The 72,089-nt window shown below is 38.7% G+C and overlaps 1 protein-coding gene across 2 annotated transcripts; it reads right to left on the bottom strand.

The window, feature by feature from the left end:
- Positions 1-21,757: 21,757 nt before the first annotated feature.
- Positions 21,758-50,620, bottom strand: LOC117409565 (mast/stem cell growth factor receptor kita-like). Of its 2 annotated transcripts, XM_034015809.3 has the most exons (21): positions 50,458-50,620; positions 45,212-45,475; positions 44,615-44,902; positions 43,235-43,371; positions 38,076-38,238; positions 37,542-37,719; positions 36,975-37,090; positions 36,714-36,828; positions 35,640-35,827; positions 33,198-33,304; positions 32,635-32,761; positions 32,391-32,495; positions 32,189-32,299; positions 31,086-31,218; positions 28,756-28,853; positions 27,351-27,472; positions 26,967-27,089; positions 26,234-26,345; positions 26,037-26,136; positions 24,791-24,896; positions 21,758-24,644 (listed from the first exon to the last, which is right to left on the bottom strand). In XM_034015809.3, the coding sequence occupies exons 1-21, from the start codon at positions 50,510-50,512 to the stop codon at positions 24,486-24,488; spliced, it is 2,907 nt and encodes a 968-aa protein (XP_033871700.1). In that variant the 5' UTR covers positions 50,513-50,620; the 3' UTR covers positions 21,758-24,485. The 2 variants fall into 2 exon arrangements, with proteins under 2 accessions (XP_033871700.1, XP_058853637.1); XM_058997654.1 differs by lacking the exon at positions 45,212-45,475.
- Positions 50,621-72,089: the final 21,469 nt, after the last annotated feature.

Below are 72,089 nucleotides of genomic sequence, written 5' to 3'. Positions count from 1 at the left end.
AAGTCAATTTTGATCTAAAGAAAATGAATTGTTACAGTTGTATTTGTATTGTTGTGGTTGTATTTTTTAATTTATACAAATAAAATAAGGCATATGTTGACCCAGCTGTGCAGAAAGACCAGTTTGGGCCTCTCTTGGCAATGCTGGAGCAGCCTGCAAGCTTATGCAGAAGTAAACGAACACAAACGTTTTCAAAACTACAGACTGAAGGATTATCAACTGAACAAAACAGTCTTTAGGCATGTATTTAAACACTTTCAAATTGGGCATTTATGCTGAAATGCATGGATCATGAATGTCTATTTAAGTTTATTTAGTTAAAGCTTAAAAACTTTACAAAATGCTACAAACACTGACTATCAGTGTCGTATTTTACTTTGTTACAACGTATTAAAACAAAAAACAGTTTTAAAATAAAATGCGACAAACTTAGGCTGGGTCTATTCTTTGTTATAGCATGTCAAACTAAGAGACATTTGTACAAGTACAGGTCCCCCTCATGGGCGATGGGCAGGAGATTACACTGGCCTGTGGAGATAGGCTATAGGCGGTAAGTGCCTGTTTGTGCTTTATTTTAAGATGCTGTACAAGAGTTTGCTGTAATTCCTTTAGGTAGAATGAGCACAGTTTCAAAGAGGAGAATGGTAAACAGTTTATAAACTAATTAAAACAAGAATTTGCTGTGTTGCTGTTTGTGTAAAATAAATTTAAAAAAAAGTAATTTATCATATAGATAGGCCCTCTCAATAATGATATAGAACATTTCTCGTTACACAGTATATCACTCCCGTTTTAAAGTTTTTCATACATAGGACTGTTATGTATTTACAGAAAACTGCACAGAAAAACTATTCTGGATAGCCTGCTAAGTGCTCAGAATAGCGGGATGTCTGTATAAAGGAAATAAGTGTCAAATTGGTTAACAGAATTGGTTAACAGACCATAACGCTTACACAATGCATAAACCAAATAAGGGGAGCATTTTTTAAGAGAAACAGAACGGTGGTTGCTGACTGAGTCGCAATGGCAAAATGAACCAGAGATGTGCTGGTTTACAAACTTCAACAATGGTTTTAGGTTACATTATAGCGTGTATAAGCTGCGTTGTCTAAGGATGCAGGGGCTGGCCCTTTTACAAGCAAGACAGCTAAAGAAGTGAGCATTTCAAAGCCTCCAACCACTGAATCCAGTGCTGATATCTCGGGGTTGTCCAGCCAGTTTCACAAGAGAATCGCCAATGGAATTGCGATAAACAATTGTTGGTGAGTTCTTAGCACAAGGTACGTAGAATGTCATTTATCTGTCACACAGAGCTGCTGGCTAAGACAGACTATGTTTAGTCCTGACGATTGTTTGTAATATGGATAGTGGTGCACACAGGCATTTAGTAGTACTGAAAAGCACTGAAAAGAGCTGTGTTGATCGACTTAAACAACTAGGCTAACAATCTTTGTTTTGCAGGCAGTGTTTTCGGGTTGTACAAGACTGTGGATATCGTGACTGGGAATTGTTAGAGGGGACTAAGAAACTACATAGAGATCAAGGCTTTTCTGAACTGAAGAAGATTATGATGACAAAGCAGTTGAAAACCATTTGAGTTTTACCATTAAAATGCTTTATAGTGTGGGAATTTTGCGGCAAAATCTGTCTACAGGATTTTTTTGGAGTACATTCACATGACTGTCCTTTCAGAAACACTATTGTGTCAATGTTCTGCAATGAACTACTGGGCAGTACTGAAAAATGTGGCTCTAGTAATCCAGTTATACTAACTGAAATTTAAAACACAATAAACACATTTTATTCATCAGAAAACATTGTTTACAAAACATGTTCAAAATATTGACAACGGGTAGGCCTACTTGGGGCACACACTGTAAAACTATTATCTTTTGTTTCCCTTACACTTCATAGTTTTGTTCCTGGAAATGAAAGCCAAAGTCTGAAAGCCCTCAAATTAAGAACAAAAGTTTGCTCTGTGTGTCTGTGTGTGTGTGTTATATTCTTTAATTTTACAATTATTTTAGTCAAGATGAAAACATTTACAAAGCACTGAAATGAAGAAAAAAATAAATACATGTTTGTTGTTCATGTTATAGTATTTTAGTTAAGATGCTAGTGGCGACAAAATTTTGAAATGAAAAAAAGGGGGTTGTGTGTGTTAGTTATATTCTTCCAAGCTACGGTGTTCAAAAGTTTGTTACAATTATTTAGCCAAGATGAAAATAGCTAAACTTTAGAGATGCTAGTTGGGCCCCTCATTAGATGGGGTGGGTGTTCTTGAGAATGCCCAGTTTGTGACGGTCAGCTCAGAAAATATGGTGTTTTAAGATGCCAAGTGGCCAACCAACCTCGTGGTGTTCACATTATTGTCCTTTTAGAAACGCTTTTGTGTCAATGTTCTGCAACCAACTACTGTGTCGTATTGAAAAATGTGGTGCTAGTAATTCAGTTATGCTAACAGAAATCTTTAAAAATAAACAATAAACATGTTAATTTTTAAAAAATAATCCAATTTATTCATCAGAAAACATTGCTTACAAAACATTTAAAAACAGGTACTTAGCCACATACTGTAAAACTGTTCACTTGTATTGCGCTTACACGTTACAGGATGGATCCACTGCTTTTTGTTATTTATATGCAACACAAACATAGTTCGGGGTGTGTGAGCACATATTTTGTATGCATACATTTTGTCTACAAACACTCATGTATCCAAAATAAATGTTTATATATATACAAACTGGAGTGTATTATAACCCAATTTAAAGTACAATATCTACCAATACTGCTCAAATTATAAATAACTGTTGAGTAAATGATAACGTGTTAAACATTTACATTGCAGACTATTTTGAATTATTTCAAATAACCTTGTTAAATAGAAACGAAATACGTGTGTTTCTGAAGTTTTTTTTTTTTTTTAAATACTATATTTTCATTCTGCGTATATAAAGACTTGTTAGTGCAAGTTTAAAGAACTACTCTTCAGCATTCTACACCAAATCAACAGTTTTAAATGCAAAGTCTCTAGATTTTTTTTTAAACAAACCCTCATTGACAATTTTCCAAATCTTTAAAGAGTTAAAAGTGTTAACATCAGCAGGTCTCGACTTAATTCGGAGGTAGCTGTGGTTATGTGGGATTGAGTCAGAAGTTAAGGTACATTTCATGGTTATAAAATGACATTTCCCACAATTCTTTTCAACGTCCCGTCCCTGCCTATTGGCTGAGCGCCGCAGAGCAAGCAGCTGGTGGCACATTCAAATTTCAAACTACGCAGAAACATGGAGCACTTAGCTACTGACTGTCTCTGTTGAACCGAATACTGTTTTGTTGTTACCCGTATTTTTACTTTCATCGGCAGACGCTCTCTTGATGCAAGTACAGTGCTGACACTCCTACAATTATATTAAGCAAGGTTTCGTGTAAATGTATAAAGAAAAAAGGCAGTGTATATTTTAGCACTAGTACAACAAGCCCATGTACGGAATTAAAATGAAAGTACATAGAATAGTCATTTTTTTTGTAACAATTTAATTGGTTTAAAAGCAAAAAAATTGGTTATTCTAAATCAAAGAAATAACCGGTATAAATGCAACAAGTGGAATATACGTTTTGAAAACATTCGGCGGGGAAAATGGCTGATTTTTGTTTCATTTCGCAGTACATCGGAAGATTCCATGGTAAAAGCAGCCGCGATGCATTGTTGGTAGCAGCAAAAATGCGTGCTCACAGGAACGTAAATTGGAAGACAAATTGCGCTACTGAGTCGACGCTTTTCTAGTAAGACCAGGTTGCTTTGGAACACGGCCCTGGCTAAATATGTTTTGGAAGGTTGCCCTTTCACTCTTCAAAGGGATGGCCTATGTATACTTAGACAGTACATCTATACAATCAGAATAGTATGCCTTTTATTGCAACTATGGCACCATACATTAGAGCAAAATAGGTCAGCTGGGCGTTTCTAGCGGGGAATGGTTACAGTTTGTCGTGTCTAGGAGTTTCCCTAGCTCTAAACAATATCCTGCGTTTGTCGAGATATCAGAGTTTGTTCACTTCATCCGCTATGCCTACACAAACTGGTTAGCTGTCAAACACTGTAGCGTACATGTGTTAACATGTCTGTCTATGGCTCTGCCCCATACATCACACACTTTAGATTATTAACTCAAATATCCTGTGCAACATGAAGAGAAGTTCATTCTTTACAATAAATGTAGGGATTTGTTAAATATCTGTCAATCTGTCAAAGATAAACTTGCTTACATTTTTGACGAAAGAAATACTAACCGGCGGTCACACTTCTTCCAGGTTTTGCTGCGGTAAGTTGCTGTAACACTTGATCCAGTGAAACAAAGCAGTTTCCATGAAAGGCATTTAAAAAAAAAAAAAAAAAAGAATGTCAGTCCATTTGGAACAAGAAAATAACTCTACATTTGGAAGGTGTGTTTGTGAATTCTTTACTTATAAGTAAACTTGATGAATATTAACCACATCATTTAAAAATGTTAACCCGAGTGCTGCATCCAGTAAAGGCACTCCACATGGAGTGCAGGATGCGCTCTATAGTCTGGACGTCGCGAGTTCGAGTCCAGGCTATTCCACAGCCGACCGTGGACCGGGCGCACAATTGGCCGAGCATCGTCCGGGGGAGGGAGGGTTAGGTTGGCCAGGGTGTCCTCAGCTCACCACGCGCCAGCGACCCCTGTAGTCTGGCCGGGCGCCTGCGGGCTAGCCTGTAAGCTGCCTGGGAGCTGCGTTGTCCTCTGAATCTGTAGCTCTTGGGGGGGCTGCACAGTGAGTCCACAGTGTGAAAAAAAGCGGTTGGCTGACGGCACACGCTTCGGAGGACAGTGTGTGTTCGTCTTCGCCCTCCCGAGTCAGCGCAGGGGTGGGAGCGGTGAGCTGAGCTTAAAAAATTTTTTAAAAAATTGGCCATTCTAAATTGGGAGAAAATAATAAAAATGATTGGCAACGACTAAATTGATTTATTTATTTTTTTTAAAAAGTGTTAACCTTGTGTATTTAAACCAATGCATTTGACCTAGTGCTTGCCTATCGTTAAGTGGCATTCAAAATAACTATGCATTAAGTTATAAAGTGGTTCATTTATCCCTGGTTGTTGGTGTCTCTGCATATCAATAGAGTTGTCAGTTATCTTAATTGCTCAGGTTGTGACAAGCTTCAGGACACACCCAACACTTAAATAAACATATGGGGGCGAGTGAATGTTTGGTCACAGTGAGGCTTGTCTCTTGTCTTTTTCAAAAAATTATTCCAAGATGTGTCTTAGAAACTCTGAAACAAATTGTCCATCAGTTGAATTGACCATGCCACAAACAAACCAGGGATCTTCATTCAAAAACTTAAGCCCCTAGAACCACCCCAAGCTTGTATGTATTATTATTATTATTTTTATTATTATTATTTATTTCTTAGCAGACACCCTTATCCAGGGCGACTTACTATCGTAAGCAAATACATTTCAAGTGTTACAATACAAGTAATACAATAAGAGCAAGAAATACAATAACTTTTGTTCAAGCAAAGTACAAGTGTGACAAACCACAATTCAATAATACAGCAGATAATAGTGATAGTGACATCAGGATATGATTAAATAGTGATAGTTACATCAGGATATGATTAAATACAAAGTACTACAGGTTAAACACTTGCCAGATTACAGTATTCTGAAGTACAGGATTAAATGCAGTAAAATAGGGGGCAGATAAGAGCAAAATAAAGCACATTTACATGAAGGGTGATAGTGTCCCAGGACACAAACAGAGGAGTTCTACAGGTCCCGTTTGAAGAGGTGAGTCTTAAGGAGGCGCCGGAATGTGGTCAGGGACTGGGCAGTCCTGACATCTGTAGGAAGGTCATTCCACCACTGCGGAGCAAGGGTGAAGAAGGAGCGGGCTCTGGAGGCAGGGGAGCGTAGCGGAGGTAGCTAGTCTTCTAGTGCAGGCGGAGCGGAGAGGTCGAGTGGGGGTGTAGGGAGAGATGAGGGTCTGGAGGTAGCTGGGTGCAGTCTGGTCAAGGCATCTGTAGGCTAGTACAAGAGTCTTGAACTGGATGCGAGCGGTGATCGGGAGCCAGTGGAGCGAGCAGAGTAGTGGAGTAGCGTGGGCGAAGCGAGGCAGAGAGAGCACCAGGCGGGCAGCAGAGTTCTGGATGAGCTGGAGCGGACGGGTGGCGGACGCAGGGAGGCCAGCCAGGAGGGAGTTGCAGTAGTCTAGGCGGGAGAGTACCAGGGCCTGGACCAGGAGCTGGGTAGCATAGTTGGTGAGGAAGGGTCAGATTCTTCGGATGTTGCTCAGGAAGAATCGGCAAGTGCGTGCCAGAGTGGAGATGTGCTGGGAATAAGAGAGGCAGGGGTCCAGGGTGACTCCAAGGTTCTTAGCTGAGGAAGAGGGAGAGAGTGTGGTAGATTCCAGAGGAACAGAGATAGAGAGATCAGAGGAGGGGGAGGAGGAGGGAAAGAAAAGGAGGTCAGATTTAGAGAGGTTGAGTTTGAAGTGATGCGAGTGCATCCAGGAGGAAATAGCAGACAGACAGGTAGAGATACGGGAGGAGATGGTGGAGTCAGAGGTGGGGAAGGAGAGGAAAATCTGAGCATCATCAGCATAGAAATGGTATGAGAAACCATAGGATGCGATGAGGGGGCCCAGGGAGCGGGTGTAGAGAGAGAACAGGAGAGGACCCAAGACTGACCCTTGGGGACTCCAGTTAAGAGAGGGTGAGGTGTGGAGGTTCCTCCACGCCAGGTTACCTGGTAAGTGCGGTTGGAGAGGTAGGAGGAGAACCAGGCCAGAGCAGTGCCAGAGATCCCCAGGTCAGCAAGAGATGATAGTAGAATAGAGTGATCAACAGTGTCAAAGGCAGCAGAGAGGTCGAGGAGAATTAGGACAGAGGAGAGAGAGGCAGCTCGGGCACACTTAAGTGAGTTGGTGACAGACAGGAGGGCGGTTTCAGTGGAGTGGGCAGAGCGGAAGCCAGATTGGAGAGGGTCAAGCAGAGAGTGGTTGAACAGGAAAGCAGAGGGTTTTGGAGAGGAAGGGTAGGAGGGAGACAGGACGGTAGCTCTGGAGGGAGGTGGGGTCGAGGGTATGTTTTTTGAGGAGAGGAGTGATAGAGGCTTTTTTGAAGGCAGAGGGAAAGATACCAGAAAGTAGAGAGGTGTTGAGGAGGGAGGAGATGAAGGGGAGTAGAGCAGGAGCAGCAGCTTGAAAGAGGTGAGTGGGGAGGGGGTCCAAGGCACACGTGGTGGGTTTGTGACCCTGGAGCAGGGAGGAGAGGTCAGAGTCTGAGAGGGGCAAGAAGGTGGAGAAGGAGGGCGAGTTAATAGAGGATGTAGTGGGTGTAGGGGTTTGAGCAGGAGGGGGTGCGGGGGAGAGAGAGGTGTTAAAGAGTTTGCAGATATCTGAGATTTTAGAAGAGAAGAAGGAGGCATGTGTTTTCTACTTAAATATAATGAGCATTAGATACAATTTGATCATGCAAATTAAGCACATTATACTATGTAGGTGACAATTGGTACCTAGTTTCTCTATTTTACATCAGTCGTGTTATAATTCCCCTGGTAAAAAATGAAATGGTGGTACTACCGCCCAGCTGAGGGAGATATTTATTTTCTTTCATTTCAGTGCGTTCAAACTTTAGCTTTTAATTTTCAGGAACTTTGAGGAGGAGCCCCTCTGTCAAAGAGGCTCTATACTGTATTTTGAAGAATGTGGTTAACAAGTGACTGCATTGTGCCTCAGATAGGTCGGGTGTAAGTTAGAGATGACAAGTTAAAGAAGAACCCCTCACCCCCTTGTTTTTACACACTCTGTTTTAACAAGTCAATTTGTAAACCAAGAAAAAATCCTTAAAGTGAATTTAGGATACCTTCACAAATTATTCTTTGCAAAGAAAATGCTTAACATCTGCATAAAGTATTTGTTTTATATATATATAATTTATTTTGGATACATAAAATATGTGCTCACACACCCTGAACTATATTTGTGTTGCATATAAATAACAAAAAGCAGTGGATCCATTCTGTAACGTGTCAAATACAATACAATACAAGCGAACAGTTTTACAGTATGTGGCTAAGTACCTGTTTGTAAATATTTTAAATGTTTTGTAAGCAATGTTTTCTGATTGAATAAATTGGATTATTTTTAAAATTAACATGTTTATTGTTTATTTTTAAAGATTTCTGTTAGCATAACTGAATTGCTAACACCACATTTTTCAGTACAACACAGTAGTTGGTTGCAGAACATTGACACAAAAGCGTTTCTAAAAGGACAATAATGTGAACACCACGAGGTTGGTTGGCCACTTGGCATCTTAAAACACCATATTTTCTTAGCTGACCGTCACAAACTGGGCATTCTCAAGAACACCCACCACATCTAATGAGGGGCCCAACTAGCATCTCTAAAGTTTAGCTATTTTCATCTTGGCTAAATAATTGTAACAAACTCTTGAACATAAGAATATATGGAAGAATATAACTAAAACACACACACACACACACACACACACACACACACACACACACACACACACACACACACACACACACACACACACACACTTGTTTATAGTGTTTATGAGGACTTTGCATTGACTCTCACTATATATTTATTTACTATTCCTAATTCCAGTCAAACAAAACTCCACACAGGGTGAAAGTGTTTGGGTACTTTTAGTCTGTTTTAAAAACGATAACAACTGTTTAATATCTGTTTAAACATTACAAGGACTTGGCCTGTGTCCTCATAAGGTAGGTTTTGTCAAACTTTCCTTCCTTGTGGAGACTTTTTTGACCCAGCAAGCACTATATATATAAAATTATATACTATAACATGAACAGCAAACATGTATTTATTTTTTTTCTTCATTTCAGTGCTTTGTAAATGTTTTCATCTTGACTAAAATAATTGTAAAATTAAAGAATATAACACACACACACACACACACACACACACACACAGAGCAAACTTTTGTTCTTAATTTGAGGACTTTCAAACTTTGGCTTTCATTTCCAAGAACAAAACTGTGAAGTGTAAAGGAAACAAAAGTGAATAGTTTTACAGTGTGTGCCCCAAGTAGGCCTACCCATTGTCAATATTTTGAACATGTTTTGTAAACAATGTTTTCTGATGAATAAAATGTGTTTATTGTTTTTTTTTTAATTTCAGTTAGCATAACTGGATTACTAGAGCCACATTTTTCAGTACTTCCCAGTAGTTCATTGCAGAACATTGACACAATAGTGTTTCTGAAAGGACAGTCATGTGAATGTACTCAAAAAAATCCTGTAGACAGATTTTGCCGCAAAATTCCCACACTATAAAGCACTTTAATAGTAACACTGAAATGGTTTTCAACTGCTTTGTCATCGGAATCTTTCTCAGTTCAGAAAAGCCTTGATCTCTATGTATTTTCTTAGTCCCCTCTAACAATTTATTTATACAGACACCACGCTATTCTGAGCACTTAACAGTCTATCCAGAATAGTTTTTCGTGCAGTTTTCTGTAATAACACTCCTATGTATGAAAAACCTTAAAACAGAAGTGACATACTGTGTAACAAGAAGTGTTCTATATCATTATTGAGAGGGGCTATCTATATGATAAATGACTTTTTTAAAAAATGTATTTAACACAAACACCAACACAGCCAATTCTTGTTTTAATTAATTTATAAATTGTTTACCATTCTCCTCTTTGAAACTGTACTCATTCTACCTAAAGGAATTACAGCAAACTCTTGTACAGCATCTTAAAATAAAACACAAACAGACACTTAACCCCTATAGCGTATCTCCACAGGCCAGTGTAATATCCTGCCCATCGCCCATGAGGGGGGTCTGTCACTTGTACAAATGTCTCTTAGTTTGACGTGCTATAACAAAGAATAGACCCAGCCTAAGTTTGTCGCATTTTATTTTTAAAACTGTTTTTTGTTTTAAGTAAATACGTTGTAACAAAGTTGGAAATTGTCTAAAATACGACCGCTGATAGTCAGTGTTTGTAGCATATATATTTTTAAAGTTTTTAAGCTTTAACTAAACATGTTTTTTCTTTAAGCAAATACATTGTAACAAGTCTAGCATAATGACAGCCGATAGTCAAGGTTTGTATTATTTTTTTTAATGGACTTTTTAATGTTTTAAACTCAAGACACTTTGTAGGGACATTTCAGAAGCGCTGTGTGTTGCCTTTACACGTGCTTGGGTCTCAAGAGGTGTAAAATAAATAATACAATAAGTTTTTTTAAAATGTTAACTTAACAATGTATATAGGGTCTCGCATTTTATTTTTTTATTTATTTATGTGTTGGTTAAGAAGTGTTTTAAAGTGTTTTTTAAAAAAAATAAATTTAGTAGTTGCCAATTAGATTTTATGTTTTTTATGCCCCAATTTAAAAGTGTCCAATTATTTCTGTTTAGCTCAGCTCACTGCTGCAACCCCCGCGCTGACTCAGGAATGGCATAGACGAGCACACGCTGCTCACTGCTGCAACCCCTGCGCTGATGCAGGAATGGCATAGACGAGCACACGCTGTCCTCCGAAGCCTATGGCTTTTTTACACACTGCAGACTCACCAAAGCAGCTCTGGGCAGTTTACAGAAAAGCCCGCAGGTGCCCGGGCCAGACTACAGGGGTCGTTGGTGCGTGGTGAGCCGAGAACACCGTGGCCGACCTAAACCTGGGAGCTCCCGTCCTCGGTCGGCGAAGGAATAGCCTGGACTTGAACCGACGACGTCCAGACTGTAGGGCACATTCTATACTCTATGCGAGTGCTTTTACTGGATGCGCCACTCGGGAGCCCTAAATGTTTTAAAGTGTTTAACACGTTTTTAGTTGTTTTTCAACAAACACGTTTCTTTGTTCTCTGCACATTTTACAATTCACATTTCACCGCTTTTAAACTGTTTTTCATTTTTAAGTACATTCCTTGGAACCTTGTTTTTAACATTTTACTGCTCATTTTATTTTCAAAACTTATTTTATTTTTCAACTCTATACATTTTAACAAACTATTTTTAACATTTCCAAGCCTATTTTATTTTTTAACAGTATCTATTTGTATCAATAAAAGCTGCATCTACCACATGGACATACGTCCATTGGATCTTAAGTCTTTTCTTAAAGTCATTTTTTAAATATCCTTGTTTTAACATGTTAATGCTTTAACACTTTATTTAGCAGACGCCTTTATCCAAGGCCACTTACAGAGACTAGGGTGTGTGAACTATGCATCAGCTGCAGAGTCACTTACAACAACGTCTCACCCGAAAGACGGAGCACAAGGAGGTTAAGTGACTTGCTCAGGGTCACACAATGAGTCAGTGGCTGAGGTGGGCTTTGAACCGGGGACCTCCTAATTAAAAGCCCTTTACTTTAACCACTGGACCACACAGCCTCTGGACCACACAGCCTCCTACTTTCAAGCTTATTTTATTTATTTATTTTTTTCAACGCTTTGTACCATTTTGTTTTTCCCCATTTTACTGCTCATTTCTGAAATAAAGAATATAGTAAACTGTATACCCTGTTTTCAAACTTATTTTATTTTTCTAAAAAGCTTATTATTGAGGTTCCCATTACATTATTGTTTCTTACAAACAATACCAAAACTAACAACCAGTGACAACAAATAAATGCTACCAAGAGAAACGCATATACGCAGGGACTGAGCTAAATGCTCACCAACTCAGATGCCCAGTATTCACAGCCACAAAACTACACCAAAAAAATAAATAAATAAACATTACCTACTTAAACTTATACAGACAATGAAAATCCATAACATTGAATACTGCAATGCAAACTTTGTTTAGTACCTACATAAACACGTAAAAAAATAATAAAGTAGCTCTCATCCTAGCTGTGTCCTCTTTAGTGGCTTCCTTGGCCCTGTTTCTGACTGCTAAGGTTGGATATGTCAGGCTGGTAGTTTGTTGTCATCAGATGTAAACACGCATCAGAATGGTCCATGGTTGGACGGCTTCTAACTGGACTTAGTATAGTTTTCAATTGTGAATACACCTGTTCACAGCGAGAAGTTGAACCAAAGGCCATCAGCAAGGCAAAAGCTACTTTTTTCATGCAGGAGTACTTCGAAAGAAGGGACGACCAACATTCTGTGATCTTGAGTTGCCAGCTGCTTTCCTTTTCAAGCTCACCTTGCAGTGATTTGAACTTTGATACCCAGATGCCTGAGCTCTGGATGTCAATCAGTTCCAGTTCAAATCCGTCAATGTTCATCAACTGAAAATACAGAAGTTGTAATTCGCTTTCCTTTGTATTGTCAGGGTTCACTAGAAATTAAAACCTTTGTCTCGAAAGCCTTGGAATCATCTTGTGAACTCATTTTCAAGCTGTCCCATATAGTTGCATATATCCCCAGTGATCACTTGACGCTCCTCTGAATGGGTTTTCACCTGTGTGTCAAAAAAGAGCGGGCAATCAAAAAGTTGACAATTTTCACAACTGTTGTCATTACTTTGTTTAAATCAGAAGACGAGATCTTAGCTCACAGGCTCTCCTGATGAATGATGCAATGGAAACTCATAAGAGAACATCCGATCTCAGTTTCCATAAGTTTTATAAATCCAGCTGTTTTACCCACCATAGCAGGTGCGCTATCAGTGGTAACAGAAAACACTTTATGCAGGTCGATTTGTTATTGTGTGATAAAGTCTTTGAAGTATGTCTGTAGCCTTCGTTGAATCATGCATAGCGCTCAAAGAAAACAGTTCTTCCTTAACTTTCCCATTGATACAGTAGCGAACAATTATAGCCAGACAGGGGGAATCATTTATGTCTGTGCTTTCGTCCGGTGCAAGGCTCATCATATCACATGTTTGTAGGTCTTTCATCATTTGTTTCCTAATATCAGTTGACATTTCATCTATTTGCCTTTGAACAGTCCTGGCTGACAATGGCATTTCTTCAATATGAGCAATGATGTCTTTCTTGTTCTCAAAGTCGTGAAATAATAGTTCCTCAGCACAGTTTACAAAGGCTTTCTTTATGTAGTCTCCATCTGTGAAACACTTGCCTTTCCGAGCTACAGCTATAGCTGCAACGTAACTTGCCCGTGTAGGAAGAGCTTTTTTAGTTACAAACTTAGAAAAGCTGTTTTTCAAAAGAATCAGCAGCTTTTCTAATGCACTCATGTTTGTCGCTTCATCGACTCCAGAAAATTTGGCTTCATGCTTGGATGTGAAATCGCGCTGGACGCCGGAAGTACGCGATATCACACTTTCACTACACAGGCTACAAACAACAGGATCCCCTTTCTGCACAAATCCAAATACTTCTCACGACACTGGCTGAAACTTTAAAATATCAAATTTTTATTATTTTACTTTCCATAATTAAGAATAGCTAGGCCTACTAACAACGTGCTTTACCGTTTGTGTATGACTGATGACATTCCATATCATATCTGTTCTGTTCAATCAGTAATTCCCCCCCCCCCACGGGGCACGTCTCCACATAATAGGTTGGGTGGGTGGGACATATTTTTTTTTAATAAGATGCGTCAGAGTTGTTTTTGGAGATTATTATTTTTTAATAATACAGTACATGTACTCACAAGTTTGAATTACTGAACATATTGTGTTATAACCATTTATCATTACACATTTTTTAAAACATTTCCTGAAGTTCATGTTTAAATACCGCAAGATGATTCTGTCAACGTTTCTGAAAAGGGCTGGTGTGCCAAGCAAAATGTCTTGGCGTGCCACACTCTGGCACGCGTGCCAGGGGTTGCCGACCCCTGCCATAGCATAACAAAAGATATTGGCCAATCATCTGAAACCCTCCTCTACAAAACTTGGTTTAAAGTGCAACTGGACATTCCAACACAAAAACAATCCAAAGCACACATCAAAATCTACTTCAAAATGGTTAAAGAAGAATAAAATCAAGGTTCTGGAATGGCCTAGTCAAAGTCCTGATCTAAATCCGATTGATAATCTTTGGTAAGAGTTGAAGAAGGCTGTGCACAAGAGAAGTCCTCAGAATTTGAATGAACTGGAACAATTTTGCGTTGAAGAATGATCAAAAAATCACTAAAGAATCATGCCAAAAGCTTATTGACAAATATCCTAATCGTTTAAAAGAGGTTATTATTGCTAAAGGTGCCTCAACTAGCTATTCATTTCATTTTCCTCGTCAGAGCATGAATACTTTTGAATTAGCATTTTTGGAGTTTTGCAAAAAAATTGCTTAAATAAATAATTGTAGGCATCTATTTCATCTATTATATATATATATAAAATTAGACTGCGATAGTAAAAGGTTGTTTGGAGGTCAGTGAGGTACCCTTGATTCCACAAACATTAACCACAATAACATGCCTCTCTATATTTCCACCTTAGCACAAAGAATGAACGGTCACAGTGCCGCAAAAACCACAGGAAACCATGACATGCTCATATAATCTAACAGAAATGTTCAGAATGTTGTGCAAGACCACGGAAAACAGGCTGCTGCAAAAAGATTTTCTCTAAAATCACAAACATTAGCACATCACAAGAGGTTTGAAACAACATGGTGCTTCGGCCCTTTGCAGGTCCAGGTCTGAACCCAAGCTAAGGCTGCATGTCTTTTGAATAAACACACATATGCTCTGGGGGACTTAAAATGACTTGAGCTGCCTCTCTTGGTGGAAATGCTACGAAAAATATGCAAATCTAAGTACTAGGTGCTTTCTGCGCATGGACAGTGATCAATTTAGGAACAAACTGTTTTGTTTTTTATTTTTATTTTATTAAAAAAAAAGTAAGACGCACAGAAAAAAAAATAGTTTTCACTGCTTTGGAAATCCGTGAGCCAATCAAGGTTTAGATTATGATCCTCTTGCAAGCCATAGCGAGACAAAGATTACTATCAAATTTTGAACTGGTGCTCAAATTCTGCAATTCTCACATGTTTGTGCACAATATAGGATACTCAAAAGTGCCTATTTTACATTTTCACTATGGTGAGTAATTACAAAACATAGGGCCTGCTTCTAGTCAGCATAAGCTATATATATGTGTGAAGATATTGTGGACAATGCATGGCCGTAATTAGCTATGATGACACCGAGGCTGTGTCCTCTGTTGTTTTTCTGCATCATTAGTAAAGTACAAAAGACTCCTTAATTTTCTCTGTTTGCCGTGTAACATAGATTTGGAGGTTGAATAGTAAATACTAAGCAGTCATATAAATAGTGTAAGTTTGACCTCAGTAGAATGCCAGCTCTGGTTATGACGCTGGTCAAGTGTCTGACACAGGAAGTGGTCAGGAGACACGAGTAAAGTGCAATGAGAGATTTTTATTGAGGCTGTTGGTGCAATTAAAAAATGGTCAGATCATTTGGCACAAATCTTGTCAAAACAAAAAAATAAATAAACCAAAAAAACAAGGCTGCAGGCAAACCATGGGGTCCCTGGGGTAGGGCACTTCGGCATCACAAAGATGCTGGCGATGCCAGCGAGACGTCGAGACCTTCTGTCACCGCTGTGATGACAGGTGAGCTCTCCCAGGCCCCCCTCCAGAAGTACCAGCACCAATGGAGTGCATCGAGGTGGATGTCTTGGGGCCCTTCCCGGCCACTGATCGGGGTAATCGTATGGTGCTGGTCGCTGCCAGACCAGGAGGCTTCGACAGTAACAGGTGCATTGGGGGACAGTTTCTTATTCCGGTTCAGGATTCCCCAGGAGCTGCACTCCGACCAAGGGCGCAATTTAGAGCCCCGGGTGTTCGCAGGAGTGTGCCAGCATTTGGGGATCCGCAAGACCAGGACCACCCCGCTGCACCCCCAGAGTGATGGTCTGGTCGAGCGTTTTAACTGGCCACAGAGCATGCAGCTGACCATCGTCACCAGCGAGCACCAACGCGACTGGGAACTGCACCTGCCACTGATCTGGCTTGCCTGCCGCACCACTCCGCAGGAATCCACCCATTGCACCCCTGCGCTGCCACTATGATTTAAAGCAGGAGGTCCCAGGTTCGCATCCTACCTCCACCTGTGAGAAGCCCAAAATAGTGTTAAGTGTACCAAGAGGTAGCCATCTTAGAAATTAAATGTGTATTTTTGGTTTACAGAAGTTATTAACAATGTCAAAAGCAACAAAGAGGAAAAAATTGGCATAAGGCATTTTTCCAAGCAAAGCAGTGCAGTGTAAGTGTTGATTGAATTGTTTTTGATAAGATAATCACAGCCATAAATATCAGATAATTACCATCCCTTTTAAAAGTATTAAGCATACTAGATAATTGTGGTTAGGACATAATAAAACTTTCTTTCTATACCAGTTCTTATTTTACAATGTGTCCACATCTTTCATGATAAAACATTCTTTAACCTAGATAGCAATATCTTAATTTCAAACAGAGTCTATAAAACTATTTTAAAGAAGTGTCTTGCTATAATTGTATTCTTCTTCTTCATTATATTATTAGTACTACTATTATTTCATTCAATTTTACACGCCTATCTGTAAAGTAAGAATCCCTATTTCTAAGGTGATTTAGAAAGAGGTGTTAAGGGGTTTTCTGTGGTACCTGAGTTTGGTATTTTTGCTGTCATGTTTACTGTAGGAGGAGGTGCAGCAGCAAGCAGGTGTGAGCAGCAATGCCACAGAGAGAGAGAGAGAGAGAGAGAGAGAGAGAGAGAGAGAGAGAGAGAGAGAGAGAGAGAGAGAGAGAGAGAGAGAGAGAGAGAGAGAGAGAGAGAGAGAGAGAGAGAGAGAGAGAGAGAGAGAGAGGCAGGCAGGAAGGCTAGTGATGAGGAGAGAGAATTATCAGCTGAACATCAACATCTGCCCAGCACAGGCATTTGAGGAAGAAGCCACAGAGTTAGGAGGGTCAGAAAGAGATGACCTTGGAAATACCCCACATCAGCCAAACCCAAGGTTCATTATAGACCAAATCCTGACAAATAGGACTCTCCATTTTCAGGAGAAATGGTTCAAAGATTATTCCTGGCTCTACTTCAGCCCTTGTTTGACATTGCACAAAAGCTTTCATTGGCAACAAGTCACCACTCACCAAAAATGCAGACCCTGCGTTTGTATCCTCAGGATTTAGAAATTGGAAAAAAGCCCTAGAGAGGTTTGCAAAGCATGCTGATTGTCAATCGCATAAGGTAGCAGTGACAACTCATGCTCAGGAGGCTAGACCAGTAGACACCCAGCTCTCTGGTGCTTTGGCATTACAGTAACAGGAGGCAAGATCTTGCCTGTTGAAGATTGTAAGCACAGTGCATTTTTTGGCATGGCAAGGATTGGCTTTTAGCAGTCGTGAGGAAAAGGAGGGGACTCTAAGCCAGCTGCTGAAGTTGAGGTCGGAGGATGATCCCAAACTCTGTATTTAGTTGACACGTAATCAGGATTATACCAGCCCTAAAATTCAAAATGAGATCCTGAGTTTAATAGGCAACTCCATTGTGAGAGATATTGCGAAGCAAATCAGTTCTCTGCCACTAATCACTGCAATATTCAGTGATTATTGATGGAACACAAGATATATCTGGCACTGAACAAGAGTCAATCTGCCTCCCCTATGTGGATCAGGATCTGATGCCACATGAAGAATTGGTAGGGCTCTATGAAATGTCTTCAACAACAGCAGAAAGAATATCCAAGGATGCCACTGATGTCTTACTGCACCTCAATCTACCCCTTTCTGGTCTTCGTGGACAAACATATGTCGGGCCAATATTCTGGTGCACAGGCTTTTCTTAGAAAAGAACAGCCACTAGCTTTTTTATGTCCATTGTGGTCCTCATTGTATAAATCTCATTACTCAGGCAGCTTGTACAGTTGGGACGCTTGTTTGGACAATCGGGGAAATTGAAGGTAATGTTTGGGGCAATAGCAAAGTCTGAGAGTGGATCCTACACTACTTTGAAACCGCTGTGCCCCACAAGGTGGACTGTTCGTACCCCAGCCATTCGGTCAGTGCTTAACCAGTGTTGCCAGTGTTGCTTAGTTTGAAAGAGATGGCTTCATCTAGTGCATCAGATTCAGCAACTAAAGCAAATGGACATCTGGAAAGATTTCAGAAGGGGAAAACAGTCCTAGGACTAATCCTAGCCACTGTAGTGATGGAGGAATTGGAGTGCCTGAACATCTCTTTGCAAAAGAGAACACAAACCATTGCTGGAATGCTTGCTGCAGTGGAATGTGTCAAAACCTCTTCAAGAAAAAAGAACAGAGCAAAGCATACAATAAATCAACAGGATGAATCAACTCCTTGAATATCCAGCCAATTCAAATGCCACACATGAGAAAACCACCCAAGTGCTTTACTGGTGAGACTGTTGCACATGCACCAACATCTTCTTTGGAGTACTACAGAGCTGCATACTACAAGCTGCTAGACACTGTAGATGTGCAGTTCAGAGAGTGTTTTGACCAGAGAGGCCTGCAGACTCTTGAAAAATTAGGGGAAGGTTCTCCTCACTGGAAAGACTGACAATGTTGTGGACCAATACCCCGAGCTGACCAGGAAGTCATTACATGTGCAGTTAGCCATGTTCATCTCAAAATACACCTACAATACCAGCACCGAAGCTGCAAAAATATTGAGGGACATGCTGCCTGAGGTCTGTGGCCTTTTTGATCAGGTTGAGGCCCTTGTGAGGTTACTGTTAGTTGTCCCTGCCTCCTCTGCTGAAGCTGAGAGGAGCTTCAGTGCTCTTAGAAGGCTGAAGAACTGGTTTCGTAATTCTGTGAAACAAAGTAATCTGAACAATGTAGCCGTTTGCCACATTCATCAAGAACAACTTGATCACTTGGAAAGGAAAACTCTGCCAGCAATTTATTGCTGCAAATGACTGGCGGCGCAGGAATATTTTTGGATTTTTTCTTTAGAAAAACAAGGGAGTTCTTGTTATCTACTGGTTGACAAGGACAATTTGAAAGTTAACTATACAGTAAGTTAAGCTACAGCAAAAGAAAAAGAGCGGCCTTGTCAGAATTGCATTGTAATGTGTTTTCTTCTAAATGCAAGTACAGTTATGCTTCTAAATGTTTTTTTTTTTTTTTTTACTATGATGGTTATGGTTATTGTATTTGTATACCAAAACAGGAATTTTCATTACAAGAAGACCATTCTTGATATTGCCATACTGTGCAAATCCAGGTCACAAAATTAATATTTGTTTAAGTTGTAGGAAATAAGGAATTAATACATAGAAATTTGACCTGCTGCAACAGCCAAGATATATACAGTAACAGAGAGGTACAGATAATATATTAAACTTATTTTACACAATACTTATTTTTATTCAAAGACTAACAGTAACACAGTTTCGTTCCTGTTTTTTTTTTTCAAAGGCATTTTAACTGGGTAACATTTTCAACTAAAGTTTATACTGTATCAGTCACTAAATCAGCAATTTAATTTATTTGGTTTTCCTCAAATTACCCTAAAGTATTACTGATGTAAGTGTTATTACTATTTCATAAGTTGTATTGATACCTAAATATTGTGCAAAGTGTAATATGGCAAACTGGTTCTGTTGAAATTAATAGGCAGGATGCATATATTTTATATGAAGAAAATCTGGGACCAAGACTGTCTGTCGAATTAAACATTAGACTGTACTACGGTTTTCGAAAGGAGCCATTTTTTATTGCGGTATTTGAGGTAGGCGTATACTGAAGTTTATTTCTGCGGATACAACTTGATCAGGATGGCGAAGAAGTCCTACAACTTAAAACTGAAAGATGTTGAGATCGCAGATCAGATTAGTGTTTGACTAGGTGAGGTCACACACCAGTGTAGCGTGGAGAGGGAAATAATAACAAGAGAGAAATGTCAATTCAACACCGAGGTGGTAGGTTTATTTTCCATGTCTTTTTTTTATAGCAGTTTCTAAGAGTCACAGGGCTGAACTCTTTAATATACAGTGTGTTTCTTTCTCTTGTTTATTCGAGGGCGGTGTGTATTACAAATTTGATATCTGAGTGTGACGCTTATTCAAGGGCGGCGCTAATTCAAAGTAATAAGGTGTATATACAGACGTGCTCAAATTTGTTGGTACCCTTACAACTCATTGAAATAATGCTTCATTCCTCCTGAAAAGTGATGAAATTAAAAACTATTTTATCATGTATACTTACATGTCTTTGGTATGTCATAGAATAAAGCAAAGAAGCTGTGAAAAGAGATGAATTATTGCTTATTCTACAAAGATATTCTAAATTGGCCTGGACACATTTGTTGGTACCCCTTAGAAAAGATAATAAATAATTGGATTATAGTGATATTTCAAACTAATCAGTTTCTTTAATTAGTATCACACATGTCTCCAATCTTGTAATCAGTCATTCAGCCTATTTAAATGGAGAAAAGTAGTCACTGTGCTGTTTGGTATCATTGTGTGCACCACACTGAACATGGACCAGAGAAAGCAAAGGAGAGAGTTGTCTGAGGAGATCAGAAAGAAAATAATAGACAAGCATGGTAAAGGTAAAGGCTACAAGACCATCTCCAAGCAGCTTGATGTTTGTGACAACAGTTGCAAATATTATTAAGAAGTTTAAGTTCCATGGAACTGTAGCCAACCTCCCTGGGCGCGGCCGCAAGAGGAAAATTGACCCCAGAGTGAACAGAAGGATAGTGTGAATGGTAGAAAAAGAACCAAGGATAACTGCCAAAGAGATACAAGCTGAACTCCAAGGTGAAGGTACGTCAGTTTCTGATCGCACCATCCGTCGCTTTTTGAGCGAAAGTGGGCTCCATGGAAGAAGACCAAGGAGGACTCCACTTCTGAAAGAAAAACATAAAAAAGCCAGACTGGAATTTGCTAAAATGCATATTGACAAGCCACAATCCTTCTAGGAGAAATGTCCTTTGGACAGATGAGTCAAAACTGGAGCTTTTTGGCAAGTCACATCAGCTCTATGTTCACAGACGAAAAAATGAAGCTTTCAAAGAAAAGAACACCATACCTACAGTGAAACATGGAGGAGGCTCGGTTATGTTTAGGGGCTGCTTTGCTGCGCCTGGCACAGGGTGCCTTGAATCTGTGCAGGGCACAATGAAATCTCAAGACTATCAAAGCATTCTGGAGCGAAACGTACTGCCCAGTGTCAGAAAGCTCTGTCTCAGTCGCAGGTCATGGGTCCTCCAACAGGATAATGACCCATAACACACAGCTAAAAGCACCCAAGAATGGATAATAACAAAACATTGGACTATTCTGAAGTGGCCTTCTATGAGTCCTGATCTGAATCCTATCGAACATCCATGGAAAGAGCTGAAACTTGCAGTCTGGAGAAGGCACCCATCAAACCTGAGACAGCTGGAGCAGTTTGCTCAGGAAGAGTGGGCCAAACTACCTGTTAACAGGTGCAGAAGTCTCATTGAGAGCTACAGAAAACGTTTGATTGCAGTGATTGCCTCTAAAGGTTGTGCAACAAAATATTAGGTTAGCGGTCCCATCATTTTTGTCCATGCCATTTTCATTTGTTTTATTATTTACAATATTATGTTGAATAAAAAAATCAAAAGCAAAGTCAGATTTCTATTAAATATGGAATAAACAATGGTGGATGCCAATTACTTTTGTCAGTTTCAAGTTATTTCAGAGAAAATTGTGCATTCTTCGTTTTTTGTGGAGGGGTACCAACAAATTTGAGCACGTCTGTATAAGAGTCCAGAGCCCTAACCACTACTCCACACTGCTGCCCGAATATATATAATAAACAATAAAAGCAGGACACTGTTAACTTTAACAGTTTATTTAAATCCTTAAACCAAAGCCAGTACATTGAAACAAATGAAAACTGTCAACATGCATCACTGTATGAAAATGACATCTAACATCTTGAAAAGCCAGCCCAGCAAATAGTCACAAAAGGACAATTTAACGCGTCATTATTTTAAATAATGCAATGTACAAACATTGATGGCAGAATATAATGCTAATAGCTACAAAAAAACAATCTTCGAAGCTGAAAGAGCCAAATGTAACATTACTCCAATATGCAGAACATAATTATAATTATGTTAAATAAATGGGTCATTGTGAAATAGTAAGGTATATTTACCCAAATATACAGGAATGACAATTGAATAACATTTTGAATATTTACAGTGTCAAAAGCATTAATGCCAGAAGCTTAAAACATTTATTTACATAAAAAAAAAAAGTATAGTGTGTGCGCACAGTGAATTCATGTTACCATACCTCCAGTGTAATGAAATACTGGAGACAAAACTAAACTACATTTTCTCAGGTACACACTACATATATATCTAATTTGTAAATTATATTCTCGGTGGGGGAAGACTAAATAAATGTCACGACTGGTGGCTTTTTTTTCCCATGACATACCAACTTTCTTGGGTGATTCTGATAAACTTTCACGTGGTGTTTTTTTGTCTCATACCAATAACATTTTAGATGGTAGATTTCAGTTTTTTGCTTCAAGATTTTCCTTGTTTAACCTATACTTGATTAAAGGTCCCTGAGGTTACGCACAGGGTCCACAGAACATTCTGGAAACTTTCCATTTTTAAAACAGCACAAACATTGAATGTATAAAAACTTGACCTTTGCTGTTGTGGTGAGATACACATACAATATTTACCTTCAATTTTCTGACATGCTATACATCTTTAAAAAAAAAACAACAAAAAAACAACAACATTGAGAATCTCTAATGTGAGGGAGTGTAGTTTTTTAGTAAGGAGCGGAATTAGCTTTCTTTGTAAGTCACTTCTTGTAGGCTCTTCTTGTAAGTCATTAATGTAGACTCGGTGTGAAGGTACACTTCAATTGCAATAAAGTGAAGCTTTCAATATTTTGTTGGTATAGGTTTTTTTTTTAGTTTTTTGATTTATGATTCTAAAATCTGCTGTACCAGTCTACTTAATGATTTTGTGAAATTCTTCTAGACAATGCCTTATTTACTCAGATAAGGGAAGCGTACACAAATGTTCCTTTGTTTGTGCAGTGATGAATCACGTATTGAAAACGTACCTTCCTCAATCCAAGTGAAACCTTGTGAGGAAATAGTTGGAAAAAAGTATAGACGATGTACTGTTTTTCTAATCAACCAATGTACATTTTCAAGTTTGCAAAAGTTTAAATGGCAGCAAAAGATTGCACACATTTGGCCTTGTTACAACAAACCAACATTCATGTCAAGCTTGGCCAGGCCACAGTACATCTATTGATGACATCACAATCACTATCAACGATGCTCAAAGACAATCTGTAGTATGACTGGACCTTTGAAATGTAATGCAAATCCAGTTTTGCACCATATTATGATCCTTATTTACTGCTACTGTGTGCACATAATCTTACAGTTGACGTTTAATTTAATGATATTGATGTCTCCAAGACAAAATATACCATATGAATCATTAAATACTATTTACTGCACATCCATAAAAAAATATTAAAAAATCACAACATAAAAAAATACATCTTTGAGTGCAATCAAGCTTAATATTAAAAAGAATAAATATACAATGCAAAACATAATGCCCTTCCATCCCCCCCCCCCCCCTTACCATGCCAATGCCACCAAACAATAAAAAGTCTGCATTTTCCAACCCCAGATACAGAATACCAAACAGTAAAAAAAAAAAAAAAAAGATTCCCAACATGTTTCTTTTTACATGGACATCTTACATTTTTTGAGAATTAAAATATGTTATCTTTCTCTTGTCACACTGCTGACATAAGCAAGTCTGCTACATACAGTACTGTACCAAGTAAACCGTGATTTTAGGCTTAAGAAATAGAATAATTTGGCTAAAATGGTTTATCAGTCTTTCAACTTGCAAACATCAAAATATCTCCAAAATTAAGAACATATTGAAATGTATACACCATAATACAGTTTGCATTAACATGATACATTACACAGCGTATAACTTAAGCATTTGTTTCTCTTGTTTTTTTTGTTTTTTTTTACCTCTAACCCACAGTAATGGGTCTGGACTGCCTGCTTCCAGCACTTACATAATGTACCAAAATAATAAAATAATATATAATAAAATACAACTAACAAACATTTCATATTTGCATTTTAAATTGAAATGTATAAAAACAGAATATCTATTTTGTGGTATTTATCCCAATAACATTTCATTTTATTTTAATTTAACTTTAATAACAATATAACTTCCACTTGAAACTGAATTAATTTGCAGACCATTGTCAACAATGCTTTATATACAGTAAGTAGTTTGTAATTTGTTACCAGTTATGCACATTTGCCAAGTTTTTGTTTGCAGAACTGAAAAAGCACAATTGTTTTGTTAATAAATGTTTCCTCATAATTGTGACTTTCTGTCTATATTGTCACTAGTTCACAAGGCCTTTTGGTCTGCAATGTTTTTGGGGAGGCGGAAAACTCTAATGCCCATTAGAGTTTTCTTAGGCACTCGTTTCTCTGTGCAGGTTTACTATGCACTGACCAAAAGGCTTTGTAAGATCAAACACTCTCGTGTCTCTGTTCTTCGTCAAAAAATACATCATCACCCAGGATAAGTGGCTGCGTGGATGCAGTGCTGCTGCCAACAGAACTGAGTCGCAAGGAGTGGGCAGCCAGTTCCTCTCTGTTGGAAAACTTGTTCGAAAAGTTTAAATAGATCTGAAAAAAAAAAATACATTGCATAAAAACTGTGTCAGTAATAAATCAGACAATGTTTGTGTTTTATCACTGCCTCCCTCTTTCCTTCATACACAGAGAAAGACACTCAATAGGATCTCAAACAGAATGCTTATCTGTTGACTTACATGCTTCGTGCTGTCTGATAGCTGCCATTCAACCTTCTCTACGATTTGTCCGAATGAGGGTCTTTCCAATGGATCAGCATCCCAGCACGCCTTCATTATATCACACCTGCAAAAGGCGTTTGATTAGGCCTGGTCTCCAGAGGAAATGCATGACAAGCTATTTTTTGATGAGCATAGCAATTATAAAATCAGCTTAAGTGCTCCAAAGTATTCAGGGGAGAAATGTCAGCAACTTCTCAAGGACTACTTTAATTAAGAGTTGCTACTCATGTCTCTACTAATATTACCATCTGCAATCAATACCTACAATTTGTAATTTGGAGCTGTACACTCACAACAGTCACTACAGTGGGCATTATATCCAGCATCAATATCTTTTAATAAAGTGGAACTACTGAAGGGGAACCAAATGTCCAGTTTTGTATGAAAAATGTAGGTAGTCCTGGATAGAAAGGGTTATATTCTTCTCACTTCTCATCTTGCTAAATTGCACAACCAAACAGCTGTCAATGCCATTATATATTTCTTAGGAAACAGTAGCAAGTAGCCCAAAATAGACCTAACAATACATTGGACCGAATTTGAAATGCATGTTTGAAATGCAATTAAAAAGAGGTAAAATCCAAAGAGGATAGCTGTTGCTTGTGATCTTAATCTCCAAGTGACAGACTTACTCCACAGTGTCAGTGATCCATGACAAATGAGCACAAAGAGGGAAAGCACCTCACAGGAATAAAACACTGTTAACCACTTCTCATCATTCCACCAATCTTTTGACTGTGCCAATCTTTCACTGCAAAGATGTGTTTCTAGGATACCAAACCTGGAATGTTTGATAGACTCAACACCTTAGTACAAACACAAATAAAGGTAGTGGCTGAGGGCTTAAAACAAGGATTACAAACTTAGATATCAATATGCAGACTAGCCTTTCACTCACTATATAGTAAGGTTTTCTTTTTTCCATTTGTTTGAGTAGGCAATTGTAAACACCCAGCCAGTATCATATTTAAACAACACTCAACTGTTAAAAAAAACATCAAAAAAAAATTGAATGGAGTTAGTTTGCATTTCCAGAATGGTTGGATCTACTGGTTCCTAAGCTTCAAATACATTTAAATACAATTGTGTTTTTAAAAAAGTTAAACAAAAAAAATACTTCTTTAAACCCTGTGCTGTATTGTAAACATTGTTTTATATAAACCATTACTTAATTCGCCTACAATAAACCTTGTGTTAGTCTTACATTTCATCGGGTGCAAATTCAGGTCCAACCATCCTGTAGCCTTCCTTGATCATCTTGTAGAACTTGGAGTCTACTGGTATTCCAGGGTAAGGGCTGCTGCCTATGAAAACCAAAAGATTTCACTTAGCTGCAGAAACCTTCAAACAAAACCAATACTTATATCATCAGTAGAAATGTGAAGATAAAAAGCAACAAACCTAAAGAGAATAATTCCCACAGTAGTATGCCATAAGACCAGACATCGCTTTCAAATGTGTACACACACTCAAAAATGCTTTCTGGAGCCATCCACTTTACAGGAAGCCGTGCCTGAAACAAATAAAAAAAAAAAAAACATCTATGATTTATAAAGTGACTCTGGAACGCATATACCAGTACTTTGTACTGTATTATTTGGGATTCCCCACATACAACATCTGTTAAATGCAAAAATTCTTGGAAGGATGATGCAAGATATTGCCCCTTGGGCATAAACTAATATCCCTTATACAAATTTACCACTGTAAATTTGCATAGTAATTGATTTTTGTAATGGATATTTTTATATGTTTTACTAGGACTCTCTGGGCTTTTAAATACTTACCTATGCTTTATTACACTATGAGAAACTTTTATAAGAGTTCCAGTATTAAATAAACTTGTTTTCATGTTTGTATCCTTATTTTCAAGAGCTCCACACCCAAAACTGAAAAAGGTACAACAGCTGTACCTCCTATTGCAATTTACCCCTTACATTTTGAAAGGAGAAAAATACATGCTAAGATTAGTTTTATCAAACTAACATATGTTTTTCTTCTTTTGCAAATGTCGGAAGTAGTAAATTACAAACTGTATAAATAGCTTTGAGAATGGGCCCCATCTAACCCTTAGAAATGCATCTGGTTCATTTTACAATGTCAACACTGTTACGTGATGGTATTTTACACTTACATTGCCTTTGACAACGTAGTTGGAATCATTTTTAATGTCTCTAGCCAGACCAAAGTCACAAATTTTAGCCACTCGTCCTGGTGTAATAAGAATGTTTCTTGCGGCCAGGTCCCTGTGAATGCACTAAAAAAAAAAATACATTTAAAAAAATCGGAACATTGTAGGCACCTTAAGAATAATAATAATATACATTCTGCAGAAATCTAAATTGTATCCATCAGTATCATGAAAACAAAAGCACAGATTAAAGTTTTGTCGTTCAATTTTGACACAGCTATTATATGTCTCATAAAGAATGGAACATTAATGATCTTAAAGCTGTACACACCTTTTATTGTTTTAAAAAGTGATATGTTGATTAATAATATTATGATACACTCTTACATTTTTGGAAGCAAGGAAGCTCATCCCTTTAGCAACTTGATAAGAAAAACTCAAAAGAACTTCTGTGTCCAGGGCCATTGTATCATCTTGTAACATTTCATTGTCTTTATCACTGTATGATCCTAATCAAGATTTAAAAAAAAAACATTATAATCTCTGAAACATGTACACAGCAACATTTCAACATTCAACTCTGTGCATTTTTTATCTTTTTGGTGTGTGCTGTACAGCAAAAGGAACATAGTATACTACATTATAAAACATTTTTGTATGTTATCACTTATTAATCAAAATTCCAGACTCGTGTTATTATAATTAGTTTGCTACTAGAAAGCCCTAAAGGAGGGGTTCCCAAACTTTTTTTTTGCTACGCCCCCCCTTTAGAGATTTTTTTTTTTTTGTTGCCCCCCCCCCCCCCCCTTCTAGTAAACAGTACAATATTTAGAAAAAATGTGATTTTCCTAAAATAACATATTGTAACGTTGCGTGTAAAATGAAAGCAGGATACACAGGCAACTTTGTGCTCAAATTCAGCAGTTTATTAGCACAGGTCAAATAATCAATTAAGGACCATGCCAAAGCAAAACTAAATAATAGAAAATCTCTCTGTGCTAAATTCCAGTCTGCCTCTCACTCTCACTGAAACAGACTCTGTTTCAGTGAGAGTGACTATGTATTGGTGTTAATACAATCCATTTAAAATATATATATAGATATATATATATATATATATATATATATATATATATATATATATATATATATATTAAGATGAATTGTATTAACACCAATACATAGTCACTTATTCTCGTTCTTCATTCCATATTTAAATGAGAAAGTAAGCTCATGGAGAATTTAAAAGCCCATTTATTTGTTTCATAGCCAAACCATGTAAATTAAACTGATTTTACAGTATTGTTATTGCAGTATACCTTTTTGTTTATATCATGGTCTGGTTTTACTAGTAGTAACACCCTTAGTGCTTTTAATTTATGATCACTGAAATTTCAATTTGTTTGTGAAATAAACTGTATACTGTATTAACAATACTACAATAATAACAGTAATAAAATCAGTTTAATTTAGTGTTTTGCTGTGAAACAACTAAATGAGCTTTTAAATCACCCAAGTCCTTACTTTCACATTTAAAAGTGGAATAAAGAATGAGAAAACAAGGGTGCAACATTTTAATAAGTGACTAGTCTTTATTAATGCTACTACAATAATGAATAGTAATTGTAATGTTTGTCCAGCTTAAATTTGTTATTATAACTTTATAAAAGATGTATTTAATAAAATGTTGCACCCTCATTTGTCCGTTCTCTAAATTCTGCACACAGCAAAACCCGTAAATTATGAAATGTGGTAACAGTGTAAATGGATGTTTATTCCGTCACATCCTCACCTTTCCTTAATGATCTCCTATTCTCTAATGTGGACTTCAATGGGCTGACACCTGGTATGAAAGGTCTCATTGTCATGTAGCCACTTTTACTGTCATCACTGTATTCATGCATGGAAAAACAACCACCCAAAGTATTAGACATCTGTATTGTTAAACATACACAGTTTAATATTATAGACTGTCATGACAAGTCAAGAATGAAGATAAAAGTAAAACGGACAGTACTATTTCCATCAGACATATGGCAAATGATTGCCTAGAGCTCAGTTATGTTCAGTAAAAACTAATTTTAAAACACATCTAGGCTTCCAAATTGCACCTTATGGTTTCCAGGACGCGACAACTACATAATGGGACAGCACTGTATTACAATTACTCAAACATGAAAAAGAAACAGACACTTTTTATCGAATAGATTCAAAAAAATTATTTCTAATTCTGAAATAATCAGAATAAAATACCACTTACTGAACGCATGTCACAGTAGAAGTTAATCATGTAATTTCCTCTTAACAATATGACCTGAAACAATATCTCTTTCTAAATAAAATAGGTGTGTATTGTACTGGAAATAAGTCTGCTCTACTCCAAATAAATCACTGAGCTATTCATTTTAGATATGGGGATGCATCGTCCCTTCATTACGGTCAGGAAATCAGCACTGTGCTTCACTCCTCCCCTGTTTTTTTATTATCGGATTCACATCAGCAGGAAGCCCAGCACAGGATCTGAAGTGTTTTCCTTTTCCTCCATGACAAATGTATTCATTCAGTCATAAATCGCTATGAATGTGTATATTCTTAAGGTTGGTATGAATGTATTTAAAATGAGCAATGTTGCCCTCGGAGTAAAATTCATATACGCAAAAAAAAAAAAAAAAAAAAAAAAAGTGTTTTCACTAGCTGTATTACCTTTGAACACTGTAAACATTATATTTAAATTTGCAATCCTTATTTTACATTTTTTAACACTAGAAGCCTTGCGACAGTCATTTTGGCGGTCTTTGGTTTTAAAATGTGATTTTCTCCAGTCGTGTAACACATATGGGGCTGTGCGTTCGTGTACCTTTCTGTCCGTATGCATTAAATATTCTCACAAAGCATGAAACGCAGGAGTGCAGAAATAAAGGAGATATATTACATTATACCTAAAAGCCCCGGGAGCAGTCACATTGACAGCCACACAGAAAACAATTGTATTGTGATTATACAGAACGGTATTCTACTTTATTATTTTTATTTAGCAGTCCGCAATGTGTTTAGCTGTAATCAGATTAGTCTCTACTCTCTGCCTGACTGAATGACTGACAGTCTATTGTTTTCAATCAGCCTTTTGAAGGCTGGCGCCTGCTTGCCAGCTGCGCTGCTTTGGTCAGTCAATTAGCATCGGGACTAGTGAAAATAAATACCAGAGACTGTGGAGTTTTACAACGCAACAAAATATGGAGTTGATGTTTTGGATCAGATGGCACGGAAGTATTCCGTGAAAGCTGGCTCTCGACGGTGGTCTGTTCAGGTGTTTTACAATGTGTTGGACCTAGCAGCCATCAACTCCTGGGTACTTTACAAAGAATGCACGGTGAAGAATTTACCAAGGAGAGAATATATTTCTCAGTTAGCACAGGAACTTCGCAAGAAGCATTTGGAACAGAGGGAGACTGCCAAGCGTGTACCCACAGCTGAAGATGGCAACCCTGCTGAGAGCCGCAAGAGACGCCAATGCCAGGTTGGCAAGTGCAATAAAAATAAAACTTCGGGCAGCTGTGCCCTGTGCAGAAAGGCGGTGTGGAGAAGCGCATTATCTGTGTTGATTGTTAAAAGACTTAGACTCAAGATAAAAAAATAAACTTAGACTTTTTTTATAACTTCTTGTACTGTGCGCTTCTGTAAAAAAAAATTTCTAAGTTTATTTATCTACGTTGTTCAGTTGCTTTTGCTCATCTGATAATAAACCGATTGCTGTTGAAAAGTAAAAAATGTATTACTATCGATGTTGTAAACCGATGTCTGTTCAGATGTTTTTACATTTTCTTCTAAAATAAATTATATATATATATGTGCTTCAGTTGTTCAGATGTTTGTGATGTACTCAATAAAAAAAAAAAACGATTTACATCCGACTGTTTCTCCTTTCGTTATAATATTTACAGTGTTTTGAATACAGCCGTCAGAAAGACGGCTACGGGGCGTATAGGTATGAGTATATCTCCGGTCCTTCTGGTGTTAAATTGATCCTTTGTATTTAAAGCATGGGTTTTTAGCTATGGTTATTTACATTTTTGGCAAGGTTAACGTTCTCATTTAGTCTCAACTTCCAATATTAGCTCTCACCTTTTTGCTTCAGATAAAATATTCTTGTAATGTGATTCTACAAAACTGGAGCAAATGAACAAGTCTCTCTTCTTCCTCAGAAAGTTCAGAAGGTCCCCGAAACAGCAGTACTCAGTGATTACCAGTGTTGGGCCTGAAAGAAAGAATTTGCATACTGTTAGTGACCCTGCAGTGATCCCTGGATATACACACAATCTACACAAAGGCATAATTCAGTCCAGTTACAGCCTACTAAACTACATGCCCACTTAACTGCCACACACACCTCAAAAAAAAAAAAAAAACACACACACACCACAATGAAATTGCCTGTTTTCATTAGAATTCGTTCCCATGAAAAAAAACAACTTCTGTAAAACAGTTCCTTATAAAACAGCAGGCATTTCACTGCCTTCTGGGCAATGAAAAGCGGTTGACAAAGGAGGCCGTTCACCTGATGGAGAGCCCTAGCGCTCTACTTATGGCACTTAAGAAACCAGGGAACGAGGCACCAAAAAACTGGAATCTGAAGCTGAACAGAAGGTGATACAGAAAAGTAGGGTAAATGGCAGAAAACAAGTATGGTCCACTACATGAAATGAACCTGTCTGTGTGAGTTTTATTCACCATCACCCTGTTCCCGTTACATTATGTAGTAATTATCAGTTGTTTAAAGTTGAAAAGAATTTGACATGTGCTGTTGTCTAGTTACCAAACTTCATGGAATAGTGGAGATTCACAAAGCAGGCTCTACCGTAACCTCAGGCAATTCAAAACCAATAATTGTACAAAAGCCACTTTGTCAGTGCTTAATGGTAGCCGACTTTAAAATTAATGATTATGTATGATCTTTTGTTGTTTGTTTTGTTGAGTGTTTCCAGTAACACAGGAAAGTAGACCACCATTTTATAGTACTTCAAAATCGAATTTCAAAATACTTATTAAAAAAACAAACAAAACAAATGAACACACACACACAAATTTGTTCAGACACCTCCACTATATATCCTTATCAGTCACTAAAGATTTGCATCATTGCAGGGCCTAACAAATTTAGTAATTCTGGGAGGTAATCAATCATTCTGCACAATCTCATCCCAGAAAGAATCTAAATGTGTAATTACCTCCCACAGTGCAGGCTCCTAGTAGGTTGACAATGTTCATGTGATGTCCAAGGTAGCTCAAGACCTTGAGTTCTGACATCAGAGCCTCCTTCTCAGTGGAATGGGCACTTGCTGCAAAACAGAGACACACATTCATTCATTAACACACCAGGAAAACCGAAATGAGCAAAGAACTAAATTACACACAGCACCGCTTACTTACGTTTCAGCATTTTGACAGCAACGGTCATCACACTGTCAGCTTTTGACATCCCATAAGCAGTTGCCTCCACAACCTTTCCAAAAGCACCAGAACCAAGCGTTTTACCTTGAAAAGACATATGACACTATGAAATGTCCGCATTTTAACTATGAACTATTAGAATTAGATCAGGTGGGGACTCATATGATTGTGTGTCTCCATATTTTCTGGTGCATTTGAAAAATAATATAGAAGAAAAACTCACCAAAGCGTAGTTTATCCCTGGGGAATTCCCATTTATGGTTATATGGCAGTTGGGATGGATCAATATAGACGTAATTATTTCCATTCATTCCCTCAATGACTTTCCACTGAATCTGATACTTTGGTTTCTACAAAGAAAATACCGACATTTCTGTCCTTTAATTGAGGAGTCATAAAACAACACAGAATCAACTTATGGCACTTAAGAAACCAGGGACGAGGCACAGGCAGCAGTGTGGAGTAGTGGTTAGGGCTCTGGACTCTTGACTGGCGGGTCGTGGGTTCAATCCCAGGTGGGGGACATTGCTGCTGTACCCTTGAGCAAGGTACTTTACCTAGATTGCTCCCGTAAAAACACAACTGTATAAATGGGTAACTGTATGTAAAAAATAATGTGTGAACAATAATGTAATTGTATGTAAAAATAATGTGAAATCTTGTAACAATTGTAAGTCGCCCTGGATAAGGGTGTCTGCTAAGATTAATAATAATAATAATAATAATAATAATAATAATAATAATAATAATAATAATAATAAATGGCAGCACACTGCCTTGCCTCACCTGACTATACTTGTAGATGAGGATTGCAAGAACACCACACAGCACGGCTGCTGTTGCTACAAACCCGATCAGCAAAGGAGTGAAGAGTTCATGGGCCACTGTCCTCTCTGCATTTGAAAAGGGAAAACACGGTTAACACGGTAGATTGACACAGATATACAACAATACAGTTTCTGATGTAATTTACTACATAGTCATTTCTATTTAAACCTTCAGGCATCATGGTATTGAGTCTATTTATGTTCCTTTATTCTTCTGTATTGTACATTATCATATCTTAATGTTTTACCTCAATTTGGCTGTTAAATACATTTTCTCCACTAGCCAGCAGAGACAATAAAACAGTATCCCATCACAGTTTATACTAATACACCTAAATGGTACACACAACTAGAGTATGTTTAAAAATGCACTGTATACAACATTGATACAGCATTTAGATTTCAAGACCACTAACATACTTTGCTTAAAATATTTTCTAAACAAAGTTGTTAGGACAGAAGAAAGGCAGACAAAATTCAAGCACATCTTATTAACTTAATTTGCTAAACTTAAATAAATGACCAACAAAATAATCATATCTCCTTCTGTACATATGAAACATATCTATTTAATAAAAAAGAAAGCAATTCAGCCAAATTTTAATTCCAGAGCAAAGTACATTACAATTCTAAGAAACGAACAGAAACAGTACTCGTAATAATAATAATTTTTAAAATGTAATAATTTAAATGAATCAGGTGATTGGCTAAAACAGTCAAAAGGGAAGGGGAGGCATGCCTCCCTTGGCTATTACTCAGCATTCCATGCAAACCAGCTGAAAAAATGGAAGAATATGGTTAGCAAATAGACGTGCTTATGGTAACTACAGAGGAGACAAGAGTGCATCTACCTCCTCCGAATGAACAGCGGTGACTGAGTGTAGAATTTAGTAAGCTATGTATTTATTGCTGTATTCCATAATACATAGAAATAAATACATAGAAAACCTTATTTCAAAATTTGAGTAGACAGTGCCTCCTTTGCCTTGCCGCCACTGATATATACTGATATATATATATATACTGATATATATATATATATATATATATATATATATATATCAGTTGCAGTACATATACACACACACACATACATACATACATATATATATAATTTTATTAAAAAAAATGGAATTCAGGATCTCTCCATGCCCCATAAACACAGGGTGTAGAAACACCTGTTATTTGTTTTCTTTTGTTGTGTGTAACAGGCTTACACTACTCTTAAACCTCAACACAAAGAATGCAGCACAAGAAAACCCCTCCAAGCACTGCTTCAGGAAGCTTGATGGTCAGTTTATAAACTATAAGAAGCCTAAGCCAAAAAATGATGTTTGATGATAGAATCTATACCCTACTTCCCCATTTTAATGTTGCATTTTGAGAAATATTGCACCATGCATTGTAGAGTGTTAGAAGTAAACAGAAGCTTTTACTGTGCAACTATTATCGTCAAGTTAAGTTCTGCATAGTACTAGCATGCTCAATTTTGAGAGCGACTGACAATGTTGTTTGACATGTGGTTTTAGTGTTAACTGGCCTGCGAACTGCAAGGTGTTATACTGAGCTGTGGTTGCAGTGGCTGTGAAACTGAAATGAGCACTGGTATATTGGCAAGTGCCAATCTCAGTTCGATTTTACAGGCAGTAAAGAGTTTGTCGTCAACTTAGGTGAGAGAGACGCCATAAAAAACTGTGAAAAGCAAAAAACAAACAAGAACGCTGACCACACACACAGTAGATTCTTACAAGACCCTAGAGCGCACTGAACACATACTGCATCTACAGCTACGGACAAAGGTTTTGCATCACCCTATAGAATTAACAAATAAACTCATAAAGGCTGAATGAAACCTGCTGAATAATGTTACGTTAGCATGTTGAATTACATAACGCTTTGTAGTATTCCATATACTGACAAAAAAAGAAAAATGTGACATCTAACATGAAATAATGTACTACTATTATGGCTTCCGGTACACTTTTGCAATATCATTTAGTAGTTTCTTTGATTGCATGATGTTAAATAAAAGGTCTACATTATGGCCATAGCTGTAGTGCGAGCTAATTCAAGACAGAGTTATTGTGAAACACAACAGCACACCAAAAATAAAAAGCACCTTACATTTTAAAAACAAAAATGGAAAAAAGTCCCACTCCCGTTTCCTTTAATTTGTTAAAGACTCCTCTTCCCAATAAAAAAAAGTCTATTATAAATGGAACTTGAGTGAATTCTAACCATATATAATAATAATGGGTTAAAGCAAGTATGTATCCACCTTAATAAGGTAAGGTCATCATGTTGTGCTGTTGTGAAAAGCAAACAGAAATAAACGTCAATATTGTGTTACATTCTTTAAATTTTATTTAAAACAACAACAAAAAATTAAATAATGAATTACCTTCTATTTCTATTCTAAATATGTAATAACCCTGGCCAACATCGTTCTGAGCCAGGCATTCCAATGTAATATTTGTGTGCAGCTTGGAAACATTCATTCTGCTTTCAATTTGTCTTCTGCCAAAGGCTGGGCTTGATAGGTTGATGCTGACGCCCTCCTCCTTAGTAGCATTGGGTTGGCCAAAACAGCTAAAATAAATCATAATGATTATAAGTAAGGTAAAACCTTTTCCTAAAAGATAAGGTGTCAAAAACTATATCCCAAGGGTCACAGAATTTCAAAATATTTCTTTTCACCTAAATAGAGATGGGCCAGCATCAAAAATAGTGAGATTTGAAAATAGAATGCATTGTGAAATACTCTCTTTAATGAGTGAAGGCTGCTTACAAGTAAGGACATTAAGAACAAAAGGTTTGTTATATTTAAAAGCCACAACCTATTCATTTTGGCAAGGATCATAATGATGAGAACTGGGTCCTGGACATTTATTTGCACTTGTATTTATAACAATAAAAAATGTCATGTAAATAAAACCACTTTGCCTCTGGCTATGTCAGGGAAGTGTTCTTTGTAAAACACCTTTTATTGACTCTAGTTATTTTCTCACACAGATGAAGAAGGGAAGGAGTACAGCTATGTTCGACAAAACATAACATATTGAGCGTACAGGGTCTAACGCTGAGAGAATAGATGTTGTTTTGTACTGGGTATGAAAAACATTTAACAGAAACAACTTAAAGAGCAACTTGATACAGCTATGAAATACCACAATCATCCTAACTAATGTTTTCTTCTTCCTGATTAGATTCACTTTGTGTATCATATTCTATTTCAGTCATTACATCCTGTTGACATTTTAGCCCTAAGCACCACTGTGGCCTCTATCAGGCACTTAAACATCTTGTCACTCGGTACAGTTGGTATACCAGAGTGTAAACATTAAATGGTCCCTCTGCAACACTGTCCCTAGTTTTACTTGGGTGCATCAGCTGTACTATGAGATAAAACGTGTTTTTAACATGGGTCCTGCATCTCTATTCTGTATTATACATACATTATTTTGTATAAACTTACCGTTTATGAGGCCCCAGACAATAGTACCAGGACACTTCAGGAACTGGGTAGCCAGCAGCGATACACCCGACTGTGCCATTAATTGGTCCGTCTTGAGAAATGATCTCTGGCTTACCTATAAGATTTTTAAAATAAATAAATGAAATAAACAAATAAATAAACAAACACGTTTGAGAACAACAATTGCTCTACAGCATATTGTGTGTTTAAAAACATAGGAAATAGGGAACAAAAGTAATTCGTCATTTAACTAAAACTTACTTTTGACATGAACTGTAAATGTTTTACTGGAGGAGGTATCTGAACTAGATGCAAAAAATGTGTAATTCCCTCCTTCTGTTCCTGTCAAACGCACAAGGTTCAGTTTGCTGCTGTACCTGTGCAGAAGAGATAACACATTTGCTTCTTGTTTCTTTGATAAATGTCATTCAATATTAACATATGTAATTGTCCTCTGTTGCCTGAATAACAATAGGCCTACAGTTACAGAATGTTTACTCATTCCGTTACTACCAGTACACGTACACAATAAAACAATGTCGCTACCAAAACAAACAGAGGCTTGCAGATTTAAAGTTTTATCTGAGGAAGTCTGTGAGAAAATGTGTGAAAGAGCAGAAGGCCACAATTACTTTTTTTTGCTTTTGAAATGTTATTCTAAACACTTAAATTCAATTAAAATTCTGTCACCATGTACTACTAACAAATGAAATACACCATATCACTCTCATTACTTATATTTTACCAAAAAGCCTTGAATGAATTACAGCCTTATTACGTACAGTTGGGTGTACATTATTCCTTATATTTTTATTATTATATGTTTACCTGTAGCCGTTTTCTTCTGAAGTGATAGAGTCATTCTGTAAAGTTACATTCATGTACATCCAGTACAGTTTGTCAGGCCGTGGGTATGCTGTAAATTCTACTGGCAAAATAAGGTTTTCTCCAGTGTTAACTTCGACAGTTCTGTCCCCAGGAATGGACATGTTTATGAATCCTGTCTCTAGTTGTTTTCAGAATAAAGGAAAATACAGTGCTTAGCAATACAATCGACTCAAAAAGCACAGTAATAAACATAATACAGTGACAAATGTTTAATAGAATCACTGGTTATTTGAATCATGCATTGTTCCTTTGCTGTTCAACCAAAACAAAATAAGTAACAAAGATGAGATACAGGCAACACAACCTAACAAAAAAGGGGACATTTCTAAAATCCATACATTTTTCAAAATTATACTAGATTATGTTTTTCTTGCGGCTCTGCAGTAGGTCGTAAATGTTTAGAGCTAGTAATGCTCATGTAGTTTCCAAATAAAAAAATAAAAATAAACTTAAGAAAATAATATTTGCATTTACCTAAAACATTCAGTAACACTGTAGCCGACGAGGATCCCAAGTGATTTTTTGCTTCACAAGTATAATTCCCAGAATCAGTGATATTTACAGAGTCAATGTGCAGCGTTGATTCCATTTCAAAGAAGTTCAGTTTGGAATGAGACTTATCTTTTTGTGTAGGAGCCTTAAAATCAATAAAGAAATATTATGTCAGTTAGATTATTTAACAATTAGGACACATAACACGATTGCCAGCAATTTGGTCCTTATTATCAAACCTTCACAAGGCTTCTTCCAATGATTTCTTTTAAAGAATGTTTCTGAATAAACTAATAAAACCTCTTTAAAAGGCTTTTCATTAACTTCCAGTTTTAAGCCCATTTAAATTTAACGAATGAAATTTGTGGTTCATGAAACCTACTGTTTTCAGAGGGTTTACAAGTTTACTTTCTTTAAAAACATCCTTAAAAGAAGTCTTGTGAAGTTTTGGGAATTGGGCTCATTGGGCCTCATTCACAAACCCTTCTTAAAGTAGAAATCCCTTAACGCCTGCCTTATTTCTATTTACTAAAGTGAATGCCCCTTATTAAGGCGCACTATGGAACTCATTAGCATACCACTGGGTGTACCTTATGAAAATGACGCCCACAACATCTAGAGGAAGCGTAAAGGAGACTGAAGCTGTATTGTTTTTACTGACATCATTAAAAAAAAGTTGAAACAAGAAAATCCATTATAATATAGGCTATTTTGTATGTATTTACATTTCTTTACATCTTATTTAATGCACGTGGTCATACATGGACACATTCGCAGACTGGATTTGTTTCATTGGTCTGAAGCTTGTGCTGTATTTAACAGTAGAGGATAGTCAGAATTCCATCCAGAATGTCTGTAGACAGTTGATTTCTTATGTCTGTTTTAACAAGTTTCATCTGCAAAAAAAATTCCAGTTCTGCAGTACTGTGTGAGAAAGCCAACATGGCAAACTTGGCAAGTGTAGGAAAACAAAGGTCTTGTCTAAACTAGGTGTAGAGCACAATTTTGTGTCAGTATTCATCAGCTGCCAGATCCTGTCTAAGACATGTTAAGTCAGTCACTGCATAAATTACATTTCTAGGCTATCCAGCATATTTCTAAGAACAATCTATGGGAAAAGCACTGCAAGCTGGACAATGTCTCCGCAGATCTCACTGTGCTTTGGCTACTTAAGTAGCCAAAGTATTGTTCACTGTCATGCCTCTTTTGTTACACCTTATGTGATGGCAGTAAAAAGTAAGTATATGTCATTCAAGCCAATTGGGAAAGCCACAAAGCAATAAAAAAACATACCATCTTTCATGTTTATCCAAAATCAGTTACGTTGTTATTTTTTGGTTTACGACCGTGTTAAATGTGACTTTTATGGACGGTTGGCAAGCTTGCTGAGGAAACACAGCAAAGTACCGGTACATAAACATTTGTGTACATTTTTATTAATTTAAGGTTGTTTGTATTAAATAAAATAGTATAACCCCAGTAATAAAAAATAAATAAATACAAATTTGTGTCCGTCTTCATCCTTCTCGAGTCAGCGCAGGGGTGGTAGCGGTGGGCCGGGTTGAAATAAACAATAACTGGGCTTACCAAATTGGGGAGAAAATAAGAAAAATAATTGGCGAGTCCAAATTTATAAAAAGATAAAGATTGGGTTCGTGAATTTGGCAATAGCCATCCAGATGACAAAGACTAACTCAGTGATAAACTAATATGAATACTATTTTTTTTATTATTATTATTATTTCTACACAGACGTATTTGTAATCTTTAAAGTAAAATGGTAAGTTTGTTTATATTGTTGATTGATGGCACTGAGCTTGTACCTTCCTTAGAATTTAGAAGTGTACCAATAAATACTTCCTGTGTTAACTGTTATTCACTAGTACAGTTTGCATATCATATAATGTCACTCAATTTTAGTATTTTATTTTAATTGCGGAATAACACAATTTTTTTTTTTTTTTTTTATCTGAGAATTTCTTTTTTTTATTGCAGAAAATAGGATCCCTGATTATAAGTAAATGGCTTGGCTCTGTCAGAGTTCAAACAAATTTCGGCACTGTTAGAAGATTAGCATTTTCCAATCTCAGGGAATGACCAGAGACAGCAGATCTTGAAGATACGAAGGTCTAAGACCATGTAAGGCCTTATAGGTAAGAACTTATTATTATTATTATTATTATTATTATTATTATTATTATTATTAATAATAATAATAATAATAATAAAACAAACATGAATGAGATGGATGCAGTAATTATATCAATTAAATATGCGACAAAATGATCATAAGATTAATCACGGTTAATTTTTTTAATTGCTTGACAGCCCTAATATATATTATATATATATATATATCTATATATCTATATATCTATATATATATATATATATATATATATATATATATATATATATATATATATTATAAATAATACAATATAAAATACACATGTGTAAAGGTATATTCCCAATAGTCAACACATGCATAATATAGTTACCCTGCTTTACATCCGTGCTACTAAGCACTTGATTTAAGGTGCACCTTATGGTTAGCACGGTTTACCATGTGCATACCATTCCCCTCATTAGTGCCATCTTTCCACATCATTTGAATACATTACCATGCATTAGGCATATTCAGCAGATGACGATCAACCCAACACCTTATTTTTAAAATGTGTGTGTGTTAACGTGCGCCTCATGCTTTAAAGAGCAAGTAGCGTCGTTCTGAAAAATATAGCGTTATACGAACTATGCATCCCTGTCAAAAAATGCATCTCATCCTATTACACGGGTTCATTTAATGACGTTAAACATTTACATGGAAATATGCACCCCCTACAATAACAAAGCATTTTAAAAAATGTGTCATTCAAAATATTAAAATGTTAGTGGTTTAGTTATGTTTTTAAGAGCTGAAGCAGCAAAAGAAGATAGTTGCTAATAACTCAGTGCAGTATCAAGCTATATGTGCTTACAAAACCATTGGTTGGTTCCTCTGTCAATCTTATCATACATTGACCAACGAGAGCCGGCGAGGAGTCTTTTTGTTGCTCGTTAACCAGTTTTACACAACATGAAACTGAAAAACTGGAGGCCTGTGAAAAACTTTTTATTTTATTTTGTAAAATGTATCGTTTTATTCGGGGAAGAATTTCGTGTGATTTAGTTTTATCCGTTAAAAATGTTTTATTTCCCCAAATCTAGAAACCTGGCTTTCTTAACACAGCAGGAAGGCAGAATATAAGTTCTGTACAATTACTTGGGCAACTAAAAAAAGAAACTTAAAAAATGTGTGGCAATACAACTATTTCAACTGAATCTCGCTAGTTTAAATGATTTGACAGAGGCCTTTCTTAACGTGATGCAAAAAATAAGTAGGTGGGACAAAAGAGTGAGAGACAGTGACTATTGAAATAGGTATTGCACAGGCCCATATGACCCACGGATGCCTTTTTCTAAGGGGTGCATTTTCTGACATTACACCAGTAGGCGCACATTTTTTCCCTACCCATATTCCTGAAGAGACACGCCCCAATAAAGTTGGGGCAGTGACAAGGGTGTGTTTTATTTTCTAGACTGAACCCCCTTTTAACTTTTTTAAAGACTCTGGTTGTTAAGCTGAGTTGTCAGTTCACAAAGGCAAGTTTTATTTTTGGTATTAAATACTGTAAAAAGAAAAAGTACACGGTCCATAGAATTAATTTTATATAAGCCAAGTTAGCCATTTTAAAGAGCAGGAAGAATAAGATGAATGGCTTTTTAAATCGGGATCCTGTGATTATGTTTAGAATGCTTGTTTTAAGTTGTGTTAAATTGGATTTTAACTTTAATGAAATAATGCATAATTTACAATTATTTGATCAAATGTGGTGTGACAGATGTCCTCTGTGCTGTTTAAGAAGGAGAACTTACTGTGTATATATGTTGATTATATAGTGCCGTTTTAATTTTTTCTACTCCTACTGATGTAATAAATTTTTCAACACAGAAAATGTACTTTTTGTAATTGTATGAGTTTTTTTCTGTACTGAAAAGTTTAATACAGTATTTTCCAAAGTTTCTATTTGAAAAAAAAGAGAGAAACCACACCATCGTCACTGCCCAAGGACACACCTCTGATCTCAAACCCAAGTCCCCTAAGCAGACATCTTGAAAATACCCTTGAGAGATTTTAACTTTATTAGTGTCAAAAAATGTTAGGATGTTAACAACGAAAAGAAAAATTACAGGAACATTATTGGGGACGTAACGCCATATGTTTCGGAACCACACTATTTACTCTTTAAGGTGCACCTAAAAGGTCTCCACACACCGGACGCAATGCGATTTGTCCTGCAATAAAATGGTACTTTCGCTGTGACACTACCTTTCACACCAGAGGCGACAGACGCACACAATGTGACAGGCCTCTATCATCAGCTGGAAATAAATCGCACGTTATACAGCGAATAAAAATGTAGAATACATAAAAGCTTTTCAGAATACTTATTTCAGTAAAGGTAAACTAATCATACAAGCCAGCTATATCCAGTTCCCTGGAAATGGTCGCCCAGATGTTGTCCCTCATTTACCGTGTCTTTATAATTTCTGTCCTTTAATGCACAGCTCTGGGTATTTTGATACTGCAAGAATGATCTTTTCTTCTGCCATTGTTTACAGAAGGCACGCAAGGGAAGCTGTTCCCCATTGGTCAGTTCCCTAGCTGCCGCACAATAAAATGACAAGAATATACACCAATCCTAAATGAAAATTTGCATCGCATCGCAGGTAGTGTGAACGGCTCGTATCAGAAATACGTTTTATTATTTTTGTCGTGGTGCGGTGTGTCGAACGACTCATTTGCTTGTCACATCGCATCCGGTGCCTTTATACAAGTATAAGGAGCGCCTTAAAGCATAACAGCCATTAGTGAATGAGGCCCATAATAAAATAAAAGGGGTCTAGCTACTGTAGGTGTATTAAGTTTTTTCATTGATTGTATTTACTATCCACTGTTGGGTACACATTTTGAGCAATTTAAAATCCAGTTCTTAGTGATCGGACGGGGCACACCACTACCTCCAACACCACGCTGGCATGTGTCTAAATTGTTTTAAGCAAGTAGAAGAGTAAACGAGATCAAAACTGTTTCTCACCGCATTTTTTGAATAATTCCACTTCATCTCCATCTCGTGATCCACATTACGGGCTTTGCATTTAACTTCAAACACCTCCCCTTCCTTTAGAATAACTTTAACTTCATCAAGAGTAATATTTGGAGGCTGTACTTGAGCTGGAGAAACAAAAAAAACAAGTATTCAATGTTCTTAAAAGTTCTAATAAAGCTAAAGAACAATAACAAATACAATAAATAAATACATTAATAAATAATAAATTTAAGACACAAAACCAAATACTTTTAACAATTAAAAAAAGGGGTGAAAATTATATTATTCTGTTCTATTATCTTATAATGACATAAAAATCACAGAATATTTTTAAAGTGTCCATACCTCCAGTTTAATATTGTGTATATGTTATGAACATATTTATTAGTAATCTATAGTGAACGTTTTTAATGGATGTAATCCCGCAATAAGATACTGTGCATTAAGTGCAGACTGTTGGGATTTGCATATGTGGAGCAATGAGCATAGCTAACTCTTTGCTCTGCCGTTCCCTGCCCAAAGGATGCAGTGTTCTTTCTGATGTCTATTTGAATAAAATATTTGCTTACAAAACACACCTGCAGTGAGGTAAAACAGTGAATGCAAAGCAAGCTTTTTACAGCCAACATGTCCTGACCAATTAAGGGTGATCATGGGAGTGGTTAAAGAGCAGCCAAATCCCTTTGTTTAACTTGGAGAGAATGTTGTGTTGGTGTTGCTATAAAGGGTACATTATTATTATTTATTTCTTAGCAGACGCCCTTATCCAGGGCGACTTACAATCGTAAGCAAAAACATTTCAAGCGTTACAATACAAGTAATACAATAAGAGCAAGAGGACCTTTTCATTTTATTGTGTTATAGGGAACATGTAACACAATCAAATAAAAAAGGTCCTTATGTACCCTTTAAGTATCACACCCTGCTTTGCCTGCCTTTGGGTAATATTTATTTATTCAGTTTTGGTTAATTTCTTCAGAGAGCCTTAGGCAAGCCTTGGAGAAAAAAAAAACAAAAGGCCTCCAAATAGCAAACGTTACTTTTTCTTGTTAACATTTTAGCACAAGCACAGCTTCTGATGATCTGTTATGTCGGGGCTCTCAGGGATAATTACATAAACATATTTATTTATTTTTTCTTGTAGAAACATTTGCAAGAACTTTAATTGAAGGCATGGTGTGATTCTAGAGGCGAGTCTACAACCTCCCTTCGCTCTTTGAATCCTAATTTGTTCTGGAAATCTAAAATTCTGTATAAGACGTGGCATTCATCAAGCAAGCATGATCACACGGAAGGAAACCTATTTTCTTACTCTCTAGTACCATTTATGGCTCATTACACCCCTCTTAATATCAAACAATTGCTTACCTGGATAAACTTGTAAATTGTATGATTTCGACTTCCATATCTTCCCTCCATTATGTTTGGCAGAACAAATATAGCATCCCTCAAAACTCTTCTGCACATTTTTAATGGTAATACCCTTTTCAACACTGACAATAGATTTCAGATCCTTGGGAAGTGGCTCATCCCCGCATCTCTCCAGTTTGAAGTCTGTGACCTCCGGGTCCGTCACAAGACACCTAATGACTGGATCCTCTCCTTCCTTTACTGAAAGCTCCGTAATAATTGAAGGAGAAAAAAGTTTTTCAGGATCTGTAAAATATACATTTAGAAATGTTTTGAGTGAAAAACAGCTTTGATTCATTTTGAAAAAACGGGGTAAAGATCACCTCAGATACCAACTATATAATGGCAACTTCTTACATACAATTCAAAATAGGAATCAGGCTTAGGGTTGAAGGGATAGGTAGAGAGAGCAAAAAGGCAATGTGTGAACGCTTGTTTATCCTTCCTGTTTCTGTATTTTTTTCAAATAATAATATCAACAACAACAACAAGAGCAGCAATATTACTCCTAAGACTACTACTACTACTACTAATAATAATAATAATAATAATTACCTTTTACAAACACATAGATGGAGCTCTCAAGGGAAGAGTTATTATTGACGCAAACGTATCTTCCCATGTTTCTGGGTTCTACTTTAGCAATAACAATTTTACTGGAGCCACCCTCAATCTTGATATTTCTTTTCAAATTTGTCCGTCCAGACCTTTCCAAAAACCACTGCACACTGGAGTTATCCTGGCACTGAAGTTCAATTTTGTCCCCTTTGATTACAACTAAACTGGAGAAACCTGGCTTGATCACAGGCTTAGCCCAACCTGAAAAACAGAACCAATAAAACAGTAAGCTAAATAAACACATTGTCACTGTCATACTGACAATATATATTAGAAGCCACTACAGGGTTCTCCCAAGGAATTCTGTACAGCCAAGCAGCAGAACATTATAGCCGGGAGCAATTTTAACAGAAAAATAAACTTGCCTTACCTTAAATATAAAAATTTGAATAATGTGTTGTCTTTCGTTGACTACATCTGGTTGCTCTTTGTTATGTTCTACATTTTCTTTTTGATCACTGTTTTTTTATTATGATAAATTACCGTGCTTATTTAAGCACTCTACGATTTGACTGGAGAAAGATAACGTAGGATTATTGGAGTTCACAAAAAAAAAGTTACCTTTTCACTTACTTTTTAGCTTAATTATTGAGCTTATTGCTTCATTTAAATTGTTTTCTTTATGTTAAGTTTTCAGGGCATTTTGTTAATACATGTTAATACACGGCAATTAAGCATTTGAATATCAGCTGACAAGTGTTCAGCTGATATCCCATCATGCCTTTCTTCTTAAAGGCATTTCAGCCTCTATACATGAACCCCCAATATCTCTCATAAGCACCTGGGTACATATTTCTACGATATCACAACAAGAGGAATACGCTTTTTTTTTTGGTGCATATGTACAGCTATTATGTACTATATATCACCGTACAGTACAATAATATGACAAAAAATGGACCAAATGATAATACCCGAAAATAATCTTAATATATGAAATTAGCACAAGTTCTGAAGTTGGAAATCTCAGTGTTACCTTCGATCCTTGTCTAACCTTCGAAGCGCGTGTTCGAAATGTCACCAAGGTGTCTTTTTTCACCTACGTAACACAGTCCGTTTAAGACCTATTCTCTCTCTATCTGATGCTGAGAAACTTGTGCATGCCTTTGTCTCTTCACGTCTTGACTACAGCAGTGCCTTGCTTGCTGGTGCTTCAAAACATGCTCTCAATAGGCTACAGTATGTTCAGAACTCGGCTGCTCAGTCTAACTAGATCTAAATCCTTTGAACATATAACACTTGTGTTGGCATCCCTGCATTGGCTGCCTGTTAAGTCCAGGACTGATTTTAAAATATTACTGCTGACATATAAGGCCGTGAACGGTTTGGCACCAAGCTACATCTCTGATATGTTAATTGAATATATTCCTGTGCAAAACCAGCGATCTGCTGAAGCTGGGCTTTTAAGAGTCCCAAAAACTAGGCTCTGGTCTACGGGAGATAGGACATTTTGCTGTTATGCACCCGTTATGGAATGCCCTTCCACAGACAATTAAGGATTAAAAAATGTTGATATTTCATCTGATAAGTCATTTAAAAATGCATCTTTTCAAATTGGCATATCAGCCTATATAGGATATCTGCTTTTATGAATTTCTATAGTATGTGTGTTCTGTGCGCCGTTTTAATATGCATAGTCTGTGTAATTATTTATGATTATGTGTTAGTGTGTTTTAAGATTGTAAAGCGCTTTGAGATGTGCTGCATGAATGGCGCTACACTATATTATTATTATTATTAGTAGCAGTAGTAGTCGTAGTAGTATTATTATTATTATAATATTACAGGCAAACCGGTAACAAGAATCACATACAATGAAGAAAGATCACCTTCAAAGGGACACTTTCAGTAATATCTCATTGGCATTTGCAATGTTTAAACAAGTTATTCTGACAGTTGAAGCGTTGTTTTCTTTACATATTTAAAACAAACATACCGTAAAGGTATCCGTGTAACCCAATCTACTGTATCATTTAATCCTACTGTAACTGACACAACATATCCCTTTCAGTGCAACAATAACACATGAATAAATAACTACCAATATTAGAACACCAGTAAAGATTTTAGGGAAAAAAAACAAGCTATGCTTTATTATTTTGTTGTTTACATAAAAGTGTAGAGGGCACCAAGGCCACAAAACTTAGGACAAGACCAAAGTGTAGGAAGTTGTGTAATTTTGTTTAGGATTTATATATAAAGCTAATTATTAGTCACAGAAAGAAACAACAAAGTTTAACTTGATAACTATTTATTCAGAAAATGCAGTTTTCTTTGTAAACCAGCAGCCTAGAATCGAGCCTGCGAGGACACGGCTCCCTACGCTGAAGCCAGGCATTGGCTTTTATCGCTAATCCATGGGACCATTTTTGTTACATTTTAATAACATATATTCTACTCACTTTAACATAAACTAAACTCAGAAATCTTGTTCCTGCGTGTAACATACAAAATGCAGGTCACTGTGTTGCATATATGGATACAATGAAAACTAAAACATATCTATCGTAAGACAGACAAATAATAATAAACAATAATACATTGTAGAATAGTATTTCCAACTGTTTTAGTTTTGTTGTGGTGAAAACTAGGACATTAATAAAAGAGGATAACAGCAATTGAAACATATCAGGGCTCTCCAAAACTTTTTCCCATTGAGGGTCCAGGACTCTCAACTAAAAAGATCCCAGAGGAAATGTTGGGGATCCCGGTAAAGTAATGGGACACAAATCCCGCCCCCCCCAATTTATTTATTTTAACGGATACAAACACTGAAAGCCACAAGCAGAAAGTTTTTTTTGTTCTTTTTAAAAGGACAAAGAACAAAAATGCAACATAATAGAATCCACAAATGCTAAATTCCATAAAGATCAAAGGGCAACCAACCATTCTACTCAACCAGACACCCCCCACTGCGCTCAATATTAAAGGAGATTAGATTTTTTAATTAACTGAATCATAATAAATGTTTTGGTCCCACTTAAATATTGCAAGCTATGCATGCTCTGCTCGCCGCGCCAGAACTAAGAACACTAAGCTTTAGGAAAGGGAGAAGTGAAGTCCTGCTTTCGTTACATTTTTTAAAAATGTATCAGCATAATTAAGATCAAACTTAACTCGAGGACAGCTCATTTTTTAACATATTAATACGATCGCTAGTAGTAGAGAGATTTAATTGACTGCATTTCTTTATTTTTCTCTAGCTATGGTCATTTGGAAAAAAAACAACATTTATTATTGCATGAAGTTATCATTCCGTGTAGATACCTGCATAAGAATTTCATGGACATGTCAGGATTTTGCCAAACTTTATACAACGCTGTAGATACTGTACATAGTTTAGCAAGTAACCCCATGTATCTGAAATTCCTTTTGAGTTCTAGTATGCTGAAGGGATACCATTTCTGGCCTTACGTCCACTTTGGGGACTTATCTCAGAAACGAATTACCTATGACGCTGACGTTGCATATAGTCTTTGCTGTTGTTAACTTTTGTAACTACACTGTTTCAAAAGTTCTCACAAGTACAAATGGCATTTTTAATGACGTCATTGCACTTTTTCCACATTTGATTCCATTGCATTAACATACATGGTAAACAATAAGTAATATGTTGACACATTATTAAACTAAAAGACAAGTTTTGTGTGTGCAGCAAATATCATGAAAATGTCTTGAATACTTTGAAAAACCTGACCTCCTCTTTTCAGTGCTTATTTTGGGATTCTTCCTAACACTTCCAGGTACTTACATATACCATATCAAGGAATCTTGGACGGTGAGGTGGGCAAGATTCTAAAATTGTATTTTGTGTGGAACCACCCCTGTGAAAAACTAGCTCATGTCCTCTATATATATTATATAGTGCAATAATATATTGAACAAATGTGCATGCAGAGTCTAATTTGGGCAAGGATCTTCTAAGAAAATGAGTGTGGTCAGTATAAGTCCCAAGACTTTGTTAACCCCCTGCCTATAAGACATATTTACATGCATGTAAATGTGAAGCTATTAGTTTACTTATTAGCATTGTGGTTACTTGTTTTGTTTTGTTTTTTGTGTTATACCATAATATAAGTTACAAAACAATTAACTGATTTTTTTTTTTTTTTTTAAATCTCAGGATCAATGGGTTTTATAGTGCTTACTTATTAACTGGTCTTTTAAAAAAAAAAAAAAACAGAAAAGCTAATGCCTGGGCCAATGAAAAAAGATTGTAGGCAATAAGTCAGTTATTTACTGTAAACACATGCATTAAATCACATTTGCCAAGATACATACTTTAGCAAGACACTTTATTCTATTTATGTGCACATTGACATTACAAATACCCAAATACAGGCTTACAATCCAACAAACTTCCAAAACATGGAAACATACAGTATTTAAAAAATAAACATACAGGCTACTATTGCTTTAGGTAATACTGTACAGTCAGCCTTTGTTGATCAAGACTGCAGATCTCCCACAGAACAGAAGAAAAGAGCTGGCTGGTTACTGTGACAACTGTTTTGCAGCTGTACGCATTGCATGAAGTATCGTTTAATATTACATGAAGTATCGTTTAATCTTGCCTGTACACACCAGGCACTTAAAAAAATAATAATAATAACACATGTGCACCAAATGCTCAAGTGAAGCGTCCTGCATCCATTGGACGGTCGTTGGAAAATGCAAAAATATTTTACAGCTGACGCAGTCTAAAACACGACCCTGCACGAAGGCACTTGTTTCACTACTGTGTTTTCCCATCAATCATTTTAACCAGATCAAAGCCCTCACTTCAGCCAACCTAAAACCTATAAGTATACTAAACTAGAAGTATATATTTTTTCCTCCCCAATTTAAATGGCACGACCAAATACAAATACATTTTATAATTCCCTGTAGTTTCTAAACTAACTAAAACAACAGTTAAAATATACACAAAAATATGTACAATTTAGTAACGTTAGAAACCTTGCATTAAAAGTTTTGCAAACTAATATAAAGTGAATCATTAATAAAGTTAACCATTCCCAAATATAATAATATAACTTATAAAACTAAGGATTAGCACAATTGGTAGTGCAGTAAGATAAAGTGCTAACATTTGGTACCGAGTATGCTATAATTTGTGATCAGAGTTCGTTAAACAACACAACTGCTTCCAGGTTTCACAATAAAAAATTAAGTATTCTTACCTTGTTGGAAGCCTAACAGCACCAAGGTAAAAAGCAAACCCAAAGAACAGTCCATTGTCACTATTCCATTGATATCTACTTATGTACGCCACACGTTTGCATCTGCCTGCCTCAGTGTGCTTCAGCTGCCTGACTACAAACACAGCTCTGACTCATTTCCATGTGATTTAAATATTTAAAGAACTAGTATACCTTCCTTGGTGTTTACTGTGCTTCTAGTTTTAAATGGGGGTGTATCTCAACACGTTTACTTCAGTTTTAATACACTTTTTTTAACGAAAATAAACGCCTGTTCATTTTAGAAAACAACACTTTAGAACACGAGGACCACACAACCGATGTAACATCCTAAAGGACTTTATTCCAGGATCCAACCCTATCATATCCTTTGTATATATTGAAAGAAAAACAAAACAAACTACATTTTGCTATATGATGCCACCTATTATGTATAATTGTGCTATTCGTTTAGGCCTGGAGGGGAGTCGGCTGGAGGTCAAGGGCCCTTGTAGATTCTTTTCCTTTTAGGTTGTTTTGTCTTCCCTCTATTACCTTCAGTCACACACAAGTAGATATCACATTATTTTGATATTATTTTTTATGTTGATATTTTTCACATTCAACAAAATGGGTGATGTGGTGTAGGTGGCCATAATTATATATGTATTTACATATATTTTCATTTTTGGTTTTTGGTCATATTTTACCAGGCGGCTGTACTCCCAACTGTTTTTATTTTTCTTCACCCATTGTTTGGGTTCAATGTTTTTGGAAATCTGTACGATTTTGAATTAAAGGTGGTTATTTAACACAAGATTGTCCTGACTGAAATTAACTTTTTTTGTTTTTTTTGACGGTTTGAGGTTTTCAAATTGAAGTTACTCTGCATGTCTGAAAGTTATGCAGTTGTCTGTTTATGACTTTTCTTAAATACATGTATTAAATAGCCTTACAGCGTTTGAAAGGCAGGATCACGAAAATAAGGAAGTTATAATCCCACACACCTAGAACCGTCAAAGCTGTCATTTGAATGATGGATATAAGTTCTGGTCAAAGGTTTTGTGGAGTGATGAGACAAAAATGTAGCTATTTGGTCACGCTGATAGTCGTTACATTTGGAGAAAGTCTGGTGAGGCATACAAAGAAAAGAACACCATACCTACTGTCAAGCATGGAGGTGGTAATATCCTTCTATCGGGCTGTTTTTCCTCTAATGGCACAGGAAATTTGGTTCCAATACATGGTAAAATTGATTGCATAGCATACCAAGATTTCCATTACACGAGAGTAGATGTTAAAACTTCAGGCTGATTTGAACTCAGCTCTCGCCAAGATAAGAACCAACTAAGACGTAGCTTTACAGTAAACTAATGTGATCCATCTGTGTCTCCATCCATGTGCGCTTCCTTCCATATGATGATGTAGATATCCTTCTGTCTGATGTTGATGGCTGAAGTATAATGCTGGCTCCAGGGATCAGCTTATTGCCTCCCTAGCGCATCAGCACACACAATGGCTGTGATTCTGGCTCCAGGGATCAACCACAGTTCGGCCTCCCCAGCGCATCAGCATGACAACCGTCTGGATTGAGCTAAGTAGGGTACATCTCTGGGGTCTTCATGTGGGCACCTTCCATCCTCTGTGTTTCGTCGACTAGTCCACGACACCTCAAGAGGGCTCGACGGTGATTCTGGCGTCCCAGCATTACCCCCCTCCATCCCCCACTCAACTCAGCCCAGCTTACTTACCCGTACATCAGCCAATCATCTGAAACCCTCCGCTACAAAACTTGGTTTAAAGCGCAACTGGATGTTCCAGCACAATAACGATCCAAAGCAAGTATCAAAATCTACTTTAGAATGGTTAAAGAAGAATAAAATCAAGGTTCTGGAATGGCCTAGTCAAAGTCCCAATCTAAATCCGACTGAGAATCTTTGGTATGAGTTGAAGAAGGCTGTGCACAAGATAAGTCCTCAGAATTTGAATGAACTGGATCACTAAAGAATTATGACAAACGCTATGAACACTGCCACTGAAGCCATAGTGTTGGCTCTCAATGCAAGTGCAATAGAGGCATTTGTATAGCAGATTTAGTGCACAATCTTCCATAAATTTATCCAAAAACAACGCAATTGTTGTATTTTTTGCCATCTTGAAAGCTCTCTCTCTCTCTAACATACCGTTCAATAAGAGCTAACGATAGGTTGCGGATGCAACCCCGGTTCCCTGAAAGAGAAAATAACCATCAAGGTATGGGATATTGCCGTCAGGCAGTAGGGATTGGCTGAGCTTTATAGCAAAGCTGCCGTGTAAGCCCGCCCCCCTGGGAGCTTACTACACGCAACACGCGGAGAGTCACTTCCTCTTTTCCTCTTCAGGCCGTGAAGGCTTCCGGAGCGACCTCGCGGCTTGATGGTTATTTTCTCTTTCAGGGAACCGGGATTGCATCCACAAACTATCATTCCCTTTCAAGTCGAAAATAACCATCAAGGTATGGGAACAGTGTACCCAAGCCATTGCGAGGGAGGATTCTCGGTAGTAGGACAGACTTACGTCATCAAGCAACTGCGTAGGCAGTACATCTACGCATATGCGGAGCTGGCCCTCAGCGTCTATGCTCGCAATGACACCTGTCCTAAGGTGGAATAGTCACACCATCTTATCAACCACTCTATATGTCCGCATCCTGAGGCATCATAGAGTGTAGCACAGATGCTCCAAATAGTGGAGCAGAGGATTCCAGTACATTCAACCGGTAGAACCTCGTAAAAGCATGTGGTGTAACCCAACTGGCTGCAGCGCAAATGTCAGACACCGGCACCCCTCTAAAGAGGGCCCAGGATGTTGCCATACCCCTAGTAGAATGTGCCTTCAACTGCCCTGGTGGCGGAAGGTCCATAGAATCATATGCTAACTTATTAGCATCCACTATCCAATGGGAAAGGCGTTGCTTAAACAACGGCTGACCCAAAGTCTTAGAACCATGGCATATGAACAGCTGTTCTGTTTGCCTCACAGTCCTTGTGCGGTCAATATAACACCTCAATGCCCGCACAGGGCAGAGCATGTGTAACCGCTCTTCCTCTGGGGAAGAAAAAGGAGGAGGATGGAACGCCATCAACTCGACTGGTTGGTTCATATGAAACGGGGATATGACCTTGGGTAAAAAGGCCGGATTTGGACGCATGGAGACCTTAGAACCGTCTCCTGCGAAACGAGTACATGATGAATGCACCGAAAGTGCATGTAACTCGCCCATGCGTTTTGCTGATACCACTGATAGCAAAAACGCAGTCTTCATAGACACAAGCTTCATATCCACACTGTGGAGAGGCTCGAACGGTGCCTTGGTAAGGGCTTCTAAAACCACATCAAGGCTCCATGACGGTAAACTGGTCGTCCTTGGAGGCCGCAAGCATCTTGCGCCTTTCAGGAACTGAGATGCCAGAAAATGGCAACCTGGTGATAACACGTACATGGCAAGGCGATATGGCGGCTAAATACACTTTAAGTGTAGAAGGAGATTTCCCCTCATCTAGCAGCTTCTGCAGAAACTGTAATATCACTGCCATAGGGCAGGAGACCAGGTCATGGCCCTCAGCCAGACACCAACTTTGAAACAATTGCCACTTATACGCATACTGCGACCTAGCAGAGGGCGCTCTCGCACTCTGAATGGTCGATATAACCGCCTTCAAAAGCCCTAAGGCTGACAGGCGCTCCCGCTCAGGAGCCAAGCCCATAACTGCATGAGTTTGGGGTTTGGGTGCCATAACCCTCCTTGGGCTTGGGACAACAGGTCCGCTCGCAGAGGGAGCTCCCTCGGGCGACCGTGCAACAACTGCACCAGGCTCGGGAACCATATTCTCCGAGGCCACCGAGGAGCGATCAGAATCACTGTCGCTTGCTCTACCCTGACCTTCTCCAAGAAGGCGGGGAGCATCGGAATCGGTGGAAATGCATACAGGAGCCCTGGCGACCATTCGTGAGCCAGTGCATCGACTCCTAGGGGGCTGTCGAGGTCCTTCACCGAGAACCATAGGGGACAGTGCGTGGTCTCTCGCGAAGCGAAGAGATCGACCTGCCCTGTGCCGAACCATTCCCAAATGCGCTCTACCACCCGAGGGTGAAGACGCCATTCGCCTGCAAGAGGACCTCCTCTGGACAGGAGATGCGCTGCATAATTGACTCTGCCCGGTAGGTGAACCGCACGCAGAGAGGCTAAACGCGGTTGTGCCCAAAGCAACAGCCGTGTTACCATCCAGTGAAGACCGGGGGACCGCAAGCCACCCTGGCGGTTGATATACGCCACTACCGTGGTGTTGTCTGACCGCACTAACACGTGCTTGCCTAGAAGCACTGGCAAGAAGTGCCAAAGGGCGAGGTCCACCGCTCTGAGTTCCAGAGCATTGATGTGGGCTGACCTCCAGGGTCCTGACCACACTCCACGTGTCCCTGTCCCGTTCCAGACTGCTCCCCAACCCTGGTTGGAAGCGTCGGTTGTGATGACTTCCCTTCGGAAGATGGGACCCAAGCGTACGCCCTGGCGGATGTTCAACGGAACTTTCCACCAGCGCAGTGCTTCCCAGCAGGTTCGGGATACCCTCAACCTGCGGTGTTTGTCTCTCCGCGGATGCAACGCGAAGGCATTGAACCAGGCCTGCAGAGGTCTCTGGTGTAGTAAGCCCAAAGGAAGGGCTTGCGAGACGGCAGCCATCAACCCCAGCATGCGCTGACACAGCTCCATGCTGACTGTTTCTCTCAACCTGAGTAGGGAGAGACACCACTCCAGCGAGGCAACTCTTTGTGTCGACAGGGTTGCTTCCATGGACACTGAGTCCAGATGCAGACCCAAGAATTCGGTCTGTTGGCTCGGCACGAGGCGGCTCTTTTCTGAATTGACCTTCAGACCTAGCCGCTGAAGATGGTCTGTAACCATCACTGTGTGCTGTGCCAACTGCTCCTTCGACTGCGCGCAGACGAGCCAGTCGTCCAGATAGTTCAGCAGTCGGACGCCTTGAGCCTGCAAGGGAGCTAAAATGGCATCCATACATTTGGAAAAGGTTCGAGGAGCTAGTGACAGGCCGAATGGGAGGACACACAAAACTCGTACACCCTGCTCTGGAATGCGAAACTCAGATACTTCCTGTGACCCGGGCAGATAGGAACGTGAAAGTACGCATCTGTCAGGTCCACGGTGGTGAACCAGTCGCCGTGTCGGACTGACTGGATGATGTGACTGTGCGTAAGCATCCTGAACGATAACCGCCGTAGGTATTTGTTCAGTACTTGCAGATCTAAAATAGGGCGGAACCCGTCGTCCTTTTTGGGCACTAGGAAGTATTTGGAATAGAACCCCTGGTCGATCAGAGCAGGGTCTACTTGTTGAATGGCACGCTTCCTGAGCAATGCCTGTATTTCCACATTCAGAGCTGAGGACTGAACCGGGTCCTTCACTGCAGCTACGACCACCCCCCTGAAGGGGGAGGCTTTAACTGGAACTGAAGGGTGTACCCAGTGGATATAGTTTTGCGCACTCAGATATCGTTGATGCATTGTTGCCAGAACTGGAGCTGTGGAACAGTGTAAGGGTGGGCTAACAGCTGCCTTGATGCCTCAGGGCTGCTTTGGCTGTGCTCGCTCACGAGGGGCCTGGCCAGAGCCACGAGGATGTGACCTGCCACCTCCTCTAGGGCGCCATTCTACGCGCCGCGGTCTTGCAAACCCAGGCTGGCCGCGCGCTGATGGACCTACGGGGGAGGTCCTACTACCCCGTGGTTGCGCCTGCTGCTGTGGCGGTGTCTTACGCCATGGCTGTTCCTGAGGCCGCTGTTTATTTGGCCACATCTTAGCCATTTGCAGCGACGCCTCCCGCGCCTTGACGGAGCGTTGCAGCATCTCCTCCACCGCTGGACCAAATGTGTGTCCGGGTGTAATCAGAGCATCCAGCAAAGGGGCCTTATCAGGCTCCTGCACTCTCGCCTGCGAGAGCCAGAGCTGTCTTCTGGCCACCACCATAGACGCGATGCTCCTGCCCTGAGCCCGCGCGTTGAGCTGGGCTAGCTTCACCAGCAGCTGACTGAGTGTGCCTAGCTCGCTTCTGAGGGCCGCAGAAGGGCACTCAGGTAGGTCTCGAAGGAGTGCCGCCTGGTAAACCGTCAGTAGACTGGCTATATTAGACAGTCTGACTGCCTCCGTGGCCGCAGAGTGCCCTTTTTTCAGGTGTATCTCTGTGGTTCTGCACTGCTTATTGGGGCAAGCTGGGTCTTTAGTAAGCCCAGATAGTGTCGGCGTCTTCACTAACGCGGCGAACGCAGCGTCCACTGGTGGAAAGGACGCTAAACCGGCCTCACTAGCCCCCTGCATAGTAAAGGCCGAAGCCTTGTGAGACGTCGCAGGAGCAGAGGCCGGAGCCTCCCAAGTAGACTGCACCTCTTTAACAAAGTCCGGGAATGCCGGAAGCATCCTGGACTGATGGGACTGGGCTGAAGGCGACTCAAACAGAGATCGCCGGGGAAGCTCTGTCCCAGGCCAATCGATGCCCAAGTGGCGGGTTGCTCTGTCCACCACAGACCACATAGGGTCGTCAGTATCCATCACCTCGGACTCAGCGACCTGATCCGAGTGCTGGGAGGCTACCTCAGCCTCTATACTGTCCCCTTCCAGGATGTCAGATGCATCCCTGGAAATGGCATCGATATCCCAGTCCTGAGGTTGCAGTGGAAGGGAAACGGCCAATGGAGGTTGTAGAGGAGCCACTGGCTGGTTGGCGACGGGCCCAGTGAGTTGTTCTGGGGCTCGAGGCACTGCATTAGCTAGGGACATGAGAAGAGACTGCTGTCCCATCATCACCTCCATGAACTGAGACATTTTGGAGGTTAGCTCTACCACCCCTGACCTGTCTCTGCATCGCCTGTCGCGACGAGGGGAATGAGAGTGTCCTCTACGTCGAGGCGATCTGGAGGGCGACCTAGCCTCCCGACGAGGGCATACCCTAGAAGGGGAGGGGCTGCGAGCCCTAGCGCGTCTGGTGGGGGAGCGTCGAGAGCCGAAGCGAAGAGCGTCGAAGCGCCGAGCGTCGAGCGTCTGGCGTCGAAGTGCCGAGCGTCAAGCATCGAGTGTCAGAACACCGACGCGTCGAGCATGTAGCGTCGAGGCGCCGAGCGTCGAGCGTCTAGCGTCAAGCGTCTAGCGTCTAGCGTCGAGCGTCAGAACGCCGACGCGTCGAGCGTGTAGCGTCGAGGCGTCGAGCGTCGAGCGTGTAGCGTCGAAGCCCTGAGCGTCGAGCGTGTGGCGTTGAAGCGCCGAGCGTGTAGCGTCAAAGCGCCGAGCACCGAGCGTCGAAGCGCCAAGCGTCGAGGTGCGTGCGTCGAGCGTCGAAGCGCCGAGCACTGACGCACCAAGTGTCGAGCACCGAGTCCCAAGCGCGGAAGCGCTGCACCAAACGCCGAAGCGCTGCACCAAGCGCCGAAGCGCTGACACCACGCAGAGCGAGTACCGAGCGTCGAGACGCTAGCACGAGACGCCTAAGCGTCAGCTGACCCGCAGAGCGGAGACGCTAGTGCTGGTACAGTGCCTTATTTGGTGAAATACTTAAGGGAGTATTGTGCTTTGTGGTCGTCTTCTTAATGGTGAAAAGGGGTTTTTTTTTTTTTTGGGACGCTGGAGCAAGTGCTTAGTGTACTATATGAATGACTGTAGGGCAAACCGTACAGCTACCACGCGGTGGGGAACACACAGCAATGGAAGATTTATAGAGGGCTGCAGAGCAGACTCCACATACACACGCGGTCTAGCCAGGCAAGACTGAGGCTGCAATACATGCGTGGCCAAGGCCAACGACGCACGTCCAGATAAAATATATATATATAACAAATAAATAATATATATACAAAACCCAAAAAACACACAATTAAATATTAGAATAATATACTAATAAAGAAAAGACGAAGACCACGAGGTTAAACAAAAACGCGATGCCGAAGCAAAGCGTGAAAGGATATATAAAGTAATATATAAAATATATATACACAATTATATAACCAAATTTACCAATAATAAATGCAACTGAAATAAACTCGGAGAAGGGGCAAAAACCAGCTTCTCAAGCCTAAGCTCAATGAGTACAGACAGTTACAAGCTCTAGTACCTACCGCTACCGATGCTGAAGACAAAAGAGGAAGTGACTCTCCGCGCGTTGCGTGTAGTAAGCTCCCAGGGGGGCGGGCTTACACGGCAGCTCGCGAGGAGGCCTATTGGCAGCTTTGCTATAAAGCTCAGCCAATCCCTACTGCCTGACGGCAATATCCCATACCTTGATGGTTATTTTCGACTTGAAAGGGAACTTATGTTATTGAACTCAGCCAGTGCTGCACTGAGTGGAGGTATGACACAGGCCCGTTTTTTGGGATGGAACCGCATAACAGTCTCGCGTTTTGATTGGTCCTTGTCTGTGACAGGAATATGACGTCAACACGAGTGGGAGAGCTTGGAGGCATTGTGATCGGAGAGAGAGAGAGAGAGAGAGAGAGAGAGAGAGAGAGAGAGAGAGAGAGAGAGAGAGAGAGATCTGCTTTCCAGAACCTTTCAATTAAAATATAATGTGGTATTTTGCTGTACTAATACAACAAACTATGGCTGACTATTACTTTATATAAATTGTGGTGATCTACATTTCTCTTTCAAATAGCATATATCTATAATCATTTGCATGATTTCTTTTAATTGCAAATATATATCCTGCCCACTATTACAGTTTTGTTACAGGATTCATTAGCTTATCTGTAATGTAATCACAGTTTTACATATAGACTGCTCGTTCTCAGGATTCTGAGCCGCTTTGCTTTTATAATGTTCCAAATTCTGGGCTGATTTGGTTTTCAGATAACATCCCAGATTCTGGGCCACTCTGATTTTTAAATAACGTCCCAAATTCTGGGCTGATTTAGTGTTTAGATAACGTCCCAAATTCTGGGCCGCTTTGCTTTTCTGAATTCAGCACAGTTTTTGAGATATTTTTAGGCAGTAGTGTGGAGTAGTGGACTCTTGACCGAAGGGTCGTGGGTTCAATCCCAGGTGAAATGCATGAAAATGCATTGAAGTAGTAATTTTCCTTTATTAAAGGATAATATTAAAACACATTTTAGAGAAGGAACATGGTATTCCAAAAAAAAGGACATATCATTTGCTTATGTAATGTCCATCACTATATTGTATCGTTTCAGGTTCTTTTTGAGACAGAAATGAGACTGCAACCATGAGTAGATGAAGGCTCAAGCCATTTATTTTTACAATAATTCAATAATCACAAAATAAAATAAAGAGAGAGGGAAAGGGAACTGGGAGTTGAAAATGAAAATAAATGATTGTAGTAGTTTTTCTTTCACCCTACCCTTTCTCACTCTATATCTCTATCTCACCTGAACACAACCTTCTCTCACACTCTTGTCTTCCTCAATCCTTCCGGTCTTTTCCCTACACCCCCTTATATGCCCTCGTTTCCCCCATCCCCATCCCCGTCTTTTGCACCAAACCTGCACCCCAATTCCCTTCCACACACATCCACACACAACACGCAACCCCTGCATGCATACACGCCCAATGCAATCCCTTGCACGCACACACTACCATGCAACCCCTGCACACACACATCACCATGCAACCCCTGCACACACAGACCACCCTGCAACCCCTGCATGCACACATCACCATGCACCCCCTGCATGCACACACCATCATGCAACCCCTACACACATACACCCACCATGCAACCCCTGCACGCACACACACCCTCCACACTATCCTGATTCTCTCTCCCCCCAGGATCGTTGTAATATAGTCATGCCTAGCGGTTTATCAGACCTTAAAATGAATAGAATAGCAGAGTTCAATTTATTTTATTCACCTATCACATGCAAAAACAAAAATACAATAAAGGCCTATATCAGCTCTTTCAGTTACGGGTTTTAAGAGACCAGTGCCCTTCAACAACTTAAAATGAATACTGTTGTATTGTATTTGTTAAAATATTTCTTATCTATTCCTGATGGTTTAAACTGTAGGCTATGGATAATGTTCAAACAGTTGGATTATGCAAATATAATGGCTAAATTCCAATTGAGGCATTTACAATCTGGCCCACCTAAATTTCCTCCTGTAGTTCAAATGGCTAAACAATTCTTCACTTCTCTCATTTTAACTGCTGTGTCAGTGTGCTGGCACAGTATAGCTGTTGCAAGTAACAGCTTTGGTATCCTATGGGATGAAAGGTGCTATATAAATCAAAAGTATTATCTTTCATTTACATAAATAGCTTTTTTAAAACAAGGGGTACAGTAATCTGGGGAGTTCAAAGTGTTTGAAGACCTGGGGTCAATCACCCTCAAAAGGGTGAGAAAGGGCAGTCTGTCTGGTATGGTAAAGGGGGTTCTAAACCACCCAAGGTCTTGAAATGTGGTATGCTGGCAGCATAAGCAGCTCTGATTGCTCCTGGAGTTTCAGAACCCTCCATTTGTGTGAAAAAAATGGACATTCCATTGCTTACCAGTGCCAACTTTCGGATGGTGGTATTTTATTTTTATTTCGCACGTTCTTATCTCAAACTCTGCTGAGGGTAAACGCAAAATGCAATACAGGTTGTTTATAATTAGGCTTGCTCCTCTCTACTTGCCTTTAAAGTTGTAATTAACATTTTTAAACCATCTAAATTTCTTAATTACATCACTGATATCTGATGATGAAACAAGCTGAAACAACCTCCAACCCCGTCCTACAGTGGTGTACCACAGGGATCAGTATTAGGTCCTCTGCTATTCCTAATCTACATTAATGATTTAGATTCTGGTATAGTAAGCAAACTTGTTAAATTTGCAGACGACACAAAAATAGGAGGAGTGGCAAACACTGCTGCAGCAGCAAAGGTAATTCAAAATGATCTAGACAGCATTCACAACTGGGCAGACACATGGCAAATGACATTTAATAGAGAAAAGTGTAAGGTACTGCACACAGGCAATACAAATGTGCATTATAAATATCATATGGGAGATACTGAAATTAAAGAAGGAATCTATGAAAAAGACCCAAGAGTTTATGTTGACTGTGGGGAAGCTATAAAAAAAGGCCAACATGATGCTCGGGTATATTGTGAAAAGTATTGAATTTAAGTCAAGGGAAGTAATGTTAAAACTTTATAATGCATTAGTAAGCCCTCATCTAGAATATTGTGTTCAGTTCTGGTCACCTCACTACAAAATGATATTGCTGCTCTAGAAAGACTGCAAAGAAGAATGACCAGAATTATTCCGGGTTTAAAAGGCATGTCATATGCAGACAGGCTAAAAGAATTGAATCTATTCAGTCTTGAACAAAAGAAGACTACACAGCGATCTGATTCAAGCATTCAAAATTGTAAAAGGTATTGACAATGTCAACCCAAGGGACTTTTTCGACCTGAAAAAAGAAACAAGGACCAGGGATCACACATGAAGATTATATAATATGCAACAGATTTTAATGAGCAATTGATCCCACAAGTGCTGTGGTACCACATGATCCACTTACTACCAATGCGGAATGGCTGGGTATGACATGTTCTCTTCATTTTACCCTCAGAAATAGGTTTCTGGCTAATGACTGCCAAGGACAACACCATTGCAAATTGTACGTCTTGGCACCACTCAGTAAAATGGTTGTTTAGCCAAAATAGATGCAAACACTCCACTCAGGTATTCAGCATTGTTAGTAAATTGATCATATTTAGAGTAATCAAATCAAAGTGTATTTATATAGCACCCTTCATACAGGTGTATCTCAAAGCACTTTACAGGACAAAAATAGTCACATTTATAAAAACAAAACAACAAACAAACATGTCAGATGAAAAAGTTTAAGAAATATATAATGTAAACACCAGTAACCAAAAAATATATATATATATATATATTGTGAACCAGCTGCACTCACTCGGGTTCGTGCCCCTTTAAAATTACGACCCAGAACAATGAAATTGAGTTTTTCCGCGCTGACGCGCTACTTTTAATAAACACAAAAATAAACAAAATACAAAACAAAACCTAACTCCGTTTTGGAGCACTTACTATACAGGTAATTTCCCTGACTAACTTAGCAGGACGGCTAAGCCGTTTACCTGCCACAAACCACAATCTTAAACACACAGGTTTCACAGCACTTACACTCTCTGACTGCTCGGAAGCAGAGCACCTCATCTGCCTCCTTCTACTCAGCAGCCTCGAGCAGACTAACAGCTCTCCCTTTAAACCCCGCACCTGGATCTAATTTCCCAATAAAGCCCAGGTGCGGATGGTAATTAATAATAAAACAATTAAACAATTAAACTAAACAATAAAACAATTAACAAAACAATTAGCAAATCAAATGAAACAATAAAGCAACCAATCCAAACAATTAACAAAAGGTGCATTCTCTCGCAGGGAGGTTTTAACCCCATCCCTGCTGTCTCTCACAAACCGCTATCTCGCTATATATATATATATATATATATATATATATATATATATATATATATTCATATATATATACATATATATATACAGTGCCTTGCAAAAGTATTCAGACCCCTGACCAATTCTCTCATATTACTGAATTACAATTGGTACATTGAAATTTCGTTCTGTTTGATAGTTTATTTTAAAACACTGAAACTCAAAATCAATTATTGTAAGGTGACACTGGTTTTATGTTGGGAAATATTTTTAAGAAAAATAAAAAACTGAAATATCTTGCTTGCATAAGTATTCAACCCCTGTGCTGTGGAAGCTCCCAGTTTACACCAATGAAAGAAATTGCACTAACGAGGACACAATTACCTTACCATTGGCCTCTACCTGTGAACCATTAAAGTTGCTGTCACATTTTCTGGATAAAAACCCCACTGTTGAAGGATCATTGGTCAGGCTGTGAATCTGAGGGAAAATGAAGACCATAGAGCATTCTACAGAAGTTAGAGATAAAGTAATACAAATGCATAGATTAGGGAAAGGGTACAAAATAATATCCAAGCGTTTGGATATCCCATTGAGCACAGTTGGATCAATAATCAGGAAGTGGAAGCTGCATCACACCACCTAGGCACTGCCAAGAAAAGGCTGTCCCTCAAAACTCAGCGCTCAGACAAGAAGGAGACTTGTGAGAGATGCCACAGAGATGCCAACAATCACTTTGAAGGAGCTACAGAGTTCAGTGGCTGGGAGTGGAGTAATGGTGCACCAGTCAACCATATCAAGAGCTCTGTATGGGAGGGTGGCAAGAAAGAAGCCGTTACTCAAAAAGTACCATCTGAAAGCACGTCTGGAGTTTGCCAGAAAGCATGAGAGTGACCCAGCTGCGATGTGGGAAAAGGTTTTATGGTCAGATGAGACCAAGATAGCGCTTTTTGGCCAAAACTCAAAGCGCTATGTGTGGCGCAAACCTAACACTGCCCATGCCTCAAGACACACCATCCCTACGGTGAAGTATGGTGGTGGCAGCATCATGCTGTGGGGATGCTTCTCATCAGCAGGGACTGGGCATCTTGTTAAAATTGAAGGAAGAATGGATGGAGCAAAATACAGGAAAATACTGCAAGAGAACCTGCTTCAGTCCGCTAAAAAACTGAAGCTTGGGAGGAAATTCACCTTTCAGCAGGACAATGATCCCAAGCACAAGGCCAAAGCAACATTGGAGTGGCTCAAGAACAAAAAGGTGAATGTCCTACAGTGGCCCAGTCAAAGTCCTGATCTCAATCCCATTGAGACTCTGTGGCACTATTTGAAAACTGCGGTCCACAAGCGTCGTCCAACCAACCTGAACAACCTGGAGCAAATCTGCCAAGAAGAATGGGCCAAAATCACTCCGACACTGTGTGCAAAGCTGGTACATACCCCAAAAGACTTAAAGCTGTTATTGCAGCGAAAGGTGGCTCTACCAAATATTAATGTGTGGGGGTTGAATACTTATGCAAGCAAGATATTTCAGTTTTTTTATTTTTCTTAAAAATATTTCCCAACATAAAACCAATGCCACCTTACAATAATTGATTTTGAGTTTCAGTGTTTTAAAATAAAATATCAAACAGAACGAAATTTCAATGTACCATTTATAATTCAGTAATATGAGAGAATTGGTCAGGGGTCTGAATACTTTTGCAAGGCACTGTATATATATATATATAAATTATATATATATATATTGTGAGGGAGTGTATGTTCCTGATGTAAGGTTGACAGCTTTAGGACACTGGATGTAGGCAACAGAATGTAAACCAACTGGATGATGAACAAAGTAAAATACAAAAAAAATAGTACAGACAATACATTGGGGCATTAGGACCCTGGGAAGCCAAGCGGGACGACAACCTGAATTAATTGGTTTGACTATTATGGGTTAATTGGTTAATAGGGAGATTAATTGTTTAAAACGGGGAAAGGTGTGTGCACAGGTGGCTGAATGTTGGTGAGAGTCTGACGAGAGAGAGAGACAAAGAACGAGAGAAAGAAACGAACAAAGAAAGACAGATACGAAACCAAAATAATCTCGGAGTGTGTGTAACCCGGGGAATTCAGGAATAGCCTGTGAAAGTACTGTGTCGTGAGGTTTGTTGGACTACAGCACACTTAACACGGTCAAGCTCTTCAAAGGAGGTAACAGTTTTGTTACAATATATATATATATATATATATATATATATATATATAATGCAGATAAAATACAGAAAGATACAACAATAAAAACTAAAACAGATATCTACATACATACATACATACATACATACATATACATATACAGCTCAAACAAATATATTTTTAGTCTGGTTTTAAAAAAAGATAAAGTCTCATCTCCCTCCCGACCTGTGAGGGCGCTGTGTAAAAGGAACAGAGTGCCCTTAACTAAATGGCATGACAATTTATTCTTTGGGGTAGGTGGAAGTCGGTCATTTAGGAAGGGGGCAGAGCTACGGTACCCAAACTCAATGACTCGGACGGGAAACGGCGTGGCATCCGAGGATTGCAGGAGCGGATGTGCTCATTAACCTAGGGGTCATGAGCGAGGGTATAAACAGGGATCATAGTGTTAGTGATCTGTTCCTTTGTAAATGGTTAGATCAACCTGAAAGGAGAACCAGTGATGTGCTTGTTGTGTTTGTTCGTTTGTCTAAGTAAACTGTTTGTTTGTTTGTTTCTAAGACTACTAACACTATCCGGAGCTGCAGCCGCAGGCCAGCAACAAACCCGGACACCAGCACTTCCCTGTTTCACAACGTACTGTCTTTTCGCCACGAGCACTAGTTTCATGCACTAAATAAACACTGTGTTTTGTGTTCTGTATTACGTGTGGGTGAGGAAAGAACCTGGACTTTGTTTTTGGTTTCAGGTCAAACCCGAGGATTACAAACGAAGTGATACATGCCGCTGTATCACTTCCATCGTTTATTATTTACAGGTGTTCGCCATAAGGCTCTGGACATTGTCTAATAAATCAATAAACACCCTTGCACCTGGAAATCATTGTCTGTCTGTTTTGTATCCGCTCTGCACTGCACACACCTGTAACCACTCACCACTTTGCCACAGGGCTCTATAACAAAAAGCCCTTCCTCCCCATTTAACATACTTTATTTTGGGGATTACCAGCAATCCCATATTCAGGGATCTAAGGTTACGATTGGGGATATATGGGGTAATCAGTACTAAATCAGTACTAAGTTATTTAGGGCCTTATAAGTTAATAACAGTATTTTAAAATCAAATAGTAAAATTTACAGGAAGCCAATGCAACGAAGCCAACACTGGGGCGATATGTTCCCTTTTCCCTTTTTCTGGTTTTAGTCAAGATTCTACCAGCAGCATTTTGAACCAGTTGCAAATGAGACAATAAACATTTTGGGATGCCAGAAAATAACGCATTACAATAATCAATTCTGGTGGAAAGGCATGTACTAGTCTTTCACCATCAGATGTAGAGATTATAGGTCTAAGTTTTGCAATATTTCTCAAACGATAAAAAGACGATTTTGTAATCTTTTTGATATGTTTCTCAAATAAAAGAGTAGGGTCGAAGATCACACCTAAACTTCTCATTTCTAGTCAGGTTCAGAAGGTAGTCAGCTGAAATCCAGGCCAAATGATTCAGGCTTATCTAGCTGGTTTGATGAACCCACTAACACAACCTGCATTCAACATTTTGAGACATCCAGCTGGGCGTCATCTGCATAAAAATGGAAATGTACTCCATGTTTGCTTATAATATCACCCAGAGGGAGCATATAAATGGAAAATAATAAAGGACCTAAAATAGAGCCCTGCGGAACACCACAAACAAACTCAGACAATGCAGATTTTTCATTCCCAATTAAAATAAATTGAGACCTATCAGAAAGATAAGACTTGAACCAGGATAAAACAACTCTAGATAAACCCAGAAATTTTGCAGGCAATTGATTAAGATAGAGTGATCCACGTATCAAAAGCAGCACTTAGATTTAATAAAATTAAAACTGATAAATAACCAGAGTCAGTGCCAATTAATAGATCATTTAATACTCTAACAAGAGCTGTCTCAGTACTACGTGCATGGCAAAAACCAGACTGAAATTTGTCACAGATGTTGTTTTGTGTCAAAAATTGATGCAGTTGATTTGCAACTACCCTTAATATATTTGCAAGAAAAGGAAGATTTGAAATAGGCCTATAATTATGTAGAATTGTTGGATCCAAGTTATGTTTCTTGATCATTGGCTATATGACAACTACCTTAAGAGCAGATGGAACTAGCCCAGAAGAAAGTGAACCATTAATAACATTAAGAATATAGGTATTAAGAGAACAAAATATTTCTTTAAATAATTTAGTTGCAATAGGATCAAGAATACAGGTAGTAGGTTTAATATGCATGACTACAGTGGCTCTCAAAAGTATTCACCCCTTTTCCACATTTTATTGTGTTACAACATGGAATCAAAATTGATTTAATTAGGAGTTTTTGCCACTGATCAACACAAAAAAAGTCCATAATGTCAAAGTGAAAAATAAAATCTACAAATTGTTCTAAATTAATTACAAATACAAAACAGAAAATAATTGATTGCATAAGTATTCACCCCCTTGAGTCAATATTTGGTAGAGGCACCTTTGGCAGCAATTACAGCCATGAGTCTATTTGGATAAGTCTCTACCAGCTTTGCACATCTGGACACTACAATTTTTGCCCATTCTTCTTTGCAAAACTACTCAAGCTCCGTCAAGTTGGATGGGGACCTTTGGTGAACAGCAATTTTCAACTCTTTCCACATATTCTCAATTGGATTGAGGTCCGGGCTATGACTGGGCCACTCCAGGACATTGACCTTTTTGTTTTTAAGCCACTCCAGTGTGGCTTTGGCTATGTTTGGGGTCATTGTCCTGCTGGAGGATGAATCTTCTCCCAAGTCCCAGGTCTCTTGCAGACTTCAGCAGGTTTTCCTCCAGGATTTCTCTGTACTTTGCTGCATCCATTTTGCCCTTTATCTTCACGAGCTTTCCAGGCCCTGACGCAGAGAAGCATCCCCAAAGCATGATGCTGCCACCACCATGCTTCACGGTAGGGATGGTGTTCTCAGGATGATGTAGCGCTTAGTGTAGCGCTTAGCGTTGAGGCCAAAAAGCTCTATTTTGGTCTCATCAGACCATAGAATCTTCTTCCACTTGGTCTCAGAGTCTCCCACATGCCTTCTGGCAAACTCTAGAATTTTTTTCAACAATGGCTTTCTTTTTGCCACTCTCCCATAAAGGCCAGTTTTGTGAAGCCCCCGGGCTATAGTTGCCATATGCACAGTTTCTCCCAGCTCAGCCGTGGAAGACTGTAATTCCTTTAGAGTTTCCATAGGTTTTGGTGGCCTCCCTGACTAGTGCCCTTCTTGCCCAGATACTCAGTTTTTGAGGACGGCCTGTTCTAGACAGATTCACAGTTGTGCCATATTTTCTACATTTCTTAATAATGGACTTTACTGTGCTCTGGGGGATATTCAATGCCTTGGAAATGTTCTTATGTCCTACCCCTGATTGGTGCTTTTGAAGAACCTTATTCCGGATTTGCTTTGAATGTTCCTTCGTCTTCATGATGTAGTTTTTGTTAGGAAATGTACCAACTAAATGTGGGACCTCCCGGGGACAGGTGTATTTAACCTGAAATCAAGTGAAACACCTTAATTGCACACTGGTGGACTCCATTCAACGAATTATGTGACTTCTAAAGACAACTGGTTGCACCAGAGCTTATTTAGGTGTGTCATAGCAAAGAGGGTGAATACTTATGCAATCAATTATTTTCTGTTTTATATTTGTAATTCATTTAGATTTTATTTTTCACCTTGACATTATGGACTTTTTTGTGTTGATCAGTGGCAAAAACTCCTAATTAAATCCATTTTGATTCCATGTTGTAACACTATAAAATGTGAAAAGTCCAAGGGGTGTGAATACTTTTGAGAGCCACTGTATATCATTTAAACTTATGAGGGTACCACTGAACTTGTGATATGGGTTGCTTATTAAAATCCATAGCATATTTTTTAAGATGAGACCATTATCTATTCAGGGATAAAAAATATATTTAGTAAGTAACAGTTTTTGCATCATAAATACTGATGCTCATATAAAAAGGCTGATAAAGTACATGAACACTCATTCATTTTCTCTGTTGGTTTGGCATGTAACATACATTCTGAGGTAGAATAGTAAATACCAAGCAGTCAAAAGCAACAGCAAAAAAAGTAGTGATGGGCACCAGTATCAATATTTTGATATGATATCAATATTCGATATCGAGAATAATCTCCACAGTGCGATATTGTGGAATTTAAAAAAAAAATTCTCATACAATATTGCTGAAAATACAAATGCAGTAGAATCAAGTTTATAAGTTTATTTTGTTATAAGTTACAATAAACCCTATACATTGTCAGTCTCACAGGCAAACACTCCACACAAGTATTATTTAACTAGTTTATTCCATTGGCATGTTGGTACCAAATGCTATTTGCATGCTGCATTAAGTTTGGCACTAAAGTGTTGCCGGTATCGTGCCGAATTTTACATTATTTCAAGATATGCGCATGCGTCGGCGTTTCATTGAATTTTGTCAGTGTGATTACTTACACTATTATTCATTTATTCATCACTGTGGTTTAAATATAAACTTTTGGTATAATAAACAAGATTCTATATTGCAATTGTGTGATTATGTTTTTCTTTGTTTTGGAATACTTTGATATTATCGGTATCAATATCGAAATACATGCACAATATTGATAGGATTTTTTATATCGTTGCCCTCCATTACAAAAAAGCATTGATTTCATTAGGTGATTGACAGGACTGCCCAGTCCCTGACCACATTCCGGCGCCTCCTTAAGACCTCTTCAAACAGCACCTGTAGAACTCCTCTGTTTGTATCCTGGGACACTATCACCCTTCATGTAAATGTGCTTTATTTTGCTCTTATCTGCCCCCTATTTTACTGCATTTAATCCTGTACTTCAGAATACTGTAATCTGCCAAGTGTTTAACCTGTAGTACTTTGTATTTAATCACATCCTGATGTAACTATCACTATTTAATCATATCCTGATGTAACTATCACTATTATCTGCTGTATTATTGAATTGTGGTTTGTCACACTTGTACTTTGCTTGAACAAAAGTTATTGTATTTCTTGCTCTTATTGTATTACTTGTATTGTAACACTTGAAATGTATTTGCTTACGATTGTAAGTCGCCCTGGATAAGGGCGTCTGCTAAGAAATAAATAGTAATAATAATTGGGTCAGCAGAGCACACATGCATCCAATGAGAATGTTCCTATTTCGGCGCCGAGCAGTAACGGCCAGAAAAGCTGTACAAATCGGACGAGAATCTGCTCAGCAAGAACGCTCCACTTCTTTCTACAGTGGAGGTTCGTCATTGAAAAAGTAAGTATTTCAATAAGGGCTATATTTTACTATAATGGCTTTTTTTGTAAGCAGTCGTTATTTTAATGTACTGATTAAGTTACTATAAGAGTCCGAGTCAATAAGGCAATGTTTAAAAAGTAAAGGTAATTATATTTTTCATATGCTTGTTGTGCCGAGCCGCCGTGGCTATGTAGATTGAGTGGATTTATGTTATGTGTTGTGGCAGGACGGATCCCTGCCTGGGAAAAAAAATTAGTGGTTGGCAGGGATAGGGTTAATGTCTGTCCCTGGCAGAGAAATATGGGTGTGGCTGTGTTTGCACAATTCTAATTGATTACCTGTTTAATTTTTTTTAATTTAGTCGTTGCCAATGGTTTTTTACCCCGGTTTTCCCCCCAATTTGGATTGCCCAATTGTTATTTGTATCCTGGTTCACTGCTGCTACCCCCTGACGACTCGGGAAATGGAGTCTGGAACACGCGTCCTCTGAAACGTGTTCCTGCAAATCCGTCATTTTTCACACTGTGGATCCACAGCGAGGCCACCAGACCTACAGTGCTGGAGGACAACACAGATCTGATGGCTCCACTGCAGAACCGCAGGCGCCCTATTGGCCACAGGAGTCGCTGGTGCGTGGTGAACCGTGGATTCCCCTGCCGACCTAAGCCCTCCCTACCTGGGCGGTGCTTGGCCAATTGTGCACCGCCCCCTAGGAACCCCTGGTCACGTTCGGCAGTGACATAGCCTGCGATCTCCAGGCTTTAGGGCGCACCCTGCACTTCACATGGAGTGCCTTTACTGAATGCGCCACTTGGGAGCCCCTCTGTTTAATTATTTTTAGTTCAATTAGTGTCACCTACCTGTAATAAGCAGGCAGGTATTTAAACAGAGAAAAAAGTTTGTTCAGGGCAGTCTCCAGTCTGTGTGAAGAGAAAGGCTGTGATTTGTGAAGAGATCTGTGTAGTTTCCAAAATGTAGTGTGTAAACCTTTTTGTTTGTGTGTGTTTAAAAATTGTTTTGTTTAATCGGTTAACAGCTTAGCTGTCCGATTTGTAGTTAAAAAAAAGTGAAGAAATGTTTAGTTAGTACTGTGTGAGTTGGGTTTTATTTCTGTAATAATAAAACAGCACGAAAGTGCTATTTAAAAACTTCAAATTCTTGTTTGGGTCTATTTAAAAAGGGCTACAAACCTTAAAATCTTTCACAGTGTTTATTTAACTTATCAGACCTGTTATTTTAAACAACTTAAATAATGAAGAATTAGCTGTGCTTTTAAAATCAAATTACTCATGCCTAGGCAGGGAATGTGTTAAGTTTGTTTAATACAAGTATGCATGCATGTCGCTGGTGGCAAATATAGTATTTACATCATCCCAATAATTTGAATATTGGCATCAGTGTTTAAAAAACAATACATTTACATTTTGTGTGCACACTATCAAGATTCGCGAAGGTTACTAACTGGCCAACATTAATTAATTCCTTATGCTTTTATATGATTAATTTAAACATATAGCAACAAGGTTGAGTGCTGAGATTGACATTGGCTTCCTTTTTTTCAGGAACCAGTTGCAGTGCCATATTATTTAGTTTTTTAAACAATAAACCATGAGACTGTGTGGTCCAGTGGTAAAGAACAGGGCTTGCATCCTGGAGGTTCCTTGTTCAAATCCTGACTTAGACCCTG

The sequence above is a fragment of the Acipenser ruthenus genome, chromosome 2 (assembly GCF_902713425.1).
Source record: "Acipenser ruthenus chromosome 2, fAciRut3.2 maternal haplotype, whole genome shotgun sequence".
NCBI lineage: Eukaryota > Metazoa > Chordata > Actinopteri > Acipenseriformes > Acipenseridae > Acipenser > Acipenser ruthenus.
Note: the sequence above shows the minus strand (reverse complement) of the source record. Positions and strands in the feature narration are given on the sequence as shown.

What these genes read in the sequence shown, in the direction of transcription:
- LOC117409565 (XM_034015809.3), bottom strand. Translation starts at nt 50,512, where the DNA reads ATGGACTGTTCTTTGGGTTTGCTTTTTACCTTGGTGCTGTTAGGCTTC. An exon ending in GCTGTTAGGCTTCCAACAAG is followed by an intron (nt 45,476 to 50,457) that starts GTAAGAATACTT and finishes TCTGTTTTTCAG; the next exon opens with GTTGGGCTAAGCCTGTGATC. An exon ending in TCAGAAGAAAACGGCTACAG is followed by an intron (nt 37,091 to 37,541) that starts GTAAACATATAA and finishes TCTTCTGCACAG; the next exon opens with GTACAGCAGCAAACTGAACC.